The 54,780-nt window shown below is 44.3% G+C and overlaps 1 protein-coding gene across 1 annotated transcript; it reads right to left on the reverse strand.

The window, feature by feature from the left end:
* Nucleotides 1–18,025: 18,025 nt before the first annotated feature.
* On the reverse strand, nt 18,026–28,422 carry LOC116957295 (E3 ubiquitin/ISG15 ligase TRIM25-like). The gene is made up of 6 exons (XM_076055726.1): nt 26,420–28,422; nt 24,080–24,175; nt 23,061–23,294; nt 21,891–21,913; nt 21,268–21,362; nt 18,026–19,914 (listed from the first exon to the last, which is right to left on the reverse strand). Exons 1-6 carry the CDS (start codon nt 26,978–26,980, stop codon nt 19,364–19,366), a joined length of 1,560 nt encoding a protein of 519 aa, XP_075911841.1. The 5' UTR covers nt 26,981–28,422; the 3' UTR covers nt 18,026–19,363.
* Between the last annotated feature and the right edge of the window lie 26,358 nt (nt 28,423–54,780).

The raw sequence follows: 54,780 nt of genomic DNA on the forward strand, positions 1-54,780 counted from the left end.
GTAGTGTATATTGTAGTGTATAGTGTAGTATATAGTAGTATATAGTGTAGTGTATAGTAGTGTATAGTGTAGTGTATTGTAGTGTCGTGCATAGTGTAGTGTATAGTGTAGTGTATAGTGTAGTAGTGTATGGTGTAGTGTACAGTAGTGTATAGTGTAATGTATAGCGTAGTGTATAGTGTAGTGTATAGTAGTGTATAGTGTAGTATATAGTAGTGTATTGTGTAGTGTATAGTAGTGTATAGCAGTGTATAGTGAAGTGTATAGTAGTGTAGTGAATATTGTATTAACATTGTAGTGTATAGTGTAGTGTATAGTAGTGTATAGTAGTGTTTAGTGTATAGTAGTGTAGTGTATCGTAGTGTAGTATATAGTAGTGTATAGTAGTGTATAGTGTAGTGTACAGTAGTGTATAGTGTAGTGTATAGTGTAGTGTATAGTGTAGTGTATAGTAGTGTAGTGTATAGTGTATTGTATAGTGTAGTGTATAGTGTAGTGTATAGTAGTGAAGTTTATAGTGTAGTGTATAGTGTAGTGTATCGTCGTGTATAGTGTAGTGTATAGTGTAGAATATAGTGTATAGTAGTGTATAATGTAGTGTATAGTAGTGTATAGAGTAGTGTATAGTATAGTGTAGTGTATAGTGTAGTGTATAGTGTAGTGTATAGTAGTGTATAGTGTAGTGTATAGTGTAGTGTATAGTAGTGTAGTGTACAGTAGTGTAGTGTATAGTAGTGTATAGTGTAGTGTATAGTGTAGTGTATAGTGTAGTGTATAGTGTAGTGTGTAGTAGTGTATAGTGTAGTGTATAGTGTAGTGTATAGTGTAGTGTAGTGTATAGTAGTGTAGTGTATAGTGTATAGTAGTGTATAGTAGTGTATAGTGTAGTGTATAGTGTTGTGTATAGTGTATAGTAGTGTAGTGTATAGTAGTGTATAGTGTAGTGTATAGTGTAGTGTAAAGTGTAGTGTATAGTGTATAGTAGTGTATAGTGTAGTGTACAGTGTAGTGTTTAGTGTATAGTGTAGTGCATAGTAGTGTATAGTGTTAGTATAGTGTAGTGTGTAGTGTAGTGTATAGTGTAGTTTATAGTAGTGTATAGTGTAGTGTATAGTAGTGTATAGTGTAGTGTATAGTAGTGTAGTGTATAGTGTAGTGTATAGTGTAGTGTATAGTGTAGTGTATAGTAGTGTGTAGTGTAGTGTATAGTGTAGTGTATAGTAGTGTATAGTGTAGTGTATAGTGTAGTGTATAGTAGTGTAGTGTATAGTAGTGTAGTGTATAGTGTAGTGTATAGTGTAGTGTATAGTGTAGTAGTGTATAGTGTAGTAGTGTAGTGTATAGTGTAGTGTATAGTAGTTATTGTAAAGTAGTGTAGTGTATAGTAGTGTATAATAGTGTATAGTGTAGTGTATAGTAGTGTATAATGTAGTGTATAGTGTAGTGTATAGTATAGTGTATAGTAGTGTAGTGTATAGTGTAGTGTATAGTGTAATGTATAGTAGTGTAGTGTATAGTGTAGTGTATAGTGTAGTGTATAGTGTAGTGTATAGTTGTGTAGTGTATAGTAGTGTATAGTAGTGTAGTGTATAGTGTAGTGGTTAGTGTAGTGTATAGTAGTGTATAGTGTAGTGTATAGTGTAGTGTATAGTAGTGTATAGTGTAGTGTATAGTAGTGTATAGTGTAGTGTATAGTAGTGTAGTGTATAGTGTAGTGTATAGTGTAGTGTATAGTGTAGTGTATAGTGTAGTGTATAGTAGTGTGTAGTGTAGTGTATAGTGTAGTGTATAGTAGTGTATAGTGTAGTGTATAGTGTAGTGTATAGTAGTGTAGTGTATAGTAGTGTAGTGTATAGTGTAGTGTATAGTGTAGTGTATAGTGTAGTAGTGTATAGTGTAGTAGTGTAGTGTATAGTGTAGTGTATAGTAGTTATTGTAAAGTAGTGTAGTGTATAGTAGTGTATAATAGTGTATAGTGTAGTGTATAGTAGTGTATAATGTAGTGTATAGTGTAGTGTATAGTATAGTGTATAGTAGTGTAGTGTATAGTGTAGTGTATAGTGTAATGTATAGTAGTGTAGTGTATAGTGTAGTGTATAGTGTAGTGTATAGTGTAGTGTATAGTTGTGTAGTGTATAGTAGTGTATAGTAGTGTAGTGTATAGTGTAGTGGTTAGTGTAGTGTATAGTAGTGTATAGTGTAGTGTATAGTGTAGTGTATAGTAGTGTATTGTGTAGTGTATAGTAGTGTATAGTGTAGTGTATAGTAGTGTAGTGTATAGTGTAGTGTATTGTAGTGTATAGTGTAGTGTATAGTGTAGTGTATAGTGTAGTAGTGTATAGTGTAGTGTATAGTATAGTGTATAGTGTAGTGTATAGTAGTGTAGTGTATAGTAGTGTAGTGTATAGTGTAGTGTATAGTGTAGTGTATAGTAGTGTAGTAGTGTATAGTGTAGTGTATAGTGTAGTGTATAGTAGTGTAAGGTATAGTGTAGTGTATAGTGTAGTAGTGTATAGTGTAGTAGTGTATAGTGTAGTGTATCGTAGTGTATAGTGTATAGTAGTGTAGTGTATAGTAGTGTAGTGTATAGTGTAGTGTACAGTAGTGTATAGTGTAGTGTATAGTAGTGTTTAGGGTAGCGTATAGTAGTGCAGTGTATAGTGTAGTTTATAGTAGTGTATAGTGTAGTGTATAGTCGTGTATAGTGTAGTGTATTGTAGTGTAGTGCATAGTGTTGTGTATAGTGTAGTGTGGTAGTGTATAGTTTAGTGTTTAGTAGTGTATAGTGTAATGTATAGCATAGTGTATAGTGTAGTGTATAGTAGTGTATAGTGTAGTATATAGCAGTGTATAGTGTAGTGTATAGTAGTGTATAGCAGTGTATAGTGTATAGTAGTGTAGTGTATAGTAGTGTAGTGTATAGTAGTGTATAGTAGTGTATAGTGTAGTGTACAGTAGTGTATAGTGTAGTGTATAGTGGAGTAGTGTATAGTGTAGTGTATAGTGTAGTGTTTAGTGGTGTAGTGTATAGTGTAGTGTATAGTGTAGTAGTGTATAGTGCAGTAGTGTATAGTGCAGTAGTGTATAGTAGTGTATAGTGTAGTGTATAGTGTAGTGTATAGTGTAGTGTATAGTGTAGTGTATAGTGCAGTGTATAGTGTAGTGTATAGTGTAGTAGTGTACAGTGTAGTGTATAGTGGTGTAGTGTATACTAGTGTATAGTGTAGTATATAGCGTTGTATTGTGTAGTGATATACTGTAGTGTATAGTGTAGTAATGTACAGTGTAGTGTACGGTGTAGTGTATAGTGTAGTGTTTAGTGTAATGTCTAGTGTAGTAGTGTATAGTGTAGTGTATAGTAGTGTATAGTGTATAGTAGTGTATAGTGCAGTGTATAGTGTAGTGTATAGTGTAGTAATGTATAGTGTAGTGTACGGTGTAGTGTATAGTGTAGTGTATAGTGTAATGTCTAGTGTAGTAGTGTATAGTGTAGTGTATAGTAGTGTATAGTGTATAGTAGTGTATAGTGTAGTGTATAGTTAGTGTATAGTAGCGTAGTGTATAGTGTATTGTATAGTAGTATAGTGTAGTGTATAGTGTAGTGTTGTAGTGTATAGTGTAGTGTATAGTGTAGTGTATAGTGTAGTGTATTGTAGTGTATAGTGTAGTGTATAGTAGTGTACAGTAGTTTATTGTGCAGTGTATAGTGCAGTGTAAAGTGTAGTGTAAAGTGAAATGTATATTGTTGTCTATAGTAGTGTAGTGTATAGTGTAGTGTATAGTGTAGTGTATAGTAGTGTAAGGTATAGTGTAGTGTATAGTGTAGTAGTGTATAGTGTAGTAGTGTATAGTGTAGTGTATCGTAGTGTATAGTGTATAGTAGTGTAGTGTATAGTGTAGTGTATAGTAGTGTAGTGTATAGTGTAGTGTACAGTAGTGTATAGTGTAGTGTATAGTAGTGTTTAGGGTAGTGTATAGTCTTGCAGTGTATAGTGTAGTTTATAGTAGTGTATAGTGTAGTGTATATTGTAGAGTATAGTGTAGTATATGGTAGTATATAGTGTAGTGTATAGTCGTGTATAGTGTAGTGTATTGTAGTGTAGTGCATAGTGTTGTGTATAGTGTAGTGTGGTAGTGTATAGTTTAGTGTTTAGTAGTGTATAGTGTAATGTATAGCATTGTGTATAGTGTAGTGTATAGTAGTGTATAGTGTAGTATATAGTAGTGTATAGTGTAGTGTATAGTAGTGTATAGCAGTGTATAGTGTATAGTAGTGTAGTGTATAGTAGTGTAGTGTATAGTAGTGTATAGTAGTGTATAGTGTAGTGTACAGTAGTGTGTAGTGTAGTGTATAGTGTAGTGTATAGTGTAGTGTATAGTGTAGTGTATAGTGTAGTGTATAGTGTAGTGTATAGTAGTGTATCGTGTAGTGTATAGTGTAGTGTAGTAGTGTATAGTGTAGTGTATAGTGTATAGTGTAGTGTATAGTGTAGTGTATAGTGTAGTAGTGTGTAGTGAAGTGTATAGTGGTGTCGTGTATACTAGTGTATAGTGTAGTATATAGCGGTGTATAGTGTAGTGATATAGTGTAGTGTATAGTGTAGTGTATAGTAGTGTAAGGTATAGTGTAGTGTATAGTGTAGTAGTGTTTAGTGTAGTGGTGTATAGTGTAGTGTATAGTAGTGTATAGTGTAGTGTATAGTAGTGTAGTGTATAGTGTAGTGTATAGTAGTGTAGTGTATAGTGTACAGTAGTGTATAGTGTAGTGTATAGTAGTGTTTAGTGTTGTGTATAGTAGTGCAGTGTATAGTGTAGTGTATAGTAGTGTATAGTGTAGAGTATAGTGTAGGGTACAGTGTAGCGTATAGTAGTGATTAGTGTAGAGTATAGTGTGGTGTATAGTAGTGGAGTGTATAGTGTAGTTTATAGTAGTGTATAGTGTAGTGTATATTGTAGTGTATAGTGTAGTATATAGTAGTATATAGTGTAGTGTATAGTAGTGTATAGTGTAGTGTATTGTAGTGTCGTGCATAGTGTAGTCTATAGTGTAGTGTATAGTGTAGTAGTGTATGGTGTAGTGTACAGTAGTGTATAGTGTAATGTATAGCGTAGTGTATAGTGTAGTGTATAGTAGTGTATAGTGTAGTATATAGTAGTGTATTGTGTAGTGTATAGTAGTGTATAGCAGTGTATAGTGAAGTGTATAGTAGTGTAGTGAATATTGTATTAACATTGTAGTGTATAGTGTAGTGTATAGTAGTGTATAGTAGTGTTTAGTGTATAGTAGTGTAGTGTATCGTAGTGTAGTATATAGTAGTGTATAGTAGTGTATAGTGTAGTGTACAGTAGTGTATAGTGTAGTGTATAGTGTAGTGTATAGTGTACTGTATAGTAGTGTAGTGTATAGTGTATTGTATAGTGTAGTGTATAGTGTAGTGTATAGTAGTGAAGTTTATAGTGTAGTGTATAGTGTAGTGTATCGTCGTGTATAGTGTAGTGTATAGTGTAGTGTATAGTGTAGAATATAGTGTATAGTAGTGTATAGTGTAGTGTATAGTGTAGTGTATAGTGTAGTAGTGTTTAGTGTAGTGTATAGTGTAGTGTATAGTGTATAGTATTGTGTAGTGTAGTGTATAGTGTAGTGTATAGTGTAGTGTATAGTGTACTGTATAGTGTCGTATGTAGTAATGTATAGTGTAGTGTATAGTGTAGTGTGTAGTAGTGTATAGTGTAGTGTATAGTGTAGTGTATAGTGTAGTGTATAGTAGTGTATTGTGTAGTGTATAGTAGTGTAGTGTATAGTGTAGTGTATAGTGTAGTGTATAGTAGTGTATAGAGTAGTGTATAGTATAGTGTAGTGTATAGTGTAGTGTATAGTATAGTGTATAGTAGTGTATAGTGTAGTGTATAGTGTAGTGTATAGTAGTGTAGTGTATAGTGTAGTGTATAGTAGTGTATAGTGTAGTGTATAGTGTAGTGTATAGTGTAGTGTGTAGTAGTGTATAGTGTAGTGTATAGTGTAGTGTATAGTGTAGTGTAGTGTATAGTAGTGTAGTGTATAGTGTATAGTAGTGTATAGTAGTGTATAGTGTAGGGTATAGTGTTGTGTATAGTGTATAGTAGTGTATAGTAGTGTATAGGGTAGTGTATAGTGTAGTGTAAAGTGTAGTGTATAGTGTATAGTAGTGTATAGTGTAGTGTACAGTGTAGTGTTTAGTGTATAGTGTAGTGCATAGTAGTGTATAGTGTTAGTATAGTGTAGTGTGTAGTGTAGTGTATAGTGTAGTTTATAGTAGTGTATAGTGTAGTGTATAGTAGTGTATAGTGTAGTGTATAGTAGTGTAGTGTATAGTGTAGTGTATAGTGTAGTGTATAGTGTAGTGTATAGTGTAGTGTATAGTAGTGTGTAGTGTAGTGTATAGTGTAGTGTATAGTAGTGTATAGTGTAGTGTATAGTGTAGTGTATAGTAGTGTAGTGTATAGTAGTGTAGTGTATAGTGTAGTGTATAGTGTAGTGTATAGTGTAGTAGTGTATAGTGTAGTAGTGTAGTGTATAGTGTAGTGTATAGTAGTTATTGTAAAGTAGTGTAGTGTATAGTAGAGTATAATAGTGTATAGTGTAGTGTATAGTAGTGTATAATGTAGTGTATAGTGTAGTGTATAGTATAGTGTATAGTAGTGTAGTGTATAGTGTAGTGTATAGTGTAATGTATAGTAGTGTAGTGTATAGTGTAGTGTATAGTGTAGTGTATAGTGTAGTGTATAGTTGTGTAGTGTATAGTAGTGTATAGTAGTGTAGTGTATAGTGTAGTGGTTAGTGTAGTGTATAGTAGTGTATAATGTAGTGTATAGTGTAGTGTATAGTAGTGTATTGTGTAGTGTATAGTAGTGTATAGTGTAGTGTATAGTAGTGTAGTGTATAGTGTAGTGTATTGTAGTGTATAGTGTAGTGTATAGTGTAGTGTATAGTGTAGTAGTGTATAGTGTAGTGTATAGTATAGTGTATAGTGTAGTGTATAGTAGTGTAGTGTATAGTAGTGTAGTGTATAGTGTAGTGTATAGTGTAGTGTATAGTAGTGTAGTAGTGTATAGTGTAGTGTATAGTGTAGTGTATAGTAGTGTAAGGTATAGTGTAGTGTATAGTGTAGTAGTGTATAGTGTAGTAGTGTATAGTGTAGTGTATCGTAGTGTATAGTGTATAGTAGTGTAGTGTATAGTAGTGTAGTGTATAGTGTAGTGTACAGTAGTGTATAGTGTAGTGTATAGTAGTGTTTAGGGTAGTGTATAGTAGTGCAGTGTATAGTGTAGTTTATAGTAGTGTATAGTGTAGTGTATATTGTAGAGTATAGTGTAGTATATGGTAGTATATAGTGTAGTGTATAGTCGTGTATAGTGTAGTGTATTGTAGTGTAGTGCATAGTGTTGTGTATAGTGTAGTGTGGTAGTGTATAGTTTAGTGTTTAGTAGTGTATAGTGTAATGTATAGCATAGTGTATAGTGTAGTGTATAGTAGTGTATAGTGTAGTATATAGTAGTGTATAGTGTAGTGTATAGTAGTGTATAGCAGTGTATAGTGTATAGTAGTGTAGTGTATAGTAGTGTAGTGTATAGTAGTGTATAGTAGTGTATAGTGTAGTGTACAGTAGTGTATAGTGTAGTGTATAGTGGAGTAGTGTATAGTGTAGTGTATAGTGTAGTGTTTAGTGGTGTAGTGTATAGTGTAGTGTATAGTGTAGTAGTGTATAGTGCAGTAGTGTATAGTGCAGTAGTGTATAGTAGTGTATAGTTTAGTGTATAGTGTAGTGTATAGTGTAGTGTATAGTGTAGTGTATAGTGCAGTGTATAGTGTATAGTGTAGTAGTGTACAGTGTAGTGTATAGTGGTGTAGTGTATACTAGTGTATAGTGTAGTATATAGCGTTGTATTGTGTAGTGATATACTGTAGTGTATAGTGTAGTAATGTACAGTGTAGTGTACGGTGTAGTGTATAGTGTAGTGTTTAGTGTAATGTCTAGTGTAGTAGTGTATAGTGTAGTGTATAGTAGTGTATAGTGTATAGTAGTGTATAGTGCAGTGTATAGTGTAGTGTATAGTGTAGTAATGTATAGTGTAGTGTACGGTGTAGTGTATAGTGTAGTGTATAGTGTAATGTCTAGTGTAGTAGTGTATAGTGTAGTGTATAGTAGTGTATAGTGTATAGTAGTGTATAGTGTAGTGTATAGTTAGTGTATAGTAGCGTAGTGTATAGTGTATTGTATAGTAGTATAGTGTAGTGTATAGTGTAGTGTTGTAGTGTATAGTGTAGTGTATAGTGTAGTGTATAGTGTAGTGTATTGTAGTGTATAGTGTAGTGTATAGTAGTGTACAGTAGTGTATTGTGCAGTGTATAGTGCAGTGTAAAGTGTAGTGTAAAGTGAAATGTATATTGTTGTCTATAGTAGTGTAGTGTAATGCGTAGTAGTGTATTGTGTAGTGTAGTGTATAGTGTAGTGTATAGTGTAGTGTATAGTAGTGTAAGGTATAGTGTAGTGTATAGTGTAGTAGTGTATAGTGTAGTGTATAGTAGTGTATAGTGTATAGTAGTGTATAGTGCAGTGTATAGTGTAGTGTATAGTGTAGTAATGTATAGTGTAGTGTACGGTGTAGTGTATAGTGTAGTGTATAGTGTAATGTCTAGTGTAGTAGTGTATAGTGTAGTGTATAGTAGTGTATAGTGTACAGTGTAGTGTATAGTTAGTGTATAGTAGCGTAGTGTATAGTGTATTGTATAGTAGTATAGTGTAGTGTATAGTGTAGTGTTGTAGTGTATAGTGTAGTGTATAGTGTAATGTATAGTGTAGTGTATTGTAGTGTATAGTGTAGTGTATAGTAGTGTACAGTAGTGTATTGTGCAGTGTATAGTGCAGTGTAAAGTGTAGTGTAAAGTGAAATGTATATTGTAGTCTATAGTAGTGTAGTGTGATGTGTAGTAGTGTATTGTGTAGTGTATAGTAGTGTAGTGTATAGTGTAGTGTATAGTGTAATAGTGTAGTGTATAGTAGTGTAGTGTATAGTGTAGTGTATAGTGTAGTGTATAGTGTAGTGTATAGTAGTGTATAGTGTAGTGTATAGTGTAGTGTAGTATAGTGTAGTGTCGTGTATAGTGTAGTGTATAGTGTAGTGTATAGTAGTGTAGTGTATAGTGTAGTGTATAGTGTAGTGTATAGTAGTGTAGTTTATAGTGTAGTGTATAGTGTAGTGTATAGTAGTGTATAGTGTAGTGTATAGTGTAGTGTATAGTGTAGTAGTGTTTAGTGTAGTGTATAGTGTAGTGTATAGTAGTGTATAGTGTAGTGTATAGTGTAGTGTATAATGTAGTGTATAGTGTAGTGTATAGTGTAGTGTATAGTAGTGTAAAGTGTAGTGTATAGTGTAGTGTATAGTGTAGTGTATAGTGTAGTATGTAGTAATGTGTAGTGAAGTGTATAGTGTAGTCATGTAGTGTATAGTGTAGTGTGTAGTAGTGTATAGTGTAGTGTATAGTGTAGTGTATAGTGTAGTGTATAGTAGTGTATAGTGTAGTGTATAGTAGTGTAGTGTATAGTGTAGTGTATAGTGTAGTGTATAGTAGTGTATAGTGTAGTGTATAGTGTAGTGTATAGTACTGTAGTGTATAGTGTAGTGTATAGTAGTTTATAGTGTAGTGTATAGTGTAGTGTAGTGTATAGTGTAGTGTATAGTGTAGTGTATAGTGTAGTGTAGTGTATAGTAGTGTAGTGTACAGTAGTGTATAGTAGTGTATAGTGTAGTGTATAGTGTAGTGTATAGTAGTGCAGTGTATAGTGTATGGTAGTGTATAGTGTAGTGTATAGTGTAGTGTATAGTGTAGTGTATAGTGTAGTGTATAGTGTATAGTAGTGTATAGTGTCGTGTATAGTGTAGTGTGTAGTGTAGTGCATAGTAGTGTATAGTGTAGTGTATAGTGTAGTGTATAGTGTAGTGTATAGTATAGTGTAGTGTATAATGTAGTGTGTAGTGTATTGTATAGTGTAGTGTAAAGTAGTGTATAGTGTAGTGTATAGTAGTGTATAGTGTAGTATATAGTAGTGTAGTGTATAGTGTAGTGTATAGTGTAGTGTATAGTGTAGTGTATAGTGTAATGTAGTGTATAGTGTAGTGTATAGTAGTGTATAGTGTAGTGTATAGTGTAGTGTATAGTGTAGTGTATAGTGTAGTGTATAGTAGTGTATAGTGTAGTGTATAGTGTAGTGTATAGTGTAGTGTATAGTAGTGTAGTGTATAGCAGTGTAGTGTATAGTGTAGTGTATAGTGTAGTGTATAGTGTAGTAGCGTATAGTGTAGTAGTGTAGTGTATAGTGTAGTGTATAGTAGTTATTGTAAAGTAGTGTAGTGTATAGTAGTGTAGTGTATAGTAGTGTATAGTGTAATGTATAGTAGTGTATAGTGTAGTGTATAGTGTAGTGTATAGTATAGTGTATAGTAGTGTAGTGTATAGTGTAGTGTATAGTGTAATGTATAGTAGTGTAGTGTATAGTGTAGTGTATAGTGTAGTGTATAGTGTAGTGTATAGTAGTGTAGTGTATAGTAGTGTATAGTAGTGTAGTGTATAGTGTAGTGTATAGTGTAGTGTATAGTAGTGTATAGGGTAGTGTATAGAGTAGTGTATAGTAGTGTATAGTGTAGTGTATAGTAGTGTATAGTGTAGTGTATAGTAGTGTAGTGTATAGTGTAGTGTATAGTAGTGTATAGTGTAGTAGTGTATAATGTAGTAGTTTATACTGTAGTGTATAGTGTAGTGTATAGTAGTGTAGTGTATAGTAGTGTAATGTATAGTTTAGTGTATAGTGTAGTGTGTACTAGTGTAGTAGTGTATAGTGTAGTGTATAGTTTAGTGTATAGTAGTGAAAGGTATAGTGTAGTGTATATTGTAGTAGTGTTTAGTGTAGTAGTGTATAGTGTAGTGTATAGTAGTGTATAGTGTAGTGTATAGTAGTGTAGTGTATAGTGTAGTGTATAGTAGTGTAGTGTATAGTGTAGTGTACAGTAGTGTATAGTGTAGTGTATAGTAGTGTAGTGTATAGTGTAGTGTACAGTAGTGTATAGTGTAGTGTATAGTAGTGTTTAGTGTTGTGTATAGTAGTGCAGTGTATAGTGTAATGTATAGTAGTGTATAGTATAGTGTAGGGTATAGTGGAGTGTATAGTAGTGTTTAGTGTAGAGTATAGTGTGGTGTATAGTAGTGGAGTGTATAGTGTAGTTTATAGTAGTGTATAGTGTAGTGTATATTGTAGTGTATAGTGTAGTGTATTGTAGTGTCGTGCATAGTGTAGTGTATAGTGTAGTGTATAGTAGTGTATAGTGTAGTGTATAGTAGTGTATAGTGTAGTGTATAGTAGTGTATAGTGTAGTATATAGTAGTGTATAGTGTAGTGTATAGTAGTGTATAGTGTAGTATATAGTGTAGTGTATAGTGTAGTGTATAGTAGTGTAGTGTATAGTGTAGTGTATAGTGTAGTGTATATTAGTGTAGTTTATAGTGTAGTGTATAGTGTAGTGTATAGTAGTGTATAGTGTAGTGTATAGTATAGTGTATAGTGTAGTGTATAGTGTATAATATAGTGTATAGTAGTGTATAGTGTAGTGTATAGTGTAGTGTATAGTGTAGTAGTGTTTAGTGTAGTGTATAGTGTAGTGTATAGTGTATAGTAGTGTATAGTGTAGTGTATAGTGTAGTGTATAATGTAGTGTATAGTGTAGTGTATAGTGTAATGTATAGTGTAGTGTATAGTAGTGTGAAGTGTAGTGTATAGTGTAGTGTATAGTGTAGTGTATAGTGTAGTATGTAGTAATGTGTAGTGTAGTGTATAGTGTAGTGTATAGTGTAGTGTGTAGTAGTGTATAGTGTAGTGTATAGTGTAGTGTATAGTGTAGTGTATAGTGTAGTGTATAGTAGTGTAGTGTATAGTGTAGTGTATAGTGTAGTGTATAGTAGTGTATAGTGTAGTTTATAGTATAGTGTAGTGTATAGTGTAGTGTATAGTGTAGTGTATAGTAGTGTATAGTGTAGTGTATAGTGTAGTGTATAGTACTGTAGTGTATAGTGTAGTGTATAGTAGTGTATAGTGTAGTGTATAGTGTAGTGTATAGTGTAGTGTATAGTGTAGTGTATAGTGTAGTGTATAGTGTAGTATAGTGTATAGTAGTGTAGTGTACAGTAGTGTATAGTAGTGTATAGTGTAGTGTATAGTGTAGTGTATAGTGTATAGTAGTGTAGTGTATAGTGTATGGTAGTGTATAGTGTAGCGTATAGTGTAGTGTATAGTGTAGTGTATAGTGTAGTGTATAGTAGTGTATAGTGTAGTGTATAGTGTAGTGTATAGTGTAGTGTGTAGTGTATAGTGTAGTGCATAGTAGTGTATAGTGTAGTGTATAGTGCAGTGTATAGTGTAGTGTATAGTATAGTGTAGTGTATAGTGTAGTGTGTAGTGTATTGTATAGTGTAGTGTATAGTAGTGTATAGTGTAGTGTATAGTAGTGTATAGTGTAGTGTATAGTAGTGTAGTGTATAGTGTAGTGTATAGTGTAGTGTATAGTGTAGTGTATAGTGTAATGTATAGTGTAGTGTATAGTAGTGTATAGTGTAGTGTATAGTGTAGTGTATAGTGTAGTGTGTAGTGTATAGTGTAGTGCATAGTAGTGTATAGTGTAGTGTATAGTGTAGTGTATAGTGTAGTGTATAGTATAGTATAGTGTATAGTGTAGTGTGTAGTGTATTGTATAGTGTAGTTTATAGTAGTGTATAGTGTAGTGTATAGTAGTGTATAGTGTAGTGTATAGTGTAGTGTATAGTGTAGTGTATAGTGTAGTGTATAGTGTAGTGTATAGTGTAATGTAGTGTATAGTGTAGTGTATAGTAGTGTATAGTGTAGTGTATAGTGTAGTGTATAGTGTAGTGTATAGTAGTGTATGGTGTAGTGTATAGTGTAGTGTATAGTAGTGTAGTGTATAGCAGTGTAGTGTATAGTGTAGCAGTGTATAGTGTAGTAGTGTAGTGTATAGTGTAGTGTATAGTAGTTATTGTAAAGTAGTGTAGTGTATAGTAGTGTAGTGTATAGTGTAGTGTATAGTAGTGTATAGTGTAGTGTGTAGTGTAGTGTATAGTATAGTGTATAGTAGTGTAGTGTATAGTGTAGTGTATAGTGTAATGTATAGTAGTGTAGTGTATAGTGTAGTGTATAGTGTAGTGTATAGTGTAGTGTATAGTAGTGTAGTGTATAGTAGTGTAGTGTATAGTGTAGTGTATAGTGTAGTGTATAGTAGTGTATAGTGTAGTGTATAGTGTAGTGTATAGTAGTGTATAGTGTAGTGTATAGTAGTGTATAGTAGTGTAGTGTATAGTGTAGTGTATATTAGTGTATAGTGTAGTAGTGTATAGTGTAGTAGTTTATACTGTAGTGTATAGTGTAGTGTATAGTAGTGTAGTGTATAGTAGTGTAATGTATATGTAGTGTTGTAAGGACGAGCAGACTTCTTTAGGAGGCACACTCTGTTTATTGTATTATTTCCTTATACATCGCTTAACACACACAGAGGGATATTCGGTCCCCTCACCCGATACCCTAGGGAGGTACAGCCTCCGGACTTGGCGGGACTCACACGTCTACCGCTAACCTCCTTGATACCTAAGGAGGTACAACCTCCGGACTTGGCGGGACTCACACGTCTACCGCTATCCTAGTCCTCCGGCTAGGACCTAGGGGAGGCTATCTGACCCACCGCTGGCCCGGTGGGTCCTGACCACTGGGTATGCCGAGCCTTAGCCCTTAGAAGGGCTGAAAGGCTGGTCCAGGGTCCTAGCTAGGCTTCAGCCCAGTCTTCTGTCTTCGTGCAGGGAGCGAACTCCTCCAGGTCCGTTGGGTCACCCGTCTTATACCCCTTCGTGGCCAGGTAGAACCAATCATACATTCCCACGTGGAACCGTCTGATTGGTTCGCACCAAACCCTGGCCACGATCCGTTTCACCTCGACTGACCCCAACCGTTGTACCCAGGGGTAATGCTGCACCGCCCTGGTGGCAACGCAGGTTACGCAACAGCGCGTAGTTAACACCTCTACATATAGTTTAGTGTATGGTGTAGTGTGTACTAGTGTAGTAGTGTATAGTGTAGTGTATAGTGTAGTGTATAGGGTAGTGTAAGGTATAGTGTAGTGTATATTGTAGTAGTGTTTAGTGTAGTAGTGTATAGTGTAGTGTATAGTAGTGTATAGTGTAGTGTATAGTAGTGTAGTGTATAGTAGTGTAGTGTATAGTGTAGTGTACAGTAGTGTATAGTGTAGTGTATAGTAGTGTTAGTGTTGTGTATAGTAGTGCAGTGTATAGTGTAGTGTATAGTAGTGAATAGTGTATAGTGTAGTGTAGGGTATAGTGTAGTGTATAGTAGTGTTAAGTGTAGAGTATAGTGTGGTGTATAGTAGTGGAGTGTATAGTGTAGTTTATAGTAGTGTATAGTGTAGTGTATATTGTAGTGTATAGTGTAGTGTATTGTAGTGTCGTGCATAGTGTAGTGTATAGTGTAGTGTATAGTGTAGTAGTGTATAGTGTAGTGTATAGTAGTGTATAGTGTAGTATATAGTATTGTATAGTGTAGTGTATAGTAGTGTATAGTGTAGTATATAGTAGTGTATAGTGTAGTGTATAGTAGTGTATAGCAGTGTATAGTGAAGTGTATAGTAGTGTGGTGAATAGTGTAGTATATAGTAGTTTATAGTGTAGTGTATAGTAGTGTTTAGTGTATAGTAGTGTAGTGTATAGTAGTGTAGTGTATAGTAGTGTATAGTGTAGTGTACAGTAGTGTATAGTGTAGTGTATAGTGGAGTAGTGTATATTGTAGTGTATAGTGTAGTGTTTAGTGGTGTAGTGTATAGTGTAGTGTATAGTGTAGTAGTGTATAGTGCAGTAGTGTATAGTGCAGTTGTGTATAGTAGTGTATAGTGTAGTGTATAGTAGTGTATAGTGTAGTGTATAGTAGTGTATAGTGTAGTGTATAGTGTAGTGTTGTAGTGTATAGTGTAGTGTATAGTGTATAGTGTAGTGTATAGTGTAGTAGTGTATAGTGTAGTGTATAGTGGTGTATTGTATACTAGTGTATAGTGTAGTATATAGCGGTGTATAGTGTAGTGATATAGTGTAGTGTATAGTGTAGTAATGTACAGTGTAGTGTACGGTGTAGTGTATATGTAGTGTATAGTGTGATGTCTAGTGTAGTAGTGTATAGTGTAGTGTATAGTGTAGTGTATAGTAGTGTAAGGTATAGTGTAGTGTATAGTGTAGTAGTGTTTAGTGTAGTAGTGTATAGTGTAGTGTATAGTAGTGTATAGTGTAGTGTATAGTAGTGTAGTGTATAGTGTAGTGTATAGTAGTGTAGTGTATAGTGTAGTGTACAGTAGTGTATAGTGTAGTGTATAGTAGTGTTTAGTGTTGTGTATAGTAGTGCAGTGTATAGTGTAGTGTATAGTAGTGAATAGTGTATTGTATAGTGTAGGGTATAGTGTAGTGTATAGTAGTGTTTAGTGTAGAGTATAGTGTGGTGTATAGTAGTGGAGTGTATAGTGTAGTTTATAGTAGTGTATAGTGTAGTGTATATTGTAGTGTATAGTGTAGTGTATTGTAGTGTCGTGCATAGTGTAGTGTATAGTGTAGTGTATAGTGTAGTAGTGTATAGTGTAGTGTATAGTAGTGTATAGTGTAGTATATAGTATTGTATAGTGTAGTGTATAGTAGTGTATAGTGTAGTATATAGTAGTGTATAGTGTAGTGTATAGTAGTGTATAGCAGTGTATAGTGAAGTGTATAGTAGTGTGGTGAATAGTGTAGTATATAGTAGTTTATAGTGTAGTGTATAGTAGTGTATAGTAGTGTTTAGTGTATAGTAGTGTAGTGTATAGTAGTGTAGTGTATAGTAGTGTATAGTAGTGTATAGTGTAGTGTACAGTAGTGTATAGTGTAGTGTATAGTGGAGTAGTGTATATTGTAGTGTATAGTGTAGTGTTTAGTGGTGTAGTGTATAGTGTAGTGTATAGTGTAGTAGTGTATAGTGCAGTAGTGTATAGTGCAGTTGTGTATAGTAGTGTATAGTGTAGTGTATAGTAGTGTATAGTGTAGTGTATAGTAGTGTATAGTGTAGTGTATAGTGTAGTGTTGTAGTGTATAGTGTAGTGTATAGTGTATAGTGTAGTGTATAGTGTAGTGTATAGTGTAGTAGTGTATAGTGTAGTGTATAGTGGTGTATTGTATACTAGTGTATAGTGTAGTATATAGCGGTGTATAGTGTAGTGATATAGTGTAGTGTATAGTGTAGTAATGTACAGTGTAGTGTACGGTGTAGTGTATATGTAGTGTATAGTGTGATGTCTAGTGTAGTAGTGTATAGTGTAGTGTATAGTAGTGTAAGGTATAGTGTAGTGTATAGTGTAGTAGTGTTTAGTCTAGTAGTGTATAGTGTAGTGTATAGTAGTGTATAGTGTAGTGTATAGTAGTGTAGTGTATAGTGTAGTGTATAGTAGTGTAGTGTATAGTGTAGTGTACACTAGTGTATAGTGTAGTGTATAGTAGTGTTTAGTGTTGTGTATAGTAGTGCAGTGTATAGTGTAGTGAATAGTAGTGTATAGTGTAGAGTATAGTGTAGGGTATAGTTTAGTGTATAGTAGTGTTTAGTGTAGAGTATAGTGTGGTGTATAGTAGTGGATTGTATAGTGTAGTTTATAGTAGTGTATAGTGTAGTGTATATTGTAGTGTATAGTGTAGTATATAGTAGTATATAGTGTAGTGTATAGTAGTGTATAGTGTAGTGTATAGTAGTGTATAGTGTAATGTATAGCGTAGTGTATAGTTTAGTGTATAGTAGTGTATAGTGTAGTATATAGTAGTGTATAGTGTAGTGTATAGTAGTGTATAGCAGTGTATAGTGAAGTGTATAGTAGTGTAGTGAATAGTGTAGTATATAGTAGTGTATAGTGTAGTGTATAGTAGTGTATAGTAGTGTTTAGTGTATAGTAGTGTAGTGTATAGTATTGTAGTGTATAGTAGTGTATAGTGTAGTGTACAGTAGTGTATAGTGTAGTGTATAGTGGAGTAGTGTATAGTGTATAGTGTAGTGTTTAGTGGTGTAGTGTATAGTGTAGTGTATAGTGTAGTAGTGTATAGTGCAGTAGTGTATAGTGCAGTAGTGTATAGTAGTGTATAGTGTAGTGTATAGTAGTGTATAGTGTAGTGTATAGTATTGTATAGTGTAGTGTATAGTGTAGTGTAGATATGTATTGTATAGTGTAGTGTATAGTGTAGTAGTGTATAGTGTAGTGTATAGTGGTGTAGTGTATACTAGTGTATAGTGTAGTATATAGCGGTGTATAGTGTAGTCATATAGTGTAGTGTATAGTGTAGTAATGTACAGTGTAGTGTACGGTGTAGTGTATAGTGTAGTGTATAATGTAATGTCTAGTGTAGTAGTGTATAGTGTAGTGTATAGTAGTGTATAGTGTATAGTAGTGTATAGTGTAGTGTATAGTGTAGTGTATAGTGTAGTAATGTATAGTGTTGTGTACGGTGTAGTGTATAGTGTAGTGTATAGTGTAATGTCTACTGTAGTGGTGTATAGTGTAGTGTTGTAGTGTATAGTGTAGTGTATAGTGTAGTGTATAGTGTAGTGTATTGTAGTGTATAGTGTAGTGCATAGTAGTGTACAGTAGTTTATTGTGTAGTGTGTAGTGCAGTGTATAGTGTAGTGTAAAGTGAAATGTATATTGTAGTCTATAGTAGTGTAGTGTAATGTGTAGTAGTGTATTGTGTAGTGTATAGTAGTGTAGTGTATAGTGTAGTAGTGTCGTGTATAGTAGTGTAGTGTATAGTAGTGTAGTGTATAGTAGTGTAGTGTATAGTGTAGTGTATAGTGTAGTGTATAGTACTGTATTGTTAGATTTGAAGCTTTCGTGACTGCAAGGATTCATACTCTTTGGTTTTATTCGGTAAAGTCACATAGATAAAATAAAACAAAATTAAAGAAAACAATTAAATCACGACGTTTCGGAGGCAACACCAGCTTCCGTCTTCAGGTGGAATAGTCACAGAAGAATATCTGTGTCAAGTGCACAGCTCTGAGGCGATCGGGTTTATATCTGGGTTAGGGGGGGGGAACCAGAAAGGAAAGTGGGTGGGTGGGAGGGCTGAGTTCAGCCGTTTTGTGAAAACGATTATGGCGATGATGGTGGAAGTGATGACTATGGTGACTATGATGGTGGTGGTGTTGCTGGTGGTGATGATGACAGTGGTGATGATGATGATGATGGGGTGAAGATGGTGGGGATGGTGTTGATGGTGTTGATTGTAGTGATGATGATTATGGGGTGATGATGACAGTGATGATGATGTTGGTGATGGTCATGATGGTTTTGGTGGTGTTTATAGTAATGATGTTAGTGATGGTGGTTGATAGTGATGGTGATGGTGATCATGATGGTGATATTGTGTTGTTGATGCTGTTGGCAATGAGGATGATGGCGATGATGGTGGAAGTGATCACTATGGTGACTATGATGGTGGTGGTGTTGCTGGCGGTGATGATGACAGTGGTGATGATGATGATGGGGTGAAGATGGTGGTGATGGTGTTGATGGTGTTGATGGTAGTGATGATGATGATGATGATTATGGGGTGATGATGACAGTGATGATGATGTTGGTGATGGTCATGATGGTTTTGGTGGTGTTTATAGTAATGATGTTAGTGATGGTGGTTGATAGTGATGGTGGTGGTGATGGTGATCATGATGGTGATATTGTGTTGTTGATGCTGTTGGCAATGAGGATGATGGCGATGATGGTGGAAGTGATCACTATGGTGACAATGATGGTGGTGGTGTTGCTGGTGGTGATGATAACAGTGGTGATGATGATGGGGTGAAGATGGTGGTGATGGTGTTGATGGTGTTGATGGTAGTGATGATGATGGGGTGATGATGACAGTGGTGATGATGGGGTAATGATGTTGGTGATGATGGTGATGATGGTGATGATGGTGAATCACAGGGATGAGGAGGCGTGGTGACGCAATCGCGCACTGCAGGCGAAGGAGCGGCCACACGAACCTGCGATTTGTACTGCACCAGCGATATCGCTCACGCACGCCAACCTGAACCTCACCCTCCCCCCTCATCCTACCCCTCCATGCTCACCTGTCACCTTCTCCTCCATTCTTCCCTCACCATCACATTACCTCACACTCTGTTCCACCTTCCCCTCACCCTCACCTCACCCTCTCCTCACCATCCACCTTCTGCTCCGTTTCTTGGGTTTCTATCTCTCCTCATCCTCAGGATGCAAGACTCAGATCCACGATCTTCAATGGTTCATTAAAATACCCCACCCACATCGCAGGGTAGAGAGGCTGCGAGAATCTCTGCCGGACCTCGTGGATCACCTCCATGGAGTCGGCGCGGTAAAACGCCAGGAGCCCCCCCTCCCAGTGCAGGTGAAGCCCGATTCTGCGGGGGGAGGGGGCCCCCCTCACCGACAGTGCAGTCTCCACTCCACCATGAAACACTGAGAAGTTGTCGTCACATTTCTCTAAACACCAGGACGCGTCGCTCCCTCCCAGCTCCTGTGCAGCACCACTCCCTTTCCGTGGGATCGTCCCGTACGCGACTCCAACCCGACACCACCGCGCGTCCCCCACATCAACCTCCCAGTAGTGGTGGCCAGACGAGAATCTCTCACGGCACAGGGCTTGTGTACAGCCATCAAACCGGTGTGGGTGATCGGGGCGACCCTGGGAGGCACGGACCGCTGTCATCGTCCTGAGATCTGAGGAGATCTGGAGTTCGTTATGAGCTGAGTTTGTGTCCAGAGTTGGCGAGCGTCCGTCTGTGACAACAGCGATAGCAACATCACTACAGAACACCGCCATCATCACCATCCACCACCATCACCACCATCATCTTCACCATCAACAATACAATCACAAACATCACCATCACCAACCATCCTCGCCATCTATATCATTAATGACAACAACATAAACATCACCATCACCACCATCATCAACACTGAATATCAACATCACTACCGCAATAAGCAACATCACAACCATCATAACCACCACTAGCACCATCCACCATCACTACCACCCCCCCCCCCCCCGACCATCACCACTATTTCCATCACCACTATCCCCATTACCACCATCATCATCATCACTATCACCAACATCACCAACACGATCAGCATCATAACCATCACAACGACCATCAACACCATCATCACCACCATCACTACCATGACCACCTTAACCAATATCATCATCACTACTACCATCAGCGCCATCAGCAAAACCATTACCAGCTATATTATCACCAATGTCACCATCACTGCCATCACCACGACCATCGCTGCCATCACCACAACCAACACCGTCACCACGACCAACACCATCACCAATCCCATCACCATTCCCATCACTCACATCACTAACATCAACATCATTACCACCATCCTCATCACGACCATTATCACCATCATTATGATCATTACCGCAACAGGAACTCATTTGAGGTTGAAACTACCTAGCAGAGGCCCAGGACTGGATCAGATATCACTTGCCACTAGTGTTAGCCATGGCGGGTAATTATAATCAAACAAGGGTAACTGCGTTCGTAGTGCAGTGCGCTATAGACTATGCCACCTCTCCCCCCATGCACAAATGCACAGACATTCGCAGGCACACACTCCAGCTCAACATCACAATTACCTCTGACTCGTAATGATGATTATTTACACAAGAACACCACACTGAGTCTCGTGGCTCTGTTCAGTAGGGTCCTGGAATGGGATGTGAACAAAACAATAGTCTGTGTAGATTTCACAGACTATTGGGACAAATGCTGTCCGTGAGAGTCTATGTAGGCTGGCATGGCACACGAGGTGGGTGGCCAGTACCACGCCCGACCACCTTTGTCTCCCTAGTGGTGATTTTGTTTACACACCGCATCAGGTTCCAGGATGTAAACAAAGACATCCCCCGTGTTGCCTTTACAGACTGTTGGGGCAAATCAGCACCGTTGAAGGCTGGCACGGCAAACGAGGGGGTGGGTGGCCAGCACTATGCCTGGCCGCCTTTGTCTCTCTAGTGATGATGTTTATAAAACACCAGGTACACACACGGGGATCATTTATTGTCAAGATAGTCCCATCACCCATGATTCACACTGAATAACTCACACAGGAGTTTGACTCCCCTTGTCTCCAGGACTTTAAGTGAGGCAATGTCCTCTTGGTTGGGAGATGAGGGTGGAGCTGCTGTAACCCTCCCTGCCCTGTGAAAGCAGAACAAACACGGCTACTATCTCACGCAGAGCATCGTCACTCACAGGATCATCACAGCTCCATCACACAGGCACTCATCAAACAAAGCATCATCACTCATCTCACAATTCCAGCATCACCCCGCAAAATTACTATTACCACACACAGCATAACCACACACAGTATCAACACAGCATCATCACACAGCATCATCACCACACAGCATCACCACACAAAGCATCACAACACACCATAACTACTCACCACACAGCATCACCACACACACCATCACCACACACGGCATCACAACACACAGCATAACCACTCAACACACAGCATCATCACCACACAGCATTACTATCACCACACATAGCATCATCACGTACAGCACCATCACACATAGCACCCTAACACATAGCATCACCACACACATGTTCACCACACACAGCATCCCCACACAGCCAATGTCTCACTGCCCACACCCGACACTCAGTCCCATGTTGTCGTGTGTCGAGTCGTGAGTGAAAGTCGTCTTTTACCTGCACGTGTCTTCCAGGTGCCCCTATGGGAGAGAGAGAGATATGTTACTGTGACTCTACCTCCAATCCCTTGTGATCAGTGGAGTTCCCACTGCAACACCGTGGGTGGAATATAAACCCCAAAGTCTCGGCTTATGACCCCATGATCACCAACACTGATTTACGAGGCAAATATTTCAGAGTGAGACCGGTTGATAGTCAACTATAAACTACTATTTGTGTTTTTCCACGTAAGTCCCACAAAGCGATGTAGCTCTTTTTCAGAAGCGACCTGGCCACAACTGATAGCTGAACGAAGTGGTGCATCACTTGGAAATTTATAGCAGCCCAATACTCTAGACGCACGTTTCCAAATGTGAAGGCAAATTTTTGAGGACTCGGAGAAAAATCCATGCGACCATGGAAAGAGACACGAAAACTCCAAATGTATATGGACGTCAGGGTTGGGATCAAATCCCCGACCTTCGGTATACCAGGCGAGGTAGTTAACATCTCGCAGCCCCCATGAGGACCAAGACTGATTTGCAGGGCAAATATTTCAGAGTGAGACCGGTTGATATTAATCAGTGTTGAGATTAATTTCTGTCAATGCACACGTGGCAGGTCTTACAGAAGTGGTGGTGAATACACAATGATATCATTAATACGCGTATGAGAAATCGTATTTATTTAAGTTTCCATAATATGAACAATGAAGGTAGCGCATCCAAGAGGAGGTCCACAAAGTAGGAAGCACAGATGAAATCAGCTCGTGAGCAGGCGCTGGTGGATTGTTGCATCGCGGCATCATGAGATGTGGCAATGGCCTGGGGAGGTCTTCATCCATTAGTGGATAGATCATGGCTGATGATAATCATGAATACCGTGTACATTGTTGTTGCTGTTGTTGTAGGGTTTATTAAAAAAGTGCAATTCCAATAACATTTAGATTATAATCACAATGAAACCAACTTAATGGAAATCTGTTAAAGGACGAGAGAGAGAATTAATTTAACTGAGAAAATATGAGCTGGCCTTCAAAATGGCAGCCACTGGAGCTGCGATGCGAGTCCATGAGTGGAGCTGTGTTCTCAAGCCCAGTGGATGCGAGCTCTCATTCAGGAGCCTCCCTCTGCTGCTGCTCGTGAGAGGGCTCTGTGCCAATAGCGACACTGGAGACTCATCGCTCACCTGCAGGAACGCGAGCGAGTCCCTCTCCTGCGCTAGGGCCTGCAGGCGAGTGGCTGCTGCCTGGAGCTCGCTGATCTCGTGCTGGTCGTGAGCGATCTTCTTCTCGATCTGGGTCAGCAGCTCGCGCCCTTTCTGCTCCGCTTGCTCTAACGCCGTCTTCTCCTCCACATCCAACGCTGCTCTCGCGCTGGCGAATCTGACCGAGATTGAGGCCTTTTCATCTGTCATGGATCCCTGCAAAGAGAAAGAAATGCCACCTCTGTTCATTAAATGTCTGGTCCTTTGTGAAATGACATTCAGGTGTCCGGACAGTGATACGAGTCTGCAGCACTGAGGCCTCCTTCTTCCTCTGATAGCGCTGCTGAGCATTTTCAGTACAACACGATTTGGGGGCTGTGAGGCATCATCAAATACCATCAGGAGTACATTTAGGGTCTGTGCCATTCTCATTGCGCAAGGCTATCAGGCCGATGTTGTGTTTGCCTTCCCATGAAGCAAAGATTAATTTGGAATTTGCCTTCAACAAGTAGAGCCCTAAGGAATTGGGAAGTGAGGCCAATTCCTCTTCAAATTAATAATTTGAATGTGAGAGAAAACCACGTATGTATGGATGAAGAGAGTGGATCATGAAACCACTTGCTAAACTGGCACCTGGCCACTCTAACGCCTGATTGGTTTCACTAAAAGAGTGTACAACAGTCTGTGTGTGATCCACCAACTCTGCCACCAGAGTATTGGATAATAGGCACGTACCACCTCATCTGACCAATATAGATAACACGTTGAAGTGGTAAGTTGTTTAGAGATATGGGAATGTGGAATTTCCACCACTGATTGAGTTTCTCAGTGGATTTGAGTACCACCTCGTTGCTCGTCCTGATTATTGAGGCGCATTGACCGTTGTGTGTTTAGTCCCACAATGTGTTTAGAGTCAATGGAAGTCCACGTGAATGAATGGAGTTGTTCTCCATCACAAACCCTACTCAGAGTGGAGTCACGGGGTCACAGAGTCACGGTACCTGCACGTCCCTGCGAGCAGCCTCCATCCGCCTCACGGACTCCTCCGCCTCCCTCCTCTTCTCCTCCACCGCCCGCGTCTCCTCTCCCACTTGTTTCTGTGAGAGACGTCACCAGGGGAGACTCCACTCACTCTCTGAGCGTCCCGTCCCAACTCCGCTCCACGTGAACCCCTCCACAGTGACAGGGGAAGTAGCCCCGGTGCAGCGATGGAGGCTGGGGGAGCAAAAGGCTGCAGGGAACTGATTTCACGAGGAGCTCAAACGTGCGCAGGGATGCCAAAGTGGTGGGTCGGGCTACCTGAGTAGTGGGTGGGGCTACCTGAGCAGTGGGCGTGGCTACTAGATTAGTGGGTGGGGCTACCCGAGTAATAAGCGGGGTCTCCCAAGTAGTGGCCAGGGCTAACCGAGTGGTGGGTAGGGCTACCTGAGTAGTGGGTTGGGCTACCTATGTAGTGGGTGGGGCAACCTGTGTAGTGGGTGGAGCTACCTGCGTAGTGGGTTGGGCTACCTGCTTAGTGGGTGTGGCTGCCTGAGTAGTGGGCGGTGCTGAGTAGTGGGTGGAGCTACCTGAGCAGTGGGTGGGGCTAACTGAGCAGTGGGTGGGGCTACCTGAGCAGTGAGCCGGGCAACCTGAGCAGTGGACAGGGCTGAGTAGTGGGTGGGGCTACCTGAGCAGTGGGCGGGGCTACTAGAGTGGTGGGCGGGGCTACCATTGAAGTGGGCGTGGCTATCTGAGGAGTGGGTGGACAGGGCACCGGAGTGGTGAGATGTTATCTGCCTTGCCTGCTATACAGGAGGTCGTGGGTTCGAATCCGACCCTGATACCTGTGTAGTGAGTCACTTCGGAGACACTAGTTAGGAGGCAACAACGTTTATTCTACACGAAATAACACCATTACACACGGGACTACAATATGCCTATCTCTTACACACCGTGACACACGGGACTACAATATGCCTATCTCTTACACACCATTACACGCGACGTGAGAGACGAAGACGAAGCACCTTGGGTTCACTTCACCTGCAGACAGCCCCGATTTTTGATCTGAGCTGCCTGCATTTGGCTTCCCTTTAATCTCTCTCAGTGTGGTCTAGATGCGCCCTTGGCTGCGCCCCCTTCTGGAACATTCCTGAGGGTTGCAGGCTATCTTGCATGTGCCACCTGCCCAGTTCCTCCCTTAACCACGCCTCCTTCAGGAACTCTCCAGAAGATTCCCGTCTTCACATCCCGTGTCCCATCGGTCATCTTGTCCCCACATTCCTCACTCCGGCCCATCACGTGCTTCACCTGAGGCCGGGGTGACTCGTCCTCATATGCCCCCTTCCGCCAGCAGCCCGCACCACGCTCTACTCTGTCGATAAGACTCATCAGCCTCTCTCTGCTAGCACCCAGCGCCACGCACGCCAGTAACCCACTGTGTGGTACTGCATGGTGTGCTCGCCTCTACACCCATATTTTCTCATCCTACTTTACTTAGTGCTACGCGCTGTTGTGATCCATTCTATATCACTCCACCTGTATATATGCAGTTTGCATGTCTCTCTCCATGGTCGCTTGGCTTTTTCTCTGGGTCCTCCAGTTTAGGAAGGTGCGTTTAGAGTATTTGGCTGCTATACATTTAGACCTGAGAAGCCACTTCGTTGAGCTGTCATTTGTGGCCAGGTTGCCAACTACATAGCTCTGTGAGTTTCACTTGGTAAAATAAAAATAAAACACATTTAGCTTAGTTTTACATGGTACAAGGAGGGCCTGCCATGTCACTGTTGAGTGTCCAGGAAATTCAATAGAGAGCATCTTGATGAAAATATAAATACGGTCACGAAATACTTGGTCTGTCACAATCAAGTAACATTTCTGGACCCGGTAGCTGCTGTAGAGTGCGGCGCTAAACTGGCACAGACCGGCACGAGTCTAGCAAGCGGTGAGCACTGTGGCTCAAGCAGTCCCAGACGTTTTGCATTTCGTTAATATTTTAGTGAATGCTCCTCTCTACCACAAACCACTTTTTGTAAACAAACCACGGTCTATGCACTCACGTCATTTTGAGAAAACATTTTACGCATTAAAGTCCTTCATTTAAAAAAAATATACTAAGAGCACATTTCTAAATTTGTCAGATAACAGGATTGATAATAACATGTGGTTATATGATTTCTGCAATATTACAACCTCAGTATACTTTATATTAAATCAAGGTTGTTCAAATTGAAGAAACAATGGGAAGCTGAGAGAGGAATAATATAATATATTTATTTGGATATTATTGTTCAGTTAGTATTTGAAAATTATGACTTCACGCAAGAGGTGCTCCTGCTCACACACGCAGACCGTCTCACCTCCCGTGTCTTGTGCTCATCCTCCAGCGTAGCCACATCGTGACCCTTGTGGTCTCCTGCGATGGTGCAGGTTGTGCAGACCAAGCTCTTGTCCTGTCGGCAGTAAAACTTTATCTTTTTTCTGTGCGTCTTGCATTTGCGGTCCTCAGGATTCGTGTCTGGATCCACCAGAATGTGGCCCCTGAACTTCGGGTTCTCCTGATGAGGCTTTACATGAGTCACACAGTAGGAGGTATCACACCTGAGGCAGGTCTTCGAGGCAGCAGTCGTGCCATCGTTGCAGAAGTCACACAAGACCACGGTGGCCATTTCATCTGCAGCACTGCGCTGCTCCACCAGGTTGGCGAGCGTCACGCTCTTGTTCAGCTGGGGCCTCTGAGGGAAGGTCACTCGGCACTGTGGGCAGGAGAAGGACTCTGCCGCATCCCAGGCGCCCTCCACGCACTTGAGACAGAACGAGTGGCCGCAGCTGAGCGTGCAGGGGCAGCTGAAGGCGTCCAGGCAGATGGGACAGGTCAACTCCCCTGGGGCCTCACTACCAGTGGGAGCCGCACTCGCCATGGCCCTGTGGCTCCACTCAGAGAGGGGCGCTGTCTGTAGCTCAGGCAGTCTCTGTCTGTAGCTCAGGCAGTCTCTGGATGTAGCTCAGGCAGTCTCTGTCTGTAGCTCAGGCAGTCTCTGGCTGTAGCTCAGGCAGTCTCTGTCTGTAGCTCAGGCAGTCTCTGTCTGTAGCTCAGGCAGTCTCTGTCTGTAGCTCAGGCAGTCTCTGTCTGTAGCTCAGGCAGTCTCTGGATGTAGCTCAGGCAGTCTCTGGATGTAGCTCAAACAGTCGCTGGCTGTAGCTCAGGCAGTCTCTGTCTGTAGCTCAGGCAGTCTCTGTCTGTAGCTCAGGCAGTCTCTGGCTGTAGCTTAGGCAGTCTCTGTCTGTAGCTCAGGCAGTCTCAGGATGTAGCTCAAACAGTCACTGGCTGTAGCTCAGGCAGTCTCTGTCTGTAGCTCAGGCAGTCTCTGGATGTAGCTCAAACAGTCGCTGGCTGTAGCTCAGGCAGTCTCTGTCTGTAGCTCAGGCAGTCTCTGTCTGTAGCTCAGGCAGTCTCCGTCTGTAGCTCAGGCAGTCTCTGTCTGTAGCTCAGGCAGTCTCTGGATGTAGCTCAGTCAGTCTCTGGATGTAGCTCAAACAGTCGCTGGCTGTAGCTCAGGCAGTCTCTCTCTGTAGCTCAGGCAGTCTCTGGCTGTAGCTCAGGCAGTCTCTCTCTGTAGCTCAGGCAGTCTCTGGCTGTAGCTCAGGCAGTCTCTGGCTGTAGCTCAGGCAGTCTCTGGCTGTAGCTCAGGCAGTCGCTGGATGTAGCTCAGGCAGTCGCTGTCTGTAGCTCAGGCATTCTCTGTCTGTATCTCAGGCAGTCGCTGGCTGTATCTCAGGCCGTAGCTGGCTGCGTATGAGACGCAAAAACAGGAACAAGCCTCGTGAATGTGAGAAAGGGAAGTAGCGGTACAAACACTTTCGGTTTTATTTATATATCATATCACGTGACACGCCCTGGAATGTGTTGACGCCCGAGCAAGCACCGACGTCTCTGCTCCAGGGGTGGCTGAACAAAGACTCGGGGCACGTCACGTCGTCTCAAACCCTCATCCTCACACACCTCGCCTCATCTCACCTCATCTGAACTCACCTCAATATCTCCTCAACTCACCTCGTCGTCGCAACTGAGCTTGGAGGGGAACGCTGCTCGTAAACTCGTTGCGTCTAAATGATTTTGAACATTTTGTTGCTGTACATTTCCACGTGGTGATGATGATGATGAGTCACGAAGTTGAGCCGTCATTTGTGGCCAGGTCACGTCTGAAAAAATATCGAATAGTTCAGTGGGGCCTTATTTCGTATGATACAACAAAATATTTGTAGTTCTATCTCTATAAATGTCTCGAAGTGATTTGTCTGCCTCTCCTACACTTTGCACTCCTGTCGTGTTGTTGTATTGCTTGTTGTTGTTATTGTAACGTTCTGACCTGCCCCGACTGAACATCCGTGAAAAAGAGCTTTATAGCTCATCGGATTTCACCGGTATGAATACTTGTTCTCATTCTGTTGCTTCTCCCTCTCTGCTCCACGATATTTTATATTTCAGCTTCACCTTTTCTTGCTAATTTAAATCGTTGAACTGCTTAATTTAACAATACATTTTTGACTTAAAACTTTCGTGACTTCAGGAATTCATATTCTATGGTTCTTTTGGTAAAGTTACGTAGACAGAAAAAAATAATACAAAAATAATACAAATAATCTTTTTTAATTCACTTTATCTTCATATGAACTATTATTTTATCGTTATTTTTTTTTCTATCAACGTGACTTTATGGAAAAAATGTAACAATGTGTCGGGTGTCTCGTTCTCGAGCTGTGAGAGACGCCTGTTTAGTTGCTCGTCTTCAACTCAGTCACGTGTCTGCGACTCACATCTCTGTGTGGTACAGAGACAAAGCTCCCCCGTGTAGCCCACACAGACTCTAGGCCAGTGGTTCTTAACCTGGGTTCGATCGAACCCCAGGGGTTCGGTGAGTCGATCTCAGGGGTTCGGCAGAGCCCCCGCCACGGAGGTCCGGACACACTTGAATTATTGTGTAAATTTGTGATGACACACACGGCCCGCTTGGCCATCACTGGCTGCAGATGATCATGCTACACTGCTTGGCCAATCAGCGCTGTGGGGAATTTAGTGCGTACTCAGTAGTCAACGTGGGACTGTTGTTGTCGTACGTCGTGTGATTTCTTTAATATTTTATCCATACTAACTATGTCGGGCAAAAGAAGAAAGTGGTCAGACGAATATGTACAACATGGATTCTCATGTATCACGGAACGTGATGGGAGTGAGCGTCCTATCTGCATGATTTGCAACGCCAAGTTGAGCAACTCTAGTCTTGCACCGGCAAAACTAAAGGAACACTTCTTGAAGCTGCATGGAGACAGGGAATACAAGAACACAACACTTGCTGAATTCAGGGTGAAGAGAGCCATATTCGATGAAAGGGCCACTCTGCCTGCTCTTGGATTTGTACCTGTTAACAAACCGATCCTGACAGCATCGTACGAAGTTGCTTACCTGATCGCAAAGCAGGGCAAGCCACACACCATTGGTGAAACACTTGTGAAACCAGCTGCATTAAAGATGGCGAATCTGATACTCGGAACAGCGGCCGAAGGTAAATTATCCCAAATTCCCCTTTCAAATGACACCGTCAGTGACAGAATAGAAGACATGAGTAAAGACATCTTGGCTCAAGTAGTCGCGGATCTGATTTCAAGCCCGGCAAAATTCAGCCTTCAACTCGACGAAACCACAGACGTTTCTGATCTAAGCCAGCTTGCTGTTTTTGTACGCTATGTGAAAGACGACATGATAAAAGAAGAGTTTTTATTTTGTAAGCCTCTTACAACAACAACAAAGGCAGCCGATGTGAAGAAGCTTGTGGATGACTTCTTCAGAGACAACAATCTTTCATGGGATATGGTTTCTGCAGTTTGTACGGACGGAGCTCCAGTCATGCTGGGAAGAAAGTCTGGTGTTGGTGCGCTAGTAAAGGCCGATGCACCACACATCATTGTGACGCATTGTATTCTGCACAGGCATGCGTTGGCAACAAAAACCTTACCTCCAAAAATGGCAGAAGTATTAAAAACTGTGGTGGAATGTGTGAACTATGTGCGAAAAAGTGCTCTGAGGCACTGCATCTTCAGTGAGCTGTGTAAAGAAATGGGCTCTGAATTTGAGGTACTTCTGCTCCATTCTAATATTCGGTGGTTATCCCGGGGACAGGTGCTGAATCGTGTTTTTGCCATGCGTGTGGAATTAGCCCTGTTTTTGCAAGAGCACCAACACTGCCATGCAGATTGCTTCAAAAATCCTGAGTTCATTCTCATTTTAGCGTACATGGCTGATATATTCGCAGCTCTCAATCATCTCAATCAGCAGATGCAGGGTGGTGGAGTCAATATCATGGAAGCGGAAGAACACCTGAAGGCTTTTCAAAAAAAGCTACCGTTATGGAAACGACGAACAGAGAACAATAACTTCGCAAACTTCCCGCTTCTGGACGACTGTGCAAGTAAGATCGAAGATGTGTCTGGAATCGGATATATTTCTGTATCCACGGAACTGAAGCAAACAATTGCCACGCACTTAGATGAGCTTGCAAAGTCTCTCGACGGATATTTCCCTACAAGAGAGTCATATCCAGCATGGGTGAGACAGCCGTTCACGTTTGCTGTTGAAACAGCAGATGTCAATGATGAATTCCTCGACGAAATCATTGAAATTCAGCAGAGCCAAGTTCAACAGCAACTCTTCAGAACAACAACGCTCTCAACGTTTTGGTGTCGACAAATGAACAAGTATCCAGTTATTGCTAAGAAAGCCCTGGATTTTTTTATACCATTTGTTACAACATATCTTTGTGAGCAATCCTTTTCGAGGATGCTGGACATAAAAATGAAGAAAAGGAACAGACTTTGCTGTGAAAATGACATGAGAGTGGCACTTGCCAAGGTGAAGCCACGCATATCTGAACTGATCTCTCAAAGGCAACAGCAGAAGTCACATTGATTTCCAGGTATGTAATTTGTTGTGAGTTTATGCATTGTGTTGGTTTTATTCTTTGAACAAGGTAATGTTCATGCACGGCTCATTTTGTGTACCAGTAAAAAACATATCTACGTCTTGAATTTGAAAAAAATCACATTTTATTTTTCACTAAAGAGGGGTTTGGTGAATGCGCATATGAAACTGGTGGGGTTCGGTACTTCCAACAAGGTTAAGAACCACTGCTCTAGGCGGTGGGTGGACAGCACCACACCCACCCGGCAGCTTTTGTCTCCATGGAATACTACACACCGCACCCCCAGCCCCCACTTGCCCACAGCCCTCTCCCAATCCGTTCCCCCCCCGCCACAATGCCCCGAGCCCCCTGAGGGCTCCCTCCTGCATCCCCTCGCCTGCTCCTCCCCTCCTCCACTGTTGCCGCTCCACTGCCTCCCTCCTTCCGTCGGGAATCCCCTCCATGCCCCTTAACCCACTGCCCATCTCCATTCCCACCCCTGACATCCCTTACACATGTAGTGTTGCTCCGGAGACACTTCGTAGGCGGGGCACGTCTTTATTATCCACACGTACCCTAACTGCTATACATCAATTCTTCATACAGTTGATCTTGAGGACCTCTTCCACTTGGTATACAATACGCCTCCTGTGTAGCGTGCCTAACCCGACTACGCTCCAGGTCCTCCGGCTATAATATAACTACGTGAGACTACGTGACCTGACCCAGCCAAGGTACAGGTCCAACACTGACACCTCACAGAGCGTCGGCCCTTTAAAGGACGGCGAAGCCAGGGGTTCAGTCATACTCTAGCGGCGTCTTCCTTCTTCAACTGGTTATCTTCAACTGCTTCCGTCTCCAACTGCTTCGGTTTTTAAACTGCCTGGACCTCTCCGGAGGTTCGCCTTATATCCGTTTCTCAGCCGAGGTGCGGACCTCAGTGAGGGACGTGGGTGACCCCAGAGTCCCCCACTGAGGTCCGCATGTCTGCCGTTGCAGGTCAGTGCAGCCGCAGCCCCCCCCAGCCTTTGGGAGTGTTTGCGAGGGGTCGTAGAATCCCTCGCAGCCCCCCAACTGCTTCAGGGCTGCCTGTCATTGCCTGCAAGTGCAGCCCGTCCATGGCGCTACACACATACACACAACACGTCCACTCCCACGCCACACTCGTACATTGCAGAGCTTCCAGGGTTCCATTTGTCAGTCTCGACTCACTGCTGGCTCCCACTGCATTTTACCACTCCGATCATTTTCATTCTACTGCTGGCGTTTTGTATCTTTTATGCATTCGTCGTTTTTATTTTACTGCAGGCTTCGCGAGTCTTGTCGTTGTTCATTCTCACTACACTGCTGTATCAACACAGTGCTGGTGATCTACCAGTCTATATCACTACACTGTTGTATCAATACAGTGCTGGTGATCTACCAGTCTATATCACTACACTGTTGTATCAACACAGTGCTGGTGATCTACCAGTCTCTATCACTCCACTGCTGTATCAACACAGTTCTAGTGATCTACCAGTCTCTATCACTCCACTGCTGTATCAATACAGAACTGGTGATCTACCAGTCTCTATCACTCCACTGCTGTATCAATACAGTGCTGGGGATCTACCACTCTCTATCACTCCACTGCTGTATTAACACAGTGCTGGTGATCTACCAGTCTCTATCACTCCACTGCTGTATCAATACAGAGCTGGTGATCTACCAGTCTCTGTCACTCCACTGCTGTATCAACACAGTGCTGGTGATCTATCAGTCTCTATCACTCCACTGCTGTATCAACACAGTGCTGGTGATCTACCAGTCTCTATCACTCCACTGCTGTATCAACACAGTGCTGGTGATCTACCAGTCTCTATCACTCCACTGTTGTAGCAATACAGTGCTGGTGATCTATCAGTCTCTATCACTCCACTGCTGTATCAACACAGTGCTGGTGATCTATCAGTCTCTATCACTCCACTGCTGTATCAATATAGTGTTGGTGATCTACCAGTCTCTATCACTCCACTCTTGTATCAATATAGTGCTGGTGATCTATCAGTCTCTATCACTCCACTGTTGTATCAACACAGTGCTGGTGATCTACCAGTCTCTATCACTCCACTGCTGTATTAACACAGTGCTGGTGATCTACCAGTCTCTATCACTCTACTGCTGTATCAATACAGAGCTGGTGATCTACCAGTCTCTGTCACTCCACTGCTGTATCAACACAGTGCTGGTGATCTACCAGTCTCTATCACTCCACTGTTGTATTATTACAGTGCTGGTGATCTACCAGTCTCTATCACTCCACTGTTGTATCAACACAGTGCTGGTGATCTACCAGTCTCTATCACTCCACTGTTGTATCAACACAGTGCTGGTGATCTATCAGTCTCTATCACTCCACTGCTGTATTAATACAGTGCTGGTGATCAACCAGTCTCTATCACTCCACTGCTGTATCAACACAGTGCTGGTGATCTACCAGTCTCTATCACTCCACTGTTGTAGCAATACAGTGCTGGTGATCTATCAGTCTCTATCACTCCACTGCTGAATCAACACAGTGCTGGTGATCTATCAGTCTCTATCACTCCACTGCTGTATCAATATAGTGTTGGTGATCTACCAGTCTCTATCACTCCACTCTTGTATCAATATAGTGCTGGTGATCTATCAGTCTCTATCACTCCACTGCTGTATCAATACAGTGCTGGTGATCTACCAGTCTCTATCACTCCACTGTTGTAGCAATACAGTGTTGGTGATCTATCAGTTTCTATCACTCCACTGCTGTATTATTACAGTGCTGGTGATCTACCAGTCTCTATCACTCCACTGTTGTATCAACACAGTGCTGGTGATCTATCAGTCTCTATCACTCCACTGCTGTATTAATACAGTGCTGGTGATCAACCAGTCTCTATCACTCTACTGCTGTATTATTACAGTGCTGGTGATCTTGTGCACCAGATCTTATTTATTCACGATGTACTTACAAAAAATTCCGCGGACTACCTACTGGATCTCCTCTCTGTTTCAAAGAACAAATTTGACCTCAGGTCTTCGCTCATTTACCAGCTTCACATTCCCTATTGCCGTACAAAAACTGGAGGAAGGGCCTTTGCTATTGATGCCCCCAGGGTCTGGAATGCTATTGGCAATAAACTGCAACTTGAATCACTACCTATGAGATCTTCACTCAAAACTGCTCTAGAGGAGTTGTACAACCCTAGCTGCCACTGCTATTCAGTGGCCTAAAATATGCCTCTAGATTTTGGTGTTATAATTTATTTATGTAGTTTATTGTAAAAAATTCGGTCACAGTCCCTATGACCACTGTTACATTGGATTTATGGCTTTTATTTTGGTGATTTCGAAAAGTGTTTTTGTTTTGGCCATGTTTTTGTTTATTGTAGTACGGAGTTACACTGATGGCCTTAATCTTAGTTGTCTTGTGGTTGTTGTTGTTATTTGACTTGCATCCCATTTGGATTTTTGCACACAGCGTTGGTGTACGGTGCTATTTCAGGAATATTTTGATATTTTTTCCTGTATTTTCTGTTTGCAGTCACGTAATCACTTTAAGATGTTTTCTTGTTCATGTTTTTTGTTTGTTGAGGTTGCACCCGATTCAAGAGCCGACTGGCTCACAGGGCTATACCAAATAAATGAACTATGAACTATGATCTACCAGTCTCTATCACTCCACTGCTGTATCAACTCAGTGCTGGTGATCTATCAGTCTCTATCACTCCACTGCTGTATCAATACAGTGCTGGTGATCTACCAGTCTCTATCACTCCACTGCTGTATCAACTCAGTGCTGGTGATCTATCAGTCTCTATCACTCCACGGCTGTATCAATACAGTGCTGGTGATCTACCAGTCTCTATCACTCCACTGCTGTATCAATACAGTGCTGGTGATCTACCAGTCTCTATCATCCACTGTTGTATCAATACAGTGCTGGTGATCTACCTGTCTCTATCACTCCACTGTTGTATCAATGCAGTGCTGGTGATCTACCAGTCTCTATCACTCCACTGCTGTATCAATACAGTGCTGGTGATCTACCAGTCTCTATCACTCCACTGTTGTATCAATACAGTGCTGGTGATCTACCAGTCTATATCACTACACTACTGTATCAACACAGTGCTGGTGATCTACCAGTTTCTATTACTCCACTGTTGTATCAAAACATTTCCCCACGTTCAAAAGTTCGTACTTCATTGGTGCCGAGTAACCTATTTGTCCATAAAAATGCAACTGGCAGTTTCTAAAAACGTTATAATCACATCCGACTTTTTCACAGAGCCACCAATGATTCAGTCCCCAGCGAGTCGGATATGCGACGTTGGACTGTAAAAAGAAAAAAAAAACAAATTTTGTCACAACTTTGATCACTGTTACAATCTTTAAGCACTGAGGTAATTCCTCAAATCCGTACCGATACCACACGACTATTCTGTAGCCTGAAACGTGGTCAAATAATCCCCATGACCCACACAGCGTGCAGCAGTCCTCATCCCGCAGTGGGTTAACAAAAGTGCTGTACACGGACAGTGCATTGCATCGTGGTTAGGATATGGGATCAATAATTAACGTACGTATGTTGAACTTGTTTCACACTGTACGTAGCCAACTGCGCAAATCGATACGAACTGTGCTCTGTGAAAAATACAACTTGACGTAAGTTAAGTTGCGTCGACACCCAAGCAATCATTAGCGTGCAACTTGGCAACTCGGGTGTATGTGTGGTGCCGCCGCAGCGGAGCCGCTCCAGCGGAACCGCGCCCACTACCGCGGCGCCATCACCGATGCCGCGGATTTCCCGCCACTCTCCCGGAGCCGGTGCCTTCTCAGACGTCCGCGTTTTGGCCCCTGCACAGTCGTGAGGCCGCTGCAGCAGGGCCGCTCTGCCGAGGTCGTGCCCACCGCCGCAAAGCCGCCACCGGGGGATGTCGACGCCGACGCTGCGCACCCTCACCACCCTCCCCCCCACACACGAACGTACACACGCCCCACGTAGAGCCGGGAGGGGAGGTCACCCGGCTGATAGGTTTTTGTCCAGAAGTCCCTAGTGGGATCGAACTTCATGGTTTCCTGCGGCCGGGAAATTGGGCGATCTTCCCCCTGTAGCTGACATGCACTGCGGCACCGTGACCTAATATTAAAGTTGCATGGTCACGGCAAGGGCCATTGAGCCACCGCGAGTGGAGCCTCACACACACACGCACGGGTCAGTGGACTGGTAGCGGGAGAACAGAGAGCGGACGTCGGTGAGATCACTGCGGCGACGTCACCTGAGCTGGGATCCGGGCATCGAAATGGCGGGAGAATCCGAGCCCCTGATTGGACGGGAGGCCAAGGGTCGGAAAGAGCAAAAATTCCTTTGTTGTAGGTAGGATAAAAGGAGGGGGATTGGGGTAGCAGAGGAGTTTCTTCTGGTTCAAGATCATCGAGGTCCCGGGAGTAGGAGAGTCAGCCATGCGAGACGTCCGTGAGACGTACTCCAGCCTCGGCAGGCTCGCCGCCTCCTCCACTTACAGCGGTCAGTACATCGGGGAGAAGTAAGTACGAGTGAGAGAGGCGTAAGTTCAGCCGTTTTACATCCAGGATAGAGAGCGGGGCGAGCGGTAGGGGAAATCGACTCGTAGACCTCCGAGGGATAGGTTAGCGTCCACTGACCATACCATCACAGGTAAATAAAATTCGCTAGTGGGGGGAAAAAAACAACTGTGTTGCGTGGTCTTTTGGGAGTGTGAAGTGGAGGGCAGTGTGCGCTGGGTGTCTACGTGTATGCGCGGCTGTGCACCTCGAGACGAAGCGTGGGGTGTTTACGTGCCCGCACGATTGCCCACCATAGTGCTTAGCGATCGCGTACCTGGGTGGCGGTGCCGCGGTCACGCACCCGCACACGGGTCTGGTCGCGAGATAGCGAGTTAGAGCGCCGAGCGCGCGCGTTTTCGCGCGACTGTTTGAGCGGGACCTTTAACTCAGAGCCAAGCGAGCGTCCCCAATCAGCGGTGCGCGCACGGCAGAAACCCCGCCCGCCCGTCCCCCGGCTCCAACCCCTTCGTGTGCGATTGGTCTGTTTACGGGCAGAGGGTAGGGGCGTGTTTGATATTGTCGGCACGCGTGGAGCACGGGTGGGAGGGAAACACGTGCCGCGCCTGTTTGTTTACGGGCGGTACGGAGATTTACTGGCGAGCGCGCTCACAGCCCCACCCCGCCGTTGCACAGTGTAACGCAGGGGTCGGGAACCTTTTTGACTAAGAGAGCCATGAAAGCAAAAAATTTGGAAATTTATTTCAGTGAGAGCCATATAATATATTTTAAAAGTGAATTCAACTAAATGTCAGTATAATAAGCCTCTGAATGTATTCTTTTAAATAATGTTGTTATAACACTCACCATTAATGCGACTTCTGGTGCTGCATGGATTTGCTGATGTCTTTGTAGTCGGGTTGGTACTTGGTGAGGTTAAGCTTCATGCAAGCGTTGAGGCTTTCATCCGTTAAACGTGATCGTAGGTTGGACTTGATGTTTTTAAGATGTGAGAATGACTGCTCACATGCATACGTAGATCCAAACATGGTCAATACAGCAATACTCACACGCTGCAGTGTGTGGTATGTGACAGGAAGCGCGTTCCAAGTTTTGAGAATCAGCTGGTCTTCGGGTTGGAGTTTTTTCATTTCTGTCCACATGTGCTTGCTCGCCAACTCCGCTTTCTGTCGTGTGATTCTTTCCAAATCTTCATTCAGTGACTTGAACTTATTCACCCACATGTCTGAGGCCTTCAGGTCAGCCACTTCTGCTTCAAAATCTCTGACGGAGACACCAGGGATGTAATTCAGGTCGGCTGTGTTCAGTGAACACTCGTTTGGATGGGTGATGAACTTAAAAAGACGAGTGTGCTCACGAAATTCTCCAAAGCGTGCTTTGAAGGACTGTAGGAGACTGGATGTGCAGCCAGCTAGCTGGTGGAGATCAAGGTTTTGAATGGGCTCACTTGCTGTGCATGCATCTTTAAATTGGCTCAGTTTTTCAAAATGTAGTAAACGACCTGTTTCAAGATCCGTGATGAAAAGCTCCAGCTTGTTTTCAAAAGCAAATACAGCTTGTTGAAGGGATAACACTGTATTTCCAATGCCTTGCATTTTCACGTTGAGCTGGTTCAGATGTTCAGTCAGATCTACGAGATAGTAAAACTTGAGGAGCCACTCGGTGTCGGCTAGCTCAGGATGCCCGACGCCTTTCATTTCAAGGAAAGTCCGGATTTCGTTCAGGCAAGCCGCAAAACGGCTAAGCACCTTCCCTCTTGACAACCAACGCACATTGCTGTGCCAAGGCAGACCAGGATAGTTATTTACAACTTCATCCAGCAGTGTTTTAAACTGGCGATCATTTAAGGCTCGGGCAACAATAAAGTTGATCACACGAATGACCAGCGACATCACTTCGCCAAACTGCCTGTCACACATCTGAGCACAAAGTGCCTCCTGGTGTATAATGCAATGGAAACTTAGGATGGGTCTATTTTCATGTTCACGGAGAAGCGCCACAAATCCTTTGTTTTTCCCCACCATACACGGAGCACCATCAGTACACACTGAGAGAAGTTTATCCATAGGTAGACTTTTTTCTTGAGCAAACTCCATGAAAGACTTGAATAAATCTTCACCTCTTATGGACCCTTTTAATGGCAGAACAGCAAGACTTTCTTCGCGCAGTGTGTCACCAACAGCATATCTTGCAATCACGCTGAACTGCGACAAATGGCTCACGTCTGTTGACTCATCCAAAGCCAGAGAAAAGAACGGCGCTGCATTTATGTCCTTCACTTGCGTTTCCTCCACTTTGTTTGCCATCACGATGGTACGATCATGAACAGTTCTTGCCGACAGAGGCATGTCTTGTATCCGTTTGATTATCTTGTTTTTGTTCGGAAGATCATCAAAAAGTTCATTGGCTACATCCAGCATGAACGTTTTAGCATACTCGCCATCTGTGAATGGTTTTCCGTTCCTCACTATTGCTAAAGAACCAGCAAAGCTAGCCGAATTATAGTCACCTTGCCGGGTCCATACGCGGAGTTGCTGCTGGCTAGCTTGCACCCTGCTCAGAAGCTCTTGGCAAGCTTTCTTTCTGCTGTCTCCCGCAGGGTATTTTGATGCAAAGGTAGCGTGGCGCGTGTCGAAGTGCCGCTTTACATTCGACCGTTTCAACGATGTAATTTTGTCATTGCAAATTAGACACACCGCAGAACCCGCTCTCTCCACAAAGGCGAATTCTTCGGTCCATTCGTCCTGAAATGTACGATACTCGTCGTCTTTTTTTCTTTTCGCCATCTTCTTCGTCGAAGGGTTAGCTTTGAGCTAATGACCGAGCAGACGCAGTCTCAGACTGATTCAAAAGGGGGCGTTTACCTGTTTTACCCAGCAACGGCAAACGTAGGCCAGTATCATCCAATTAAAATAATGGACAATTGCTCCTGCAGCCCTGAACAGGACATGCGCAGTAAAAAATCGATGGATGGATTAAAACAAGTGAGAATATTTTGTTTTATCTGCGAGCCATATGCAATCATCAAAAGAGCCACATCTGGCTCGCGAGCCATAGGTTCCCGACCCCTGGTGTAACGCATCGCAAGCGCAAAGTGTACGAGCCGCTAATTAAACTATGCAAACGCGGTCGACATCCCAGGCAGAGGTACAGGGGGGCGAGACGTTAGGGGTCGGTAGTCTGGACCTGACAGAGCAGCCGGGGGGTAGCGGTGTGAGTGGAACGGGGGAGTCGGTGGGCAGCGGCCCCGACAATTCAGTGATGGCGGGGGACGGTAGCCCCCACATATGCAACTGAATCGCTTCTACGTGGACGTCTCTGCAACAGGTTGCTCACAGTGTAACGAGACTACTTTCAAGCATTGATCTCCTTTGCGAATAATAGCAACGTATTGCATCATCGTGTGCTGCACAGAACTGAATTGTGATAAACAGTTACAATCCAGTTGCTGGTGAGGAGTCGTGGTAACCAGAAAAGGGGGCAGACAATTTAGTGACTGAGACGTCTTTTGTTGTGCAACGACTCGCACATATTTTGCCAAAGCAGCTGCAGGCGACTAAGTCACAGGAATTCGAGTGATTTGGTTGTGCAACTTGTCTCTAAGGTGTGGACTTGGATTAAAAAACGTGAGACAATCAGTTTCATCATTTTCCAAATTATATCATTCAATCCGTGTCCATAATCATCAGCATTGTCCTTAGCACTGCAAAATGTATGATCAGTAACACGTTATCTTGAGGATTCATTACTACGATAGAACCAGGAAATGCCTATTTGTAGTTAATGTAAGCGGCACAGCTGATGCTAATGTACCTGGACACATCTATCACTTCTTCCTTACAGTACATCTCCTGCTCAAAAAGTAGACCAACTTAACCCACGATTCATCAATGCATGTAACAATAACGCCAGCATACGCTCACATACAGCAGGATGGATAAAATAAGGAGTTTTGTCAGAGGGAAATACTCCACAGATGCAAGGGACTCTCCATCGACATTGTCGGGGGATGTTTGGCTGGTCCAATCACGGTTCTTATCTGATCTTAATGAGCCTTTTTTAGCATATTTACTAAGATGTTTTAAAACAATTAAATAATTGTATACAGCATGATGAATGAAATTAAGAATTGGGTTATTGTAAAGTGGTGGTGTACTTTTGATGACAGTAAAAAAAGATGGATGGATAAGTAGGGGTTTCGATAGGCCTGGTCATAGCTGGGGGGTGACACAAAGCTTGGGTGGCTGATAAAATAATGAGGGATCGTTGTATTGAGAAGACAAAGGGGGTGGGCGATGGGCTGGAGCCAGGAGGGAGAAGGGGCCCACTGCAGTCGAGTCCACCGCACCGCCGACAAAGTCCACAACGTCTTTGCAGTGCAGCCGCAGAGTTCCGGCCGGGCCCACGACGAGGTACAAAGTGCAGCTTCAGCCCAGCTCGCTTGTCATGGACACGAATCTTCCCTCCATGCCCGGCATGCTGACATGGTGAAGACTCCCCCGGGGTGAAGGAGCTCGACCTCCCATCCGGCCACGTGGGATGGCGAGGAATTCGCACGGCGCCGGCGTGGCCCGGCAGCCAGCAGCCGGGCCACCAAGTGGACGCGGAGAGGAAGCCACGAGGTGCCGACGATGGTGCGGCCGAGCGAGGAACCGCTGGCAGCCAGGCTGCTGTGAGGACGCCCAATGGGGGTGGGAGCAGGCAGGAGACGTGGTGAGGAAGCGGCGCCTCCAATTAGGGATCGAAGCGGCGCCTCCAACGACAAAAAAGACATCGCCAAAATAAAAACTGAAACAAATTATAGTGGTGGACGGCAAGAAGAAGGGGAAGAGAGAAGGAGAGCGAGGTAGATGAGGTAAGGTATGGAAGAGGTAAATTAGGGATCGAGCAGATGGCTGCTGCTGCCAGCTTGCTCTGAGATGGTGGAGAACCTTGGTTTGGTGATGTTCAAGGGAGAAAAAGGCGGTCGCGTGTGGTGTATGTGTTAGAGCATGCATCAAGCATGGATTAAGCTGTGATATTTTGAATGCCTGCAACTGTGTGTACAAGCATAGATCAAACAGTGTTCGAGCTTTGTATTGTAGCCGATTCTCGTTAACTCGAGCATTGATCGGTAAAAATCTGCTGCTTCCCGTTCCAGTTTTCCTTATATGGACGAAACAACGTTCCATGACTCCATATATGGGCCTAAGCCATTAACATGATTCATCGTTCATTCTGTCGCGAATTCATTTTATCCTCTTTCAGCGCACAGAAGATGCGGCCTGACGCCACGTGGAAGCCTGCCCCTTGCCTGGAGAAGGCCATCTTCTGAAGTGCTGCTGGGAGCATAATTCTGGGTCTGCACGAAGTCTGCTGAGCCAGTTGCCAATAAGCCATGGTTGGGAGTGTAATGGTGACAGTTTTACATAGGAGGGAATAACGTGGTCAAATATTGTGGAGTCAGAGAGAGAGGAACACAGACACAGGAGTGGGTTTAAAAATATATTTAATTCACTTTGCAAGTGGGCGCACATTCGCCATGCCTCGGTACCCCAGTCAATAAATAAGTTTACAAATGTCACCATGCTGCTTGAACTGTTGGAATTGGCTGGCGCACTATGCTGCTGCTACTGATACCTCTTATCTTATAATCAATCTTAAATAATTATAATTCCTTTAATAATTTTACCTTCTGATTAGTTGACTTTGTTATTTTCATATCATCGAGTATCGTTATGTTTTGTGTTTCACTGCCGTAGTTATCACCTTTTACGATGCAGCATTGCCTGGCCTTGCAGCCTGCTGCTACCATCACCTCTCCTGACATGCATGTACTACTACACATTAAATTCATACACACGAACTTACATATGTTTTCATGTTACATTGCACACTGTATACAGTGCTATATGTAACATGCAGTACACCTTTACCTACACACTTACACTGCACATTAGGTACTACACCAGCTTCTCACTCGAGGGGTGGGTGGTCAAAAATCGTCCAAAATCGCGTGACGTCATTTATGGGCGGCCCCTGTTGACACAAACGCGCACGAGAGAGAGAAAAAATCATCCGTGGCTGTGTTTGGTTGTTCCATTGAGAGAAGTTTGACGACCGTCCGCGATCTGTGATCGTAACGAACGTTCACGTTGCGTTCCCGAGGAGCGAGGCGGTCCATGACACTGCCACCTGCATCCACACCCAAAGGTGGCGTCATCAGAGCTCAACGCTGACGCACGCAGGATACGCCCCCCCCTTCCTCAGGCCCCGCCCACCTGCCCTCTGACCCCTGATTTTGGCGGGAAACCAACATGAGATTGGCGGCAGTGATGTTGCTAAGCAGCGAGGCGGTGAGACGCGGGCTGAGGTAAAAGTTTTACTTCTTGCGTACAGGCACGTGAAGTAAAGTCACTGTGCTGATTACATTTACTGTGCTATGAGGTAGAGGGAACAGTGGTGTGAGGTTACAACTTGTCCAGGTAGAGTTGCGTGGTTAAGAATGTAACGCAGCTAACTCTGTAGCATTCTGAGGTAAATATTTTAATAACGTATTTTTTTATTTAAGCTGCGAATGTTAACATTTATAGCAACATATAGCTTAGGTTATTCCCAAAACTCGTTTGTAAGTGTGACCTTGAATCAAAAGTAGGTGTGATAGGTAAAAATGCTGTATTAGCATTATTGACGTAAATAAATCCAGTATTTAAAGCTATAAAAGCACCTTAAAGATTTAATATGTATATTTAAGCATTCAGAATAACGTAGTTACGTAGCTTACACGATTCTAAAAACTCGTGTGTAAGTTTGCGTGTGATTACAAGCCAACACGAGGTGTAAATGTGCTGTAATTGACGCTACGCAGCGCCCCACCCCCTGTAATGACAACAGCAGAGCACCGTGATAATAAAACTTACAGAGAGCACGGCGATCGTTCGTACAAACCCTCACGCACGCTCCTCCACTCTTGTGTGAAGGGAGGAGGCAGCACAAGGCCCTAATTATAATTTATATTGGGGGGGGGGGACACATACAATATTCAAATATGCTCAAAATGCCCCCCCCCCCAATATATTGCTATTAAATAGATTTATGTTTATATGATTGTGGTTATGGTTGTACTTTATTAATCCCTAATCTCTGCCATTACATACAATGAAACAATTTAAGGTTTAAAAAAAAGAAAAAAACAGAGCAATGTAATACAATACACTATTAGACATTATTGTAAAAAATGAATAAAAAGCCCATCCTTTGTGTTAGTGAATTTTTTAAAATTTATTTTAGGCAGAAAATTCGTTTTCAAATATAGATTTTTTTTCTGGGGGGAGACCCCCAGACCCCCCTGGAAGATTTGGTCCCCCCCCCAATGTTGACTCCACGGCTACGGCCTTGAGGCAGCATGAACCCGGGATACACAAATCTGCAGTGAAGTCGTTTGCAGCCTCAAGGATTCCCAGCACCCAGCAGGGGGTGTCTTGTTCTGCACTGACAACTGCGCTCTGGAAGTGTGCACTCAAAAAGACGGTGTTTGTACTTGGCCGGCACCTCCGACCGCACGTTGAACGGCTTGGCGCAGCTGCAGTCTGAGGTCTCGGAGCCGCCTGCCCGGCAGTCGTCCGTGGTCTCCTCCCGGAGTCCCGTGGTCACGTGGTCACTGGTGTAATGCGTGCACTTGTCGTGTTTGTGATCATAAAGTACTGCACTGTTCTTTGGTTCTTTGGGTATGAAAAGTGCTGACGTGTGAGCGCCACGAGTGGCTGGTCAAAGTCCATCTCAACTAACATGTCAACTCATCTCATCCTCATACACCTCATCTCACCTCAATTCACGTCATCTCAATTCACGTCATCTTATCTGAACATACCTCATGCTAACTCACCTCACTTACCTCGCCCTAAACTCACCACAGCATGTCTCACTCATTCACCGACTCATTCCTTCACTCATACATCATCTCACTCATTCACTCACCCACCATCCTACTCACCCACCATCTCACACACCCATCGATTCACTCACCGACCATATCACTCATTCACTCACCATCTCACTCACTCATGCAGCATCTCACATTGTGTCACTTTACACTCATCCACTCACTGATTCAATTACCCACCATATCACACATCCACTTACTCTCATTTGGCTAAAACAAAATAACCTCCTCGTGTAGCTGTCCATATACCATTTAATAAAAAGCGACATTGTAACAAGGAGTTCATTCCTACAATGACCACAAACACCTGTAACCACCTTTAACATATAAACCACAACCTTCAAAAAGCACCCAAATACAGGGTGGTCCATTGAGAGATACCCCACTGATTTGCGAATGAACTCCATCTTACTCTTCCCAGCTGAATAAATATGATTGCAGCGATGGCTGCGTAATCTCGGAGCTGTAGGAGATGACAAGACTGTAGAGGTATTCACAAATACCCCCGTACAGGCTTAGCAGACTTTTGCTGAGGCAAGTGCTGTTAGCGAGTAGCGCCTATGAAGGCCGGCACGGGACACAAGGAGTGGAGGTGGGTGGGCAGTACCACGCGTGGCCGCCTTTGTCTCCCTTGAACATCACCAAAGCCAAGGTCGTCCACCAACCGCCATTGGATCAGCCAACCACCCCCCGACTATCCATGTCCATGGAGAGGCCCTTGATTATGTGGAGTGTTTCTCTCTTGACACGCCTCCTTATATTCTTGGTTCTTTCGGTAAAGTCACGTAGAAGGGAAATAATAAAATAAAATAATACAATACAATTCTCACGACGCTTCTTGCTCTGGTTTTCACAACTGATGATTATTGTTGTGTTGCAATCGAAACGTCATGAGAATTTTAGAGTTTTATTATTTTTTCCCCATCTACGTGCCTTTACCGAAAGAACCAATAATATGAATTCCTGCAGTCACGAAAGCTTTAAATCGAAATGTACACCTCCTTATCTTCCCCATTCTGCTCTGTGTGAGCATATTCCAGGGTTATTGTTAAATGCGTTTATGAATCATGGGTTAAGTTTGTATCCTTTGAGCAGCAGAAGTGACAGATGTGTCGAGGTACACCACCACCGGCTGTGGCGCTTAAATTAACGACAAATCGGCATTTCCTGCTTCTACTGTGGCATTGTACTCTCAAGGTAACGTGCAACTGATCCTACATGTGTCAGTGGTAAGGACGATGCTGATGATTATGGACACGGATTGAATGATTGAATTCGGATAACGTCAAAACTGATTGTCTCACATTTTCTTGATGAGTTGCGCAACCAAATCACTCGAAATCGTGAGAATTAGTCACCTGCAGCTGCTTTGGCAAAATCTGTGCAAGTAGTTGCACAACAAAAGAAGTCTCAGTAACTAAAATGTCTGCCTCCTGTTCTGGTTACCACGACTCCTCACCAGCATCTGGATTGTAACTGTTTATCACAATTCAGTTCTGTGCAGCGCACGATGATGCGATACGTTGTAATGATTCGCTAAGGCGATCGATGCTTGAAAGTAGTCTCGTTACACTGTGAGCAACCTGTTGCAGAGACGTCCATGTAGAAGTGATTTAGTTGCATACATTCAAGTTGCCAAGTTGCACGCAAATGATTGCTCGGGTGTCGACGCAACTTAACTTATGTCAAGTTGTGTGTTTTTTTCACAGAACACAGTTCGTACCGATTTGGACAGTTGTCTATGTACGGTGCGAAACAAGTTCAACATACGTACTTGAATTATTGATCCCATATCCTAACTACAATGCAATACGCTGTCCGTGTACAGCCCTTTTGTTAATCCACTGCGGGATGAGGGCCGCTGCACGCTGTGCGGGTTGTGGGGGTTATTTGACCACGCCTCAAGATCTAGAAATAGAACGGTCATGTGGTATGGGTAAGGATTTGAGGAATTACTTCTCCGCTTAAGGATTGGAATGGCAACGCAAAGTTGGTACAGAATGAGGATTTTTATTGAAATGTTTATGGTATACCGTCACGTGTCTGACTCACTAGGGACTTGAATCATTGGTGGATATGTGAAAAAGTCGGATGTTACGTGAACGTTTTTAGAAACAGCCAGTTGCATTTTTTATGCAAAAAATAGGTTATTCGGCACCAATAACGTGCAATCTTTGAAAAGTGGGGAAATGCTTTATTATACTTCAGAGATAATAGGCTGTTTGCGAGACTAAGAATACGGAACTGCATGCGATAAGGTTTACGAACGCCTTTAGAATGTGACCATTGCACCCTGCACAGCTACTGCTTCACTGGGTGTGGGCAGTTTTGTTAGGGCAGACATTGTAAGAATAATTTTAGACCAATCTATATTCTTTGAAGAGTTACTCAACATTTTTTTTACTTTAATCACGAATAGACGGATACCTAAAACTCACAATCTCCCGCACAGTAAACAGTCTGGTTTCCATGAGGATTACTGCGCCACCACAGCTATTATGGCCTATTCCTTGCATCGTTAAAAGCCTTTTGAAACTCTTGACCATGATATTTCACTCACACTCACTCAACTAGAATTGCCCGACAATACGATAAAACGGTTTCAGAGATACATCTCAGACCATTATCAAAAAGGTACATCCTGTTAACATCTCATCCACAAATTTTAAAATAACAAATGGCGTTCCACAAGGTGCGGTGGCTTCTGTGATGCTGCATATAAATCAGATACTAATCTAACACTTAACATACTAAACCCCATTCATTATTCTGATCTTCGATTTGTATTGGATGTACCATAGAGCACCCACTAATGTAATCTACATTTGGCCCTGTTAATCCATAAAACCCTTATTGGCAAATCTGTGCTTTAGCTAAATCATAAACCCCACCGTCAATCCAAAGAAACCTAAGACGTCCATCTAATTGCCTGTGAACTATCCCAACAATGAGAATTGGAATGGGTGACAAAGCCTTTGCCGTTGCAGCATCAACGTTTTGAAACAACCTTGTTTCCTCCCTTAACATCATAAATCTTCCTTCAATAAATGTACTGAAGCAGAAGATTAATGCTGTACACAGCCTAATTTGCAAATGTGATTGGAACGTTGATCCATACCCATGTATCGATAGTTTAATATTGATTTGAAGCTTGCGTGACTGCAGGAATCCATACACTTTGGTTCTTTCGGTAAAGTCACGTAGGTAGAAATATTCACGTGCAGTTGTGTCCAAGGACTGCCGTGTTGTCTTGGTGTGATCTAGGACTGTTGTGTTACTGCCTTGCCCACGCTTGCATTGTGTTGAAAAATCGGTCGGAAGTAATATACAATTGCAATTTGTAGTTATATACTTTGTTTAATTATTGATCTAGTTTCAGTGATTTGCACACCTTTCCTATATTTTACACTCCGATTGGTTGTCTGGACTGTTTGTTATTGTAACTTTATGACCCTCCCCTACTGGACATCTTTGAAAAAGAGCTTCATAACTCATTGGATTCCTCCAGTATAATTAAAGATGCTGATTCAGATTATATGTATGTATGATGAACTTCTTTCGCACCTACATATCCAACCGTGCTAATAGGAGGTGCGGGGTGAGGACAACAAACCAAACACAAAAATCAATTCTTAATAAATTAGTTTTCAATGTCCGTCAGATCCAGATGCCATTATCTCTGTTACTTGAGAATGCTTGTCTGAAGTCGCTGTTTGAACAGAGCAAAATTGGCTGCAGCTAAACCTGGGCAAGACAGAGTACATGATAGTTAGCTAAGAGCAACGTCTGCGAGCATGTCAGGGCAACATCGATCATCCACTGATTAGGAGAGCTCGCCCTCTCTGTGTGTCCAAAGTACGCAACCTCGGTGTGCTGTTTGATCAGAGCTTGACCGTGCGCTCGCAGCTCATAGCTACGTTCAGAGCAGATCTCTACCACTTACAAACACTCCGAGGGTTGGGCTCGCTCCTCTCTACCCCAGACCTGTAATCATTAGTTCATGCCTTTATCTCAACACGCCTGGATTATCTATGCAGAGCTTCCACTTGGACTGGTGCAAAGGCTCCAGTTAGTGCAGAATGCAGCTGCCCGGATTATCCTGCGGGTTAGCCGTTCTGAATACATTTCGCTCTGTGCAGCTTGTAGCAGCTACCGGTCCGCTTCCGTGATGACAAACCCAGGAACCGTGGGGAGGGGGGGGGGGGACCGGGAGGTGTGGGCTGTCGGGGTTGTCTGTGTAGGGGTGCTATGGGGAATAAACACATGACACGGGAAGGTGTGGTTCACCCACACCTTGGTGGCTACAACAACGTCCGCTAAGGCTCCAGTGGGTATAAAGTGCGGGGAGCCAGGGAGCTCGGGGCAGAGTGTGGGGCCCGAGAGTGAAGCAACCAGTGAAGAAAGAAGGCCAGCTAGGTGAGACCCTGGAACTCCTGTGACCGCTGCCCTTTTCAGGGCCGGCACAGCAAGCCAGTGGTGCGGCCCCAGAGCCCCAGAGTCAGAGTCCTTCTAAGGGCCGGTCTGGTCGGCGGGGTGCCGAGATCTGTGCCTAACCAGGGCCGGATCTGATAGCCTCCCTTAGAGCCCTACCAGGAGGAACTGGGAGCCTAGAGCTTAGGCTAGAGAGCCTGGGGTGTGTTCCTGAGTTATACGGGTGGAGGGGCCGCTACCCCTTCTAGTGTAACCCTTGTTAAGGTTTAAATAAATAGTGCTGCTTCTATTCTGCCGTCTCCGTGTCCTGGAACCCACTACAACTGGTGTCAGGAGTGGTCTTAAAATGGACACAAGGAGTACAAACCGATCACAGGAACCCCAGGAGGAGGACGGCTCGCCTGGGATTGCGCCAGAGGCCGCGGCCGACGATCCTGGGATGTCCCAGACGCCCCAACAGCAGCCGCCGCTGGAGGAGTGGCCGCCGATGGAGGACGGGTTGCAGGCGGCTCACTCTCGACTGGCTGAGCTGCTGTATGCCGCGGCTTCCACGCTGGAGGAAATCAACCGCGCGGGGCTGCGGGCGCAAAGGCGGCAGAGAGACGAACGCCGTTCAACGGCCATTCCCGCCGAAACACAGCCACCAGATTTCGGATTTGCCGCCATGACAGTGTCCGCCACGGCGATTGGAGGGTCGCAGCGCCACGTGGACGCTGTGGGCCAATCAGCGGTGGTGACGTCATCACCAACGGACGCCCGCTGTCAGGACCAATCGGCGGGCGCATCGTCATCACCTGCGCGACCGCCGATGGGTGTCCCCAGCCCCACAGACACCGGTGGAGAGGCCGGAAATGGCGCGCGGCACCTCTCAGAGACGAAGCCATCGTTTCAACAACGCCTGCCGGTGTTGAAGGAGTTCGTTTCAGACGGCGGCGACTGGGGGGCCTTTCAACGCCGCTTTCTCGCTCATCAAGAGATGGCCGGCTGGACGGACAACGAGGCGTTGAGTGCGCTACCGGCCATGCTGGACGATGACGCCCTTGCTACGCTCATCACAGCTCCCAGATCAACGCGATCTACGCTACAGTCGGCGCTCCAGGTCCTCACCATAGTCTACGGGCCATCGTCGGACTGCCGCAAACTCTTCCACGAGCGGTGCAGGGGCCAGAAGGAGCCACCGCTGGCGTATCGCACGGCTCTCCTGGCCCTCGCAAAAGCGGCTTTCCCGCGGATGGACGGCGAAGGGGTGGACGCGATGGTGACGGAGAAGCTCCTGGCGTTGGCCCAGGAGCTACAGATCGTCATCGTCGCAGAGGACGACGCGGACATGTGCTCCTTGCGGGCAGCAAGACACATCCACGCGCACCTGATAGCGCAGCGTCGATCACCTCTCGTCCCCAAGGGCGCAGCTGCGGTGTGCGCTGGGACGCCGACCATCCCCCCCTCCGAGGAGGTCTTCGCGGCGGGTCGCCCGGTGGAGTGGAGATCCGGAGGGAGGCCGGCTCGGACCACACCGGATCGCCAGGAGCACCCCAAGGCGCTCATCACGTGCTACAACTGTGGCCGCAAGGGCCACGTGGCTGCGGAATGCCGGGCGCCTCGTCAACGACAGCCGGGACGGTCGGACGGCGCTCCAGCCTACAGGCCTCCGCATCGCAACCCGGCAAGTCGCGGCACCCCACATGCTCGGCCTGTGCACACACCTGTCCCCACCTCGCGCGTTTCGGTGTACGGGCCTCGGGGTACGCCCATTGGGTTGTTGGGTGGCGGCGGGGTCGAGAGGGTGCTCGGGCCGGGGCAGTGGACGGAATTGGCCCACCGCATTGTTGCTGCGTCGGCAGGCTCGTCCGTGGTCGCGGGTCGCATTGACGGGGTCGAGGTGCGTATCCTCGTCGATACGGGAGCTTCGGCGACCATTGTGTCAGACTTGATTTATAATATTCTTCCCGTTCAAAGCCGCCCCTTGCTCCCAGTCACCGTTCCGTGTTACGCAGCGAACGGGGGTTCGCTGGGTATCATAGGCCAAATTCGAGCACAAATTTGCATTGGCGATATCAAACTCTCCGGGCCGATATTAGTCTCGTCCTCGCTGGCGGTTCCGTGCTTGTTGGGGACGGACTTTTTGGGCAAAATGCCGATTAAAATTCTAATTGATCAGGGTTGCATCGAGCTTCCCTCGGGCCGACGGGTAACATTCCTGCCTTCCCCTGTCACCTCAAGGGCAGCGTGCGCGTCGATACAAGCGTTCGTCACTCGGACGGTGCGTGTACCTCCCGGGGCGCAAATGCTCGTGCCCCTTCGCTTGCGTCGGCCTTTCGTGCCCGGTGTTCTGGACCAGGGAATTCTGTTAGGGCCCTCGAGGGCTGGGGAAAACGGGCTGGATCTGGTGGCCGCTCAAACGCTCGTTAAGGGGAGCGATGACCCGTTTATCCTCGTCCTTAACGTTGGCGTACAGACGGCCGTCGTTCCTCAGGGAACTGTGCTCGCGCACGCGACACCGGTCCCCGTGGTAGACACGGTTATGGGTAATGTGGGGACCGATCCTCTGGCTCAACCGCATTCTGAGGGGGACGATAGTTGGATGGACACACTATGTTCGGGCACGAGTGATCTGTCCGACTCCCAGCGTGCCGGCCTACGCACCCTTCTGACGGAATTTTCCGATGTTTTTAGTAAACACAAATATGACATTGGGTGCACGAAATTGTTGCGTCACCACATTGACACGGGTGACAATGCCCCGGTACGCCAGAATCCTTTTCGGTTAAGTCCGGCCGAAAAAGATCATGTCAAATTGGCAGTGGATGACATGCTGGCTGCAGACATTATAGCCCCTTCCACCAGTCCATGGGGAGCACCCATAGTGCTTGTCAAAAAGCACGATGGGTCCTTGCGATTCTGTGTGGATTTTCGCCGCCTTAATAAGATCTCCGTGGCCGACGCGTATCCACTTCCCCGGATGGACGAATCTCTGGATGCTCTGGCTGGCGCACGTTTTTTTTCTACGTTGGACTTGTTATCCGGATTTTGGCAACTCCCATTGGATGATGAGTCCAAGCCAAAGACTGCGTTTCGCACACCACACGGCCTATTCCAATTTAACCGGTTACCTATGGGATTACACTCCGCTCCGGCGACATTTCAGCGCCTTATGGAACTGGTTTTGGCTGGCTTACAGTGGAACGTCTGTTTGATCTATCTGGATGACGTCATCGTGTTCAGCAAGACATTTGACGAACACCTTTTGCGCTTGCGCGCCGTGTTCCTCAAAATGCGTGCTGCGAATTTGAAATTTAAGCCGCAAAAGTGCCACCTGCTACGGGAATCCGTACGCTATTTGGGGCACATTGTCAGCCGCTCGGGCATATCCACCGATCCCGCAAAGACGCAGTGTGTCAACTCCTGGCCAACCCCCACCTCGGTGGCTGAGGTCAGGAGTTTCATTGGATTTGCGTCTTATTACCGGCGGTTCGTCGCGGATTTCGCGACCATTGCTAAGCCCTTACACGCTCTGACGGCGAAGGGAGTGAAATTTCACTGGGGCCAGGAGGAGGAGGTCGCTTTTTGTTCCCTTCGCGACGCTCTCGTGCGGGCCCCTCCATTGAGCTACCCCGATTTTTCGGAACCCTTCCTGCTCGATACAGACGCCAGCAATACGGGCATTGGGGGTGTGCTCTCACAGGTGATCTGTGGTGTGGAACGCGTCGTGGCTTATGGCAGTAGGGTTTTGTCTCCGGCGGAACAGAGATACTGCGTCACGCGTCGGGAACTCTTGGCTATTGTATTTTTTATGCAACAGTATCGCCCATACCTGTACGGTCGGCATTTCACTGTCCGTACGGACCATGCGGCATTACAATATGCCTTGCGGGTGACACAGCCTTCGGGGCAATTGTCCCGATGGCTCGAAATCCTTCAGGATTATGATTTCACGACCACATATCGGAAGGGTGCTCGGCACACTAATGCGGATGCGCTGTCTCGCCTGCCGCCCGCCTCAGATTGCGCTTGTCTCAGGGGATCGGGGCGTTGTAAGCCGCCAGAGGATAGCCCCCCCTTAGATATCCCGGTTCTCGCTGCTGCCACTGAGGACCCCTTGCCTGAGGGTCCTGTCGGGGAGGGAGGTGCGGACTCCTTGCTGGGGTTGTCCGTTGCTGAATGGGGGCGCCTCCAGATGGAGGACGCATCCCTCCTCGCGTTGCGTCGTCGCGCAGGGGGTTCCGTGCGGGGGGTCGCGGGGATTGATTCATACGGGCTGCTCCAGGGGCTCCTAATGCATTGGGATGGGAGGGCCTGCCGTCACAGGCTTGTGGTGCCATCCGCTTTGCGGGGTAAGGCCGTTTGGGCCGCACACGAGCGGCTTTTGCACCTGGGGACCCACAAGACCCTTGCCGTGCTCCAGCTGGATTTCTTCTGGCCGGGTATGGCAAGGGATGTGGATGACCTCCTGGGTGCATGCACTCAGTGCGCCCAACGAAAACCACCAGCGAAAGGCGCCTGCCCACCGCTACAATCTATCACGGTCTCTCGGGTTAACGAACTCGTCGCACTCGATATATTGGGGCCCTTCCCTGCGACCCCTAGGGGTAACAAGTACCTGCTGGTTGGCGTGGAATATTTCACCCGATGGCCTATGGCATGGCCTCTTGCTAACCAGTCAGCAGCAGCCGTTGCCGAGGCCTTTGTCCAGGGCTATGTCCTCGACAAGGGTGCTCCCGAACGGCTGCTGACTGACCAAGGGAAGAACTTCTCTGGCGTCCTTCTGCACGAGGTGTGTGCGCTTCTTGGTACGAAAAAGATTCGCACATCCCCCTATCACCCACAAACCGATGGCATGGTGGAGCGGCTGCATAGGACGCTCACATCTATGTTGTGTCACCAGGTGTGTGACTCCCAGACCGATTGGGACCTTCACATTCCGGGGGTTTTGGCCGCCTATAGAATGGCTCCTCACGCGGCAACCGGCTTCTCGCCGTTCTTTTTGATGTACGGTCGCGACGTTGACCCACCAATTGCGAATCAGCTCCGCGTCTCGGAAACCAGCAGAAAATCGAAATTGGCCGACCACGTTAAATTTAATATCCTGAGGTTGACCGAGGCGCGGGAGGCAGCGGCCCAAAACTCTTCCTCTCGGCAGAAGGCCAACGAGAGGTTGCGATCGCGCCAATCACGCACACATGCGTGGAAGCCAGGCGATCAAGCCTGGCTGCACTGCCCTCAGGTGCCGTTGGCAACCTCGGCGAAATTGTTGCGGCCTTGGAGGGGCCCTGTGGTTATTGTGAAGGTTATGCGGCTGCAGTGCGTTCGTATCCAGTGGGGGAAACGCCGCTGGTACGTACACCCCTCGCGTCTGAAGCCGTTTGTGGCGCCGCGCGTCCCTCCACCACATTACACAGGCCGAGCATGTGATGTCTCCGCTGACTCCCGGACGGCGTCTTCGTCACCTGCCCTTGATGCTTCGCTAACTGTTCCACCTTCAGGCGCCTCAAGAATGACGGCTTCCAGCGCGCCTGCGCCACCCGGTGGGGACGGAGTTTGCCCTTCCGGGGTGACGGAAGACGGTGCACCTGCACAGCCGGTGCCCACTGCCGGGCCGACCGGACCCTCCCCCTACGATGGACCCGCAAATCGGACTCGCGCCAAAATGCGCCGCTTGTTGTAAAAATGGTTCTTGTTACTCTTGTTGTTCACTGTTAAGTTTTCTTGCTGCGTTGATGGGGGGGGCGGGTACAATGTATATGTGTATATAGTGTAATTTTGTATAGGTGGGTTGGGTTATTTATTGGGGTGTTCGTTCTTATGAGGCACGCACGGGTGGGGGTTTGTTGTGTTTATTGTTCGAGTA

The sequence above is a fragment of the Petromyzon marinus genome, chromosome 72 (assembly GCF_048934315.1).
Source record: "Petromyzon marinus isolate PM22_M1 ecotype Great Lakes invasive population chromosome 72, UKy_Petmar_22M1.pri1.0, whole genome shotgun sequence".
NCBI classification, from domain to species: Eukaryota; Metazoa; Chordata; class Hyperoartia; order Petromyzontiformes; family Petromyzontidae; genus Petromyzon; species Petromyzon marinus.

Coding starts and splice junctions, on each gene's coding strand:
- LOC116957295 (XM_076055726.1), bottom strand. CDS start 26,980: ATGGCGAGTGCGGCTCCCACTGGTAGTGAGGCCCCAGGGGAGTTGACC. Junction 23,295..24,079: donor CTGCTCGCAGGGACGTGCAG/GTACCGTGACTC, acceptor TTCTCTTTGCAG/GGATCCATGACAGATGAAAA. Junction 19,915..21,267: donor AAGGGGAGTCAAACTCCTGT/GTGAGTTATTCA, acceptor CTGTTGTCACAG/ACGGACGCTCGCCAACTCTG.